The sequence below is a fragment of the Dermochelys coriacea genome, chromosome 2 (assembly GCF_009764565.3).
Source record: "Dermochelys coriacea isolate rDerCor1 chromosome 2, rDerCor1.pri.v4, whole genome shotgun sequence".
Lineage (NCBI taxonomy): Eukaryota > Metazoa > Chordata > Testudines > Dermochelyidae > Dermochelys > Dermochelys coriacea.
In genome coordinates, this window is record NC_050069.1 from 35346827 (window position 1) to 35418915 (window position 72089).

General features: G+C 41.9%; 1 long non-coding RNA gene across 1 annotated transcript; it reads left to right on the forward strand.

Moving 5' to 3' along the window:
* Window positions 1-14448: 14448 nt before the first annotated feature.
* Window positions 14449-27686, forward strand: LOC122458610. Its single transcript, XR_006278681.1, has 4 exons — window positions 14449-14461; window positions 15296-15300; window positions 26937-27086; window positions 27638-27686. It is a non-coding gene; the product is annotated as an uncharacterized LOC122458610 (long non-coding RNA).
* Window positions 27687-72089: the final 44403 nt, after the last annotated feature.

A 72089-nucleotide genomic window follows, 5' to 3' on the forward strand; every position in this document is an offset into this window, starting at 1 on the left:
AGCAGCACAGTGTGAGGAGCGAGCCCAGGCTGATGGGTCAGAGGTACCCCAGTTCCAGGTGGCACCCCGGGAGGAACCCGTCATAGGGATTTATTGACAAGAAAGTCCACCTACTATACCTAATGAAAGTCATGATGAGAAGTTGAGCCACAGGGGCCCATGGAGGGAAAGCAGGCTTACCTATTGGTGGTGGGGGAGAAAGTTTTGTAAAATCAAATATTTTAGGGTAGTCTGAAATAACTTCTGAACATCTAGGTTGTGTTTAGATATGATTCCATGCTGCAAAGTTCAGGTTGTTTAGAGCTGGAGTTCTGGCTCAGGGCCATGGTTATAGATGCCTTTGTGAAAGTGCTTGTACAACTGGAATGATCAGCATGTCTGCTGCTTACACAGGGAAGCTGAAAATATACTATATAGTCTTATTCTATTAATTATCTTTACATTTGCTAAGATGAATTTATTCTGAACAGATACTTCACACTGTTACAATTGTTCTATTTCCTTTTCCCTCAAGTTCATGCAACACAATAAAAGGCAAATTGAATTGAGATAAAAATGCTTGTTTAATATCCTTGCTCCTTAATATCCTTAATTTTATTGCCTAGTCTTTAAAAGGAATTGAGCTTTAGGAACTTTATTTTTAATCTATGAGTGATTATGCTGAATGCTTTGGGGGAAGTCTTGGTAATGTATTTGCCAGTACTACATCTTTCAGATAGATCTGGGAGGTATCTGAATTATAGCACGTGGTTAGCTACCAGCTGATACTGCTTTGATAAGAGCCCAGTAAAACAGCAGATACTAAGATGCTAAAACAATCACTTCCCCAATCCAATACATAACAAGATGCCATTTTGATTAGTGTCCTTGTAGCTGCATTGAGACCTCTTAATTTTACTGGAGAATAGCCTTTGATTTGTTTATAATAGGGAACCTTGATAAACCTGACAGTATTTGACACACAGAAGTAGCAATATTTTTAAGGTAATGTTGCACTCTTTAAAAGCACACAGGACAAGAGTATCAGAAAATTGAATATTTAAGATAGCACTTTTAACTCTTGAGGGTGATGTGATATGAATTCATATATAGATGGAGGCTGTACTATAAAGCAAGAACCTTTACAATGTATTTTCCTATTATCAATAGCCAAGATATTTGAAGCATAAATAAGCATTAAGTTCAAAGGAATTTGCCCGTTATACATGTCAGATTGACAAGTCTAAGTCCACAGAATAGGTATTGTATGAATGATGACCGTTCAAATGGCAAGACCATTGGCAAGAAGCTGCACTATTGCACTCCAGCAATCCACAGAGGGGTGGGATGAGGAACAGGAGAAGAACCAGAAAAGCCATTGAAATTTAAATTGGGTTTGCATGGGAAAAATTCTGCTCTGCACATAAATGGACAGATTCTCAGCTGGGGTAATCAGTATAGTTCTGCTGAAATCAATGAAGTTACACAGATTTACAGAAGCCGTGAATTGGGTCCAATGTTTTCAGTGACATAGTAAGCATTATGCAGAGTTCATAAGAAGTTTTCCATGTAAACCCCAATGTAATGTCAAGGATTCTCCTAACTTTGATAAGATATGTAATTTTAATAGCTTAATTGGTGGCTACATGCTGTAGCGGGGTGGTCACCCACTCCTGCCTGGAAGGGCTTAAAACAGCCCTTGGAGAGGGCTGGGGCAGGGGAAAAGCTGGGCTGATAGGGAGGCAGCCTCAGCTGTGGCCACGCCCCAAACAGACCCAGCTGGCCTATAAAAGCCAGTGAAGCCAGGAGCAGAGGAACGCTCTCTCTCGCTCGCTCGCTCGCCTGTTGAGAGGGAGGGACCTGGCTGTTGGGAGCATACTAAGGTACTTGAGGTAGAACATGGCTGGGGGAAGGCCAGAGGAGCTGGGGAGCTCTGGCCTGGAAACCCCCCAGGCTGCAAGCCTAGTGGAAGGCCAAATAGGTACTGGGGTTGCAGAGGGCAGCCCAAGGAGTAGGCAGAGTCAGCAGATCAAAACTCCCCTTGCCTATGATGAGTGGTGCTTACACTGCTGTCGGCCCCAGGGACTGGGGGCTAGGTGATGACTGACAGTGGCCATAGACTGAGGTGAGGTGAGGGGTGGGTAGAGAGTTGGGGGTTCCCCTGGAAGGGGAGACCAAGATCTGTGCAGGGTACTGCAGGTGGCAGCACTGTGGTGTGAAAGGGGTTCTGGGGACCAGGAGGGACTTGGGGGCCCAGCAGCAAGTGGGACATCGGCCTGCAGAGGGTGCTCCGGAGGCTGGAACGCTAATTCCCTGGATGACTAGCGGGAGGCGCCACAGGGGTGAGTCTTGCCCTGTTACACATTCCCATTACCTTGCATCAGCTCAAACAAGAGGCATTGGCCACATGGGTTTCCACTCTCAGAACTTGTATTCCTCAACCTCTATAGTACAGTTAGTATTCTGCAGAAATAAAATACAAGGAAGGCTGGTGTTTCATCTGCCAAGTAATATGGAAATCAAATGCACCATCCTTTGACCTTTTGGAGGAGTCAAAAAAAAGTGCCGGGCAGCCAAGCTGTTGGTCACATTCTGAAGATCTCCATTTAGGAAGGAAAAGCTTGAGGAAAAACTTATTGCAAAACAGAACAGTCGTAGCTGACAGATGATGTCATGTAACTGCATTCTGACAGCAGGTCAACTAAAATTGAAGAGGTCCTTCATTGTAAATACATTAAAGAATGAGAAATGTATCTTCTCCAGATTCATGATTCAATGACACCAGAGAAGCACATAGACTTATGAAGGTGCCAGCTACGTGTCAGGAGTGATTAATGAAAAACAAGAGAATTTTGTCCACTGATATTGGGTGGCAGGGGAAGGAGAATTCAAGGAAAATCTAATAAAATAGTTACCCTTGAGTCAGGAGCTGCTGCTACTTCCCAGTAGTGTTATCAGAATTACTACCTCTCATGGCTATCTTCCTCAGCATTGTAATTTATCATAATAAATAAGATATACCTGAAGAGCTGCTCAGAAACTTAGCACATTAATGCACATTTTGGTAGCCCCTTTTCTTAATATGGCTTCATATAGGGGAACATTACACTTATGTTCATATTTTCCAAGGCCAGAAGGGACCATTGTGATCATGTAGTCTGAATTCCTGTTTAACACAGACCATAGAACTTCCCCAAAATAATTCAGACATCTGCACTGGCTTCCAGTTAGCAAACTTCAAAGCATTGTTTTTTTCCCTATTACCTCACGTCCTAAATAGTCTGGGTCTAGATTACCAGAGGGACTACCTATCTCCTTGTGATACCACAGTAGTTGAGATCTGATAAAGTACATATGTTGGCCTTCATCTGGTTTAAATGGACTATGGGAGGGTGTATGTCATTTGAGACCTGAGGCCCTCATCTACAGAACTAGCTTCTGCACTCCGTCAGACACATCCAAGTCTCTTGACCTTCTATCAAGGCCTCTATTTCCCAGGAATTTAAGAAGATAGATGTTGATTTCGGGGAGGTTTATTATCATTCTGACTAGCTAATCTAGATTGTGCTCCGTTTAGTTTTTCTCTTTGCTACCCCTCTGATTCTGGTTTGATCAGTAGCCTTTAGTCATAGCTGAATTTATACTTTTCCTTGCAATCATTTTTGACTAGTTGAATATATTCAAACACCCACGCAAAACAAAACTAAGAGTACTCCAAGTACCAGTGTCATCCTGAGAGCCTCTTCAGTATATGCCATTAATATGTAGAGTGAAAGGTACACTGGTCTCATAATAATTCTGAGCAAAAAGAATACTTTTAGACTCTTCATGAGCTTGTGATATTGACAGATCAGCTTCTTATTGTGTGGGTGGCAGACGGGTGAGGGAAACAATTATTTTATGTATACAGGGTTCAAATGGAACTCCCTATCTTCCATCAGATCAGTAGATGTTTTCAAGCCCTGCTTTTACCTCTGTGGAAAAAAACAGGGAGGAATATGAAATTGTTTTACACCTTTAGGGCTATGGAGAATAAATTGACTTAACCATACATTTTAGTGACCTGTTTTCTTCAGCTGCCACAAATGAATATTCATTCTCATCAAATAAGCAATATCTTGTAGTTTATGAATAACAATGCAGAGAAACAAAGGACAGCACCCCAAGACCAATATCATGCAGAGAAGGCTTGTGAATGTCTGTGTCCTGGAAAAGAACACAACACCAGAGCTATCTCCTTGATGCCAGTTCTGACTGGAGTTCAGTACAGTAGTATTCCCCCACAGTCTGAACCAGCCTTAAATATTTAACATGTTATTTTAAAGAAAGCTAAAGCAGGAGCAACTCCAGATTTTAAAAATAGAAAGTATATTTTAAGAGATGATGAAGCTGCAAATGAGCACTATTGAAAGCAGTTGTGGAACTAATATCAGGAACCGGGGCAGCTGGAATGAAGGGAGGTTCAGAAAAGAGAAAGGAAAACTAGGAGTTTCTTTTCAAAAATATATTTTAAAAAAGCTTACTGTCACTGTCTTTTTATTTCCTAATTACATAAATCCTAGAAAAACAGGCTTTGTAATGGAAACTGTCACAACTTTAATAGTAGCATTTCTAGCAGGATTGACTATACCATCAGCTTTACTTTTTATGCAGGACTTTTCAAAAAGAATGCTCTTGGTACAAAAGGAGTGAGTGAGCTCCTCTAAGAACTAATTTTACAGGGAAAGCTATCAAATAAGTTCAGGTACCCATCCCAAATATTATTTGGAGAGATCCCCGAAACAAACAATTCTCAAAATGTGACTGGATTTTGCATTTGTTGCCCAGCAACCTGCCAACAATTAGGTTTGTAATGGAAACAAGAGTTCCAATTTAACCATCTATAACAGACACATAGAATGCAGAAAGTGTGTGAAACTGTCCACCTACTGTGTTTACAACAGCAGATACTGCAGGGATTGAGCACTGAAAAGCATAAAACTATAGAAGAAGAGAAATAAAATGAAATAGAAAGAAAAGGAGTACTTGTGGCACCTTAGAGACTAACAAATTTATTTGAGCATAAGCTTTCGTGAGCTACAGCTCACTTCATCGGATGCACGAAAGCTTATGCTCAAATAAATTTGTTAGTCTCTAAGGTGCCACAAGTACTCCTTTTCTTTTTGCGAATACAGACTAACACGGCTGCTACTCTGTAACATGAAGTAGGTCATTATTTGCCTAGAATATGGTACTGAGAATTTGAAAGTTGGCCTTATGGTCCCTTTTGTTACCAGTAAGACAGGCCTCTCTGGACTTCTATCATTTATGTGAGAAAAAAGGACAAACGAGAGAGTGCTATTCCCATGTTACTCCTGGGGAATTCTGCAGCACCGTGTGCGTGCAGAATTCATGTTCTGCACAGATTGCTTGGCTTCCACATGGAAAAATGGCTTTCTGACAGGGAAGCAAAGGGAAGCCACAAGAGAAGTCAAGCGCCCCTTCCCCGCAGTGTAGGTGTGTCATTTTGGACTCCCAAGGCAGCCTGCAGAAAGGTAAATCACTGTAGGGGGGAGAATGGGGCTGGATATGCCCTGGCTGGTAGCTCCTACCCTGTGCTGGGCTCAACTGCTAGTCTGTCCTGAGCTGTCCTGGGCTGGGGAGGATGGGACTTCCTCTTCCCCTGCAAGGAGGGGCTGGGGCTGGGACAGACCAACACACAGAAACCTCCCCCAGCTGCAGAAGCTCTGCATCCCGCTTTCTGCTTCCTGCCCCCATTGCTTCTCAGTCACAAGAGGTGGGGTCACTGTATGGGGAGCTGCTCCCCCATCTGCCCACCCCCCCATGCATCCAGAACCCCCCGGAGAAGCCTCCGCATCCAAACCCCCACCCCACCAAGCCTCATCCTCTGCATCCAAAGCCCCCCTGCTCCCAGACCCTGCTGAACCACCACCCTGCACCTAGACCTGCACCCAGATCACCCCAGCTGAGCTCCCTGCACTTGAATCCCCACCCCAATGAACCCCACCCTCCTGCACCTGGACTACCCCGACAAACCCCTGTATCCAGACCCCAACCCCACTGAGCCCCAGCCAGCTGCACCTGGACCTCCACCCCATCAAGCTCCACTCCCCCAGCACCTGGATCCCCTCCTCCCCCATTGAACCTCCTATGCCCAGACTCCCACTGCCAAGACCCATCCCCCCATGCCCAGACCCCCCTACTGAACCCCAACCACCTTCACCTGGATCTCCCTGCAGAGTCCCATTGCCCCTGCACCCTGAACTCCTCAATGAGCCCCTTTGCATTCAGATCCCCCCTGCACCCAGACCCCCACTGAGCCATCTGCACCCAGATTGCCCCACACAGAACCCTCTCGCCCTGGATTCCACCCCCCCCCCCGCCGCCCCGACTAAGTCCCTCCACACTTGGGTCCTGCAGGGCTGAGCCTGCCTGTCCACACACAGTGTACCTGGCATGGAAGAGCCCGGCCCTTGCTCTAGGTCAGAGTCCATGTCTGGGGCAGGGGGGGCTGCAGGGTGATCTCCCACCTCCGTGCAGCCAACATCTTATGCTCCCCACTGCCATGATGGAGACTCCACATTTATTTATTGACAAATAAAATTTATATGTTGTGCACAGAATTTTTAATTTTGTGGCACAGAATTCCCTTAAGAGTATCATGCATCTCCCCCACCCCCATTATATTTGCCAGGATCTGTTCAGAATAACTATAGGTTTGATATGCCAATAAGCAGATCTGTATCAGCAGAGTTGACCTTAACTTTGAATTTGTACTTCACTCTTTCTGTGTGTTAATCAAAACATGTTGACATGGTTTGTGAATGGAATTCAGAGGGGGAAATATAGAAATAAAAAGGGACATTGTCCATATTTTTAGATCTAGATATAACTCACCTCAAAACTGTTATAAGCTGGGAGACTGGATGGCTCAGAGGGTTAAAAGGGTAACAGGACAGAGATCAGGGTATCCAAGATCACAGAATCAACATTAGACTAAATCCATATGTCTTTAGCCACTGGGAACAAGGAAGGCAGTGAAACTGGGGCACCCTCAGTGATATGTTTACTTGTTTTTCAGTGTTTAGATACCACAGCAATAGATGCCTTAGACACCATCAGGGTCAGATGAAACTTGCTAACTACTACATGTATAAAATCCAAGTGCCAGATTACCAGTCAGGCACCTTGTTAAGAAAGACTGGATGAATAAGGCAAAAATGCTTTAGGGACGTTCTCATGATCAATCATCTTCATGAGAAAGGAGGCTACCTTGTGACAATCAGTTCTTCATTCTTTTCTGCATTTTGACAGAAATCAGGGCTTTAAGTTTAGTTAGTTCAGGTACTTAGAATATAGTTCACAGTCCTTCATGAGACACTTGTGTGACCACTGCTGGAAGGGAGTAGATTTTAACCAAGCTAAAAAAACTTCTCTTGTCTTTTCAAATAGGAAAGTAGGTCCAACTATCTTGATTGGTGGCAAGGAAGTCAGGAAGTCTTAGATCTCCTGCATCATGCATTGCTCTTACCAATTGGGGTGACCTTTCAAGAGATATACTGCCATCTCAGCAGAATGCTTCCTCTTCTGGACCCTCTGGGAGCACTATAGCATCAGATAACTATGCCAGCTTGGAAGAGGAGGAAAGCACAGTACGTCCTGGAGCTCAGCACAAGAGATTTATAATCTCCTCCTCCTTGGGCATTGGTGTTTGTTCCCTCTCCGCATCTTCTGCTTGAGTTGCCCAAACAAACTATCACTCCAAACTTCTTTGAGACCTTTTAGAGCCCAACATTTCATTGGCTAGAGATGGTGAATGGAGAGCTCTTTGGAGCTTCAAGTACTGTTTTATCAGCAGTGCAAAGTGAAAGAATGTCATCCATGATAACAATCTTCCACCCTTTACTCTTTCCAACACATTCCCTTACTCTTTTCTCATTCACCAGCTGCGAGAAAGGGAAATATTACTTGTTCCCCAGATTTCTTCAGCTTTGGACTGGAATCTATGTAGGCACTTGCTTAGGGTTAGCAGCTACATTTGCAATAACTTGCTCATTGTTTGCTTACGTCTAGTGTGCATCTAACTTTCTGTGAGTGCACAAGAGGAGGGGACCACTTCTTGCATCCCTATTCAGGGAACTAATGCAATGAGAAGTTTACCAAATCTATACTATTACAGTTGACCTTCTCCCCCTCCTTCCCCCCAGCCCCCCAAAAAAGAGGTAGTAGTGCAGGGACATAGTTCTATATCCTTCCTACTGCTCATATTTTTAAAAAGTGTTCTCAGGGACTGCTCTGCCTTGTACTCCCAGATTTGTGCCTGCTTCAGGCATCTGGCCCCTGGAAGCAACCATTAATGTGCAACCTCTCCTCACCTCAACATGGGCAGTGGAATAAAGCCACAAGTCTTTGGAAGAATAAAATGGGTCCTGCTTAAAAAACTTCCAGTGAAACCTTAGAGGCCCAAAATTTCAGCTCTTAGGCTCAGCTCAAAGCAGCTGTCTCCTTTTTATGTAGCGAGCACACTAATGAATGCTCTGCCAACAACATAAAAAAGTTTTCCCATCAGTTGTCACTACACTATGGAGAATATTCCTCAGTCACCATCTCAGAATGATGACTCAGACTTCCCAGTTTATTGAACCCTGATCATACACCATTGATTGAAGTTCTCTCTGTATCAAGTCTGTTCTCTGCAGAACTCTAGTTTGCTCTTCATTTCTATATGTTACCACTCAAGTTCAGTAATTGTTTCTAGCTTTCTCACTACCATGCTGTATGCATATGGTTATAGTCGTAGATTTTTATAAGCCCACATTGGCTGTTGTACTGTTCTGTTTTAATTCTGTTGTATTTAAACTGCTTCTTGACTGACCTGGATATAGTGACAGTGGGGAAAGCTTTATCAATCATCATCTTTATTAAAGCAGCATTTACACTCTGTACACCAAGCTCCAGAAAGAGTCAGTGCCAACATTTGTTTTGTATGGTTTTACAGCGGTGGGTCATGTCTGGAGATTTAGGATCTTTTCCAAACCTTAGCAAGAAAGGTTACAACAGAAACCAGGAACTATGGCATGCTCAAAGCAGATTCATAACTTTGCTAGACACGAAAAGTCATGAACTTAATAAACACATTGGATTTATGGTTTATTGCAACAGTCTGTAACCCACTAACCCCCATTTTTTGTCTTATGACTGCAGAGGTGTTAACTGGCCACTTCACCTTGAATGTTCTCTTGCAACATGTGTTAACTCCTTAGCTTAACAATCTGTTCCATCTTGTATTTAGCTGTGACACTCTGACTACCTTTCCCAGACCTGAAGAATAGCACTGTGTAAGCTTGAAAAGTTGCCTATTTCACCAACAGAAGTGGGCCTAATAAAAGATATTACCTCACCCACCTTGTCTCATTAATGCACAAAACAGTCATTTGCCAAAAGAGAAACAAAATGCATCAGATGTCCTTTCAGGCATTGAAGCTGGCTAGAAGATGTGTTTTAATCCTATTCCCTGAGAAGCAGTGATTATATGGTCATTCATTTTCCTCATTCTAGTGAAGCTTACTGCTGAGTTGTTAAGTTAGTATGCTGCTTACCCCACAGTAAGTCTTTCTTTAGTTTTCTTAAAGGGTCTTAAAACTGAAATCTTAAAACATTAATGCTGCTTTAAAACTGTGCTCAAAAAGTGTTGGTCACATCTAGTTTTATCATGCAGTTTCCTTGAAAGTGGTCCCAGTTAGTTTTTTAGCTATCCAGTGGCATTGTAATTAGAATGGATTTTGACAGTTAGCTCAGGATGGTATATTAGGATCAGAGACTTTGAGCAGTGCCAACCTTCAGAGCAACTACTGTGATTTCAGATTTCCATGATACCAGATGACATCCTTTTAATCCATTTTCAAATCTGCTGAGCTGTGTTTAAGAAGACTGGGGAAGTGGATTTCACACACAGTCACATCTGCCCCATTTAAAGTCTACCTTATCGCTAAGGCATGTATTCAGACAAGCTACCTGACACCTATAGTACTTAAGAAAAAAATTAAAGTTTTTTGTGGTCTATGTCCACCACCTGATTCTGGTAGAAGTCAGACAGCCAAAGCTGGCTCTTTTCCATTAGACAAAATAGAGTGCAATCAAATAATGCTGTCCACACTAATACAAGCTCAATGTAAGTATACGGGTGTTTTGAGGGTTTTGGGGGGAGGTGTTTATTTTACACAACACTAGTTCAATTGCTAGAGCTTTATATTTCCTCCCATCTCTTTAAATGTAGAATTCTTTTTCAAGGTGAGCATAGCTCTGGGAAGCAGAAAGTGCTTTGCATCAGTGATCCAAGATCCCTGCAACACTTCCATAGTGAATGTGAGTGTACACATGAACTGAGATTCACCTGATTTGACAATACTCTGGTATGAGTGTACCGCACAAACTTAATTGTGTCATCCCTAATCAGCAGGCCGATAAAGGCAGCCAAGCACCACAGGAGCCAGCAAACAGAGCTGAAATCAGGGAAGTTTGAGTAGGAGTTTGTGACGGAGTGAGTGGTATTCTGTTTGTGCGTGTGTGTGTATCTTTTTTGTTTGTGGTTGTTGGGGTTTTTTGTTTTTTTTGGGGGGGGGGGTTGTGGTGAATGGAGCTTAGGAGAGAAGGCTATTACAGCTACAGAAGCAGCAGTGGTAGTGATCCAAAGAATGGAAGAGATGAAGATTACTGAATGTACATCATTCTAGAGAATATATTCTAGAGAGAGTACCTGAAAGGTGCTTTGTTTGTATGAAGTACCACCTGACAAATCTGATGGAAGAGAAGATATGAGGTTTGGAAATGCAGGTAGAGACTATGGGTTGAGTTTTGAAAGGCATTTGAGCAGACGATGGAGGGAGAGAGGAGGCTGATGGGAAACTTCAGCTCTTACAGATAGAAGCTAGACTAAAGAACTGAAGGTTCTGGATGAGGAAAATGCCCAATGAAAGCATGACTATAAGAATGAGGCAGAGATGGGATAGCAAAGGAGAAACATAGCTGAGGAATGCAGGATTGGAAAGTTAAGGAGAGATGCAGGCAGCAACAGAAGATAGGAGGGCAAGAAAAAAGAGAAGAGTAGCTAGTCCTACAAAAAGAGAAGAGTCAGTGTAGGTAGCCAGAGTTCAGAGATCTAGGAGGATAGATGATGACTCACAGAAGATTGCATGTGAGAACTGAAGACAAGAAGACTGGCAGCCAGAAAGAAGAGAAGGAGGAAGTCTGGAGAAGCACACCAACACCAGTAAGATGCAGATCTATATGAATGGGGATTTCCTACTGAGAAGAAGAGACAGGTCAATCACCAGACCTGATCTAGAGAACAGAAGGGTGTGCTGTCTGCCAGAAGCTAAGATATAGGATGTAGACCTGTGACTGAAGAGGATCCTAATGGGAGCAGGAAAGAATATGCTTGCTGGAACACATCAAGGGAGACTATGCCAGGCTGAGGAAGATGCTTAAAGAAACAGAGATTCAAGTGATCCTCCGTGAGATTCTACCTGTTTGTTCCTAGAGGAGGAGAATGAAGTTGAGACAAGATTATGATGGTCAACAGATGGCTGAGGCAATGGGAGTCATTCACAGATGGAGAACATTCTGTTCTCATGGGATGGACTCCATCTGAGTGGGGGAGGAGCGGAAATAGACTGTTGGGATGGAGATTGGTACAACTAATTAAAAGACCATTAAACTAGGAATTTAGGGGAGAGGGAGCTGGGAGATGTGCATGTAATCTCCATGCCTTATTCTAATATTGAACAGAAGGAAAATCAAGTAAGACAGGATACAGCAATGGAGAAAGAAAAAGAGGATAGGAGAATGGACATCAAGAAGGAAAAAGTGCCAATACCAATGAGAGTAACGGTCAGGTAGCTGATACTGGGAGTAGAATGAAAATCTAGTTGGGCAAGAAATCTGGGTGAAGCCAAGCAAAAACAACTACGGTGTCTGTACACCAATACAAAGAGCCTGGGTAACAAAATGGAGGAGCGAGAATTATCGGTGCAGGATGTGAAAACAGACATTATAGAAATAGTGGAAACATGGTGCATTAGTAGACCTGATGGAATACAGATACTGAAGTGTATGTGCTGTTCAGGAAAAACTAAAATAAAGGTAAAGGAGGTGAAGTAGCATTGCATATTAAAAACAAGATAGAGTGTAAAGAAATTAGAAGTGATGGCATGAATAAAATGGAATCTGTCTGGATCAAAATCACTTTGTGGAAGAAAAGTAACAGAGGCTCCACTAGGATAGCAGGTTAGAAAGTGTAGGGGGAAAGTGAGAACTTCCAAAAGCCAACTAGAGTTGGACCTTGCAAAGGAAATTAAAATCAATAGTAAAAGATTCCATAGCTATATAAATAAAAAGAAAACAAGGAAAGAAGAGGAGGGACCACTAAGCACTAAGGATGGGGTGCAGACTGAAGATAACCTAGGCATGGTCCAACATCTAAACAAATACTTTTGTATTTTTAGTAAGAGTAATAAATGAGCTTGGGAAAGTGGCAGGGTAGCTAATGGGAATGAGGATTCAAAAGTATGCGAGGTCTTGGAACAAATTTTGAAAGAGAAAGTTGATAAGGACTGTAGTGGGGTGGTCACCCAGCTCCGGTTAGGAAGGGGTTAAAAGCAGCCAAGGGAGGCTGGTTGGGTAATCAGCCACAGGTGGTGGTTGCACCCAATTAGGGCACAGCTGACCCTGATAAAAGGGGAGACTGAGGGAGTAAGAAACACTCTTGCTCCAGCTGAGGAGCAGAGAGGACCAGACTGCCTGGGAGAGTAAGCAGGGTACCTGAGGCAAGGCAGGGCAGGGCAGGGCAGGGCTGGGGAAAGGTAGGCAGAGCTGAGGAGCTCTGACCTGGTGAGTCCACAGGCTGAGGCCTTGCTAAAGGCCAGGGGAGGTACAAGGGAAGCAGCTGGGCTGGAAAGGCAGCAGGTCCCCTTGTCAATGATGAGTGGCCATTTCAGACTGCAGTTTGCCTCTGAGGGAAAGGGCTAGATGAGGACTGGCAGTGGGTCACTGAGGTGGGTTTAGGGGATTGGGGTTTCCCAGGGAGGGGAGAGCCAGAGTATGGGGGCACTGCTGTGGGGCAGCACCCCAAGGAAAGGGGCAGCAGGGTCCAGGAGGGACACAGGGCCTGAAGTGCTATAAGTGGTGGAGATCAGGAGAAAGCAGGCACCGGTAGGAAGACACTGGCCAGCAGGAGGCGTTCCAAGGCTGGAACTGAGCTAATTCCCAGATGAGCAGCAGGAGGTGCTATGGTGGTGAGTGCCTGCCATGCTACAAGGACATAGAGGTAAATAGCAATTGGGATAAAAATAAAACATGGTTTTACAAATGGTAGATCATGCCAGACCAACCTGATCTATTTCTTTGAGAAGAGAAATGATTTTTTCAGACCAAGGAAATGCAGTAGAACTACTCTTCCTGGAATTCAGTAAATCACTTGTCCCATGTGGAACTGTAACAATAGTTAAATTGAAAAAAATGGGGATTAGTATGAGAATCAAAAGGTGGATAAGGAACTGGTTAAAGGGGAGACTACATTGGGTCATCTGAAAGGTAAACTGTCAGGCTGTAATGAAGTTAGTAGTGGATTTCCTCAGGAATCAGTCTTGGGATGAATGTTATTTAACATTTTTTCATTCGAGACTTTAGCACAAAAAGTGGGAATGTGCTAATAAAATTTGCAGATAGAGCAAACTATCATACAAGAAGATCTGGATGATCTTGAAAACTGGAATAATAAAAATGGGATGAAATTTAATAACGCAAGTTGCAAGGTCATGCACTTAGGGACTAACAAGACTTTTTGCTATAACCTGGGGACATATCAGTTGGAAGTAACAGAGGAGGAGAAAGATCTGGGTGTATTGGTCAATCACAGGATAACTATAAGCTGCCAATGTTATGTGGCCATGAAAAAGTCTAACGCGGCCCTAGCATACATCAGGCATGGTATTTCCAACAGAGATCGGGAAGTGTTATTACCATTATACAAGTTTCATAGTAGCAGCCGTGTTAGTCTGTATTTGCAAAAAGAAAAGGAGTACTTGTGGCACCTTAGAGACTAACAAATTTATTAGAGCTTCGGATGCATTTAAATGCATCCGATGAAGTGAGCTGTAGCTCACGAAAGCTTATGCTCTAATAAATTTGTTAGTTTCTAAGGTGCCACAAGTACTCCTTTTTCTTTTTACCATTATACAAGTCACTGCTGAAACCTCATCTGGAATATTTGAGCAATTCTGGTCTCCCATGTTTAACAAAGATGAATTCAAACTGTAACAGGTGGACAGAAGGGCTACTAGGATAATCAGAGGAATGGAAAACCTACCTCAGGAGAGAAGACTTAAGAGCTTGGCTTGTTTACCCTAACCAAATGAAGGCTGAGGAGAGATATAATTGATCTCTATAAATACATCAAAAGGATAATCACCAGGGAGGAAGAAGAGTTGTTTAAGTTAAGGACCAATGCTGACCCAAGAACAAATGGATATTAACGGGCACTAAGCTTCGGCTTGAAGTTAGACAAAGGTTTCTAACCATTAGAGGAGTGAAGTTCTGGAACAGCCTTCCAAGGGGAGCAGTGAGAGACAAAAACATAACTGGTTTCAAGACTGATTTTAATAACTTTACAAAGGGGATGTTATGATGAGGTTGGGCCACATGCCATTGTAAGCATCCACAACAGCTAGTAGCAAATAGCTCCAACGGCTGGAGATGGGACACTACATGGGAAGGGCTCTGAGTTACTACTACTAGTTCTTTCCCAGATGTCTAGCTGGTGGGCCTCGCCCCCATGCTTAGGGTCTAACTGATCACCATATTTGGGGTCAGAAAGGAATTTTCTTCCAAGTCAGATTGCTAGAGACCCTGGGGATTTTTTGCCTTCCTCTGCAGTGTGGAGCATCAGTCACTTTCTGGATAGAAATAGAGTAAATGGTGGGTTCTCTGTAATGTAAAATCTTTAAATGAATGCATGAGGACTTTTTAAATAGACCCTTAACCTCTATCTGAGTTTCTGTAGTGGATGGGTGAGGTTCTGTTGTCTGTGATGTGCAGGAGGTCAGACTAGATGATCATTGTGACCCTGGTGCCCAGATAGATCATACTCAGGATGCCACACTCAGGGCAGATTGTCTGCCGTATTTCTGGCAATCTCCTAAACTGGTGGTTTATTCTATCATTAGACTCACCAAGCCAGTAACAAAAGCACTTCTGGAATACTACACTGCTTAACAAAAAGCCCTTTAGGCTCCCATCTAGATAACCAAGTCTAATATAGTGAGAGTTTATTAAAACCCTATTCACCACAAATCAAGTTCTTCCAGTCCAAAAGGATCAGACACATTAATCCCCAGGTCAATGAATATTTCTTATTTTACCAAATACACGCTTGCAGCCAATCCTTAACTAAATCTAAGATTTTTTTAATAAAAGGAAAAAAGAAGAGTTATACATTATTAAAAGATCAATATACATACAAATGATTCCCAAATGTTCGTAGATCAGGATCATAGCAGAGATATAGCTGATGGGCTTGTAAAAGTCTCTCTGGAATAATTTCATTGGGTTATAGTCCAATAGGCAGTTTGGGTGCAGAATCTGTTAGTTTCTCCAGGATAATCCAGGCAATTATCCAGAGACCTTGGTCCTATGGCTTAGACCTTCCTCTTAAAGTTTAAGCAGACATGAGATGCAAGGATCAGGCCCAAGGCTTCTTTTATAGTTGAAGCAGATTGGGCACAGGCAACTCCACCATGTGGGCTTGGATGAAAGTGAGCTGACAGTTTGTGATCTCTATTCAATGGTTCCTTTCTCGGACAATAGCTTTAGCAATAGCCATTCAAACCATCAAGACAGTTCACAGGTGGCTTACTATGAGTAATTACAAGCTCCGAGGAGTGATGAAGATAACATTATTACACCACTTGTTCCATCTAAATGATATCCCCTTTTGATCTCTGAGTCTATAGAATACAATAATGAAGCATTATAAGACAGGAAAGGGATTTAGCATCCACAAGCTAATTAGATTTGTTAAAAGAAAAGGAGTACTTGTGGCACCTTAGAGACTAACAAATTTATTTGAGCATAAGCTTTCATGAGCTACAGCTCACTTCATCGGATGCATTCAGCGTGAGCTGTAGCTCACGAAAGCTTATGCTCAAATAAATTTGTTAGTCTCTAAGGTGCCACAAGTACTCCTTTTCTTTTTGCGAATACAGACTAACACGGCTGCTACTCTGAAACCTTAGATTTGTTAGATTTCTAATCGAAGGCTGGTAAACATAGATACATTTAGCACTTTACTTTTTGATTCTCTAACAATACAGACAAACAGGTTAAAGATACTAATCAACTTAACATGGCTTTGATAACTATCTACAAGGAATGGCCCTGTTTACCATTGCAATACCCTTTTGATATGTCCTTAAGGGTTGCTTACAGGTCACCCAGCTTGCTAATTGTTTAACCTTCCCTGGCCCAGGATTACAATCATGATGGTCGCTTCTGGCCTTAAAGTCTACAAGTCCCTTAAGTTTTTCCATCCATAAAATTCAAATTTCTCTCTGGCCACACATAAATGTTTAACTTGAAGGATATTCTACTCAGTTGGAACACAGGAACTGCCATACTAGATCAGACCTAAGGGCCACCTAATCCAGTATCCTGTCTTTAGCCATGACTAGAGCCCTACCAAATTCACATTCCATTTGATCAATTTCATGGCCAGAGGGTTTTAAAATGGGTCACTTTCACATGTTTACATCTGAAATTTCATGGTGTTGTAACTGGGGGGGTCCCGTTTCTGGCAGTGGGGACTCAGAGCTAGGAGCCCCCGCCCCAGCTGGGGCACTTCCTGCAGCAGGGGGAGATCAGAACTACCTCCACAAGCCTCCTCCAGCTGCAGGAGCCTCTGGGCTGCTGCCCAGCCCATAGCTTCCCACAGCAGGGGGAGGCACTTGGAGGTGAGTCTGATCCCCCCATCACCCACCCCAGAGCAGCCATGTAGGGGAAGGATAAGTTCTGTCCCTCCTGAGCCCAGGGGGGACTCACAATTAGGAGCTCCCTGGCTGGGACACTTCCAGCAGCAAGGGGGAGATTTCACAGGGAAGGGCGTATTTCACAGTCCATGACATGTTTTTCATGATTGTGAAATTGGTAGGGCCTTAGCCATGACCAACACCAGATGCCTGCAAGCAGAAGTGGAATAATATGTAGCCCCATATTTAGACTCCTCCTAATCCTTTGTAATTACATGTTGACTTTAATCCTCAAGCCTGAGGTTTAATATGTCTTCTAAACTTTGGTAGCATTTACTGTCACTGTTATGTGACTTATCTATAATAATGCCCAATCCCTTTTTGAATCCTGCAAAATTCTTGGCTTCAGTGACAGCCTGTGGCATTGATTTCCACAGTCATATTACTACTTTACCAGTTTTGAATTTGCCACCTTTTAATTTTATTGATGTTCCCTTGGATCAACTAGGGCACATCCTCATCACAATGTGACAAGATGTGGAGATGAAGGCATTTAAAATTAGTAAGGAAAACTTACACACACAAGTGTGGTCAAGGTAAAGATTACACTGTGACCCAAAACAGGTTAGGCAACCTATTCCCACTGAGGGTGCCTCTGGGACATTTCTGGCTGGGAACTGTGCACTCAACTATAAATGTGCTGTGCAGTTTGAGGTTTTGCTGTTGAAACACATTCCCATTGTTAGACCAACACTGAGTTTACTCGGAAGTTATTTGGACCTCTGCCTAAGGTACTCATTGAATTATGGGTTTGAATAATCAGTTTGCACAGCAGAATACTGAAAATGTCAGGTCTATTCTACTAGGCATCCTTTCCACGGACCCACATTGCGGCTTTAACATTGTGAGTCCTCACTCAAATTTGTTAATATTAATGTACCTAAAAACCATGAGTGGATCAGATCCCAAATACATTGGAGACTACATCTCCAATGGGGGGAGAGATAGCTCAGTGGTTTGAGCATTGGCCTGCTAAACCCAGGGTTGTGAGCTCAATCCTTGAGGGGGCCATTTAGGGATGTGGGCCAAAAATTGGGGATTGGTCCTGCTTTGAGCAGGGGGTTGGACAAGATGATCTCCTGAGGTCCCTTCCAACCCTGATATTCTATGATCTCCAATGAACTAACAAAACAATTGTGCTCTTCTGGGCAATGCAGAAGGTAAGACACTCTCTGTCATGGAGATCTAGCTGTGGTATGAGTCTGACTCCTTTAGAGAATACTGTAAATCTTTCCTCTTCAACCATAATCAGAATATTATTCACAAAAACGTCTCCTGCCTCTTTTTCCCCTTCCACCCTCTAAAAAAAAATGCTACCCCAAGTAGATATTCCTAAACTCTAAACTGGGGAAGAGCTAGAGACTCCATGGAGTCCTCAGTCGCTTTACTACTGCCAATCTATTTGATGTGGGAGCTACCCAGATGTTATTGTGATGGGCACCAGCACTAGAACTTAAAAATAGAAAATGCAGGAAGACAATAGATTCTGACAACTAGGAATGCCCATAAACTTAGACTGCCAGTACTGTAGTGGGCAACTGAAAAGTCTAGACAGACCACATGAGCTGTTTTATTATAGGTAATAGGTAAAGAATAGCTGTAATACATAAAGACATCAAGGGGAAAATGAACTGATGACTTGGTCTTTTTTGCTTTTGTATCACACTGTAAGCTCATATTTAATGTCCAACATCACTGTCGAATTTTAGTATTACAGCTTGTCCCTGCCTTTGAGTATAAATTTACAGGTTATTTTTCCTCAGGATGTAGTGGTTTGCATTTTCCTCCTCCTTTCCCGTACCCCTCCACATTCCCTCAAGCTGAATTCGTCTGCTTCGCTGGCTGCGTTTTCTCTCAGGGCATTTTTATTTTTATTTATTTTTTTTTAAATTTCATTTTAGGGCTGAAATTCTAGAGAATACTTGTGCCTAGTGACTGATTCTGTTACTACTGTTTTTACCAGTCCATCCAACTGCCCTAATAAAGTTATTTCTAATATTCTTTGCACACTGCAGAACTTGTCAAACCAATGACTATATAGTGATACTGTTCCTTTCTTTCTCTTTAAAATAATGTCTCTTAATAGAGAACCCAAAATTGCATCTGCATTTTTTGTTGCATGCAATGTTCATGTTGCTACTTCCTCTCAGATTTAAGTCTCTTTCAGTATTACTGCTTTCTAGGTTTCTCTCTCCCATGAATCTGTATTTCTGATTACTTTTTGGATGAACTAGTTAGCACTTCTCCAAAATTAACCCTATTTTTAGTACTGTAATTTGCCATAAGCTGTGTAGGTTTCCCTATACCCACTGGTTTTACAACACTTCCCAGTTAGCATCATGTGTGAACTTCATTAACATTCAATGAAAACATCTGTTCAACTCAGTTTATTCACCTTACAAAAACCCTCCCCTTAGAAATAGAGTGACAGAGGCAACAAGGGGTTTCCCCAAACAAGTCCTGATGTCTTTACATATATACCTGCCCTTCCTTATAGGTACAATTCCTAGTTTTACTGAAAGTATAGCTGGGGGAAAAACTTAGTAAGCATCATAATTAACTCAAAGAGCTCTTATTTCTTTCAACACACCAAGGCAGCAAAATACATGTATCTGCCATTCCCTCTCTCCACAAAAATATGTAAGTATTTAAACCCACAATGTTAGCACCTAAATCCCAGTTTAGGCACCACACTAATCCACAAAACTGCTGCTTGGCTGCAGCCTAACTGTGTAGGCACCTAAAGTCACACACACTTACATTTTCCCTAGGTTAGATTACAGACTTGAAGGTGAGTCTCCTATATCTGAGGTGAGTGTTCCAAGTGCCCAGTGACTGTCCCAACCACTGGACTGCTGGTTATTCTGTGGTAGGGGTTTGTAGCTCTCTCTCCAGAAATCCTCCACTACAACCCGAGAAATTTGTCAAAACCGATTTATTTCCAAGGAAAAACTGTTCCATCAAAATTTTCCCAGCCAGTTCTTGTCTTCATTCTAATTCCAGCCTCTGACTTGGTTTAATTCAATACTAAAAGGTATTGAATTAAACCAAGTCAATTTATCTTAATTAAAAATAAAAATTCTCTTTTTTTTTAATTCAGATACTCAGAATGAAGGACTCCTACATCATCTCTGTTATATAGGAACATAGAATTTATAGTGGAAGATACATCAGATCAACAGGTCTGTCCTTCTGCTGGTGCAGAATATAGTTTCTTTATACAGAAAACACTTGGTATAAAATTGAGACTACACTTACTTGAATTTAGCCAAAGAAATGTAATTTTGTTAACAGGTGCAAATAATGACATGGTGCAATAAACTGAGCCATTCAACACACTAAAGTAGCAGAGGTTTTTAATGATTTTTCGCAACCTCTGGCTCTTGTCTGTCCATGATGATGTGAAGAAAGGAATAATCACCAAATTCTGAACAATAAAGAAATTACTCATCACAGAAATGCCACTATATTCTTTTTTGTAGAATCCTCAGTGTTTCTCTGACTTTGGCCTTATAGTCTATATTTCTAATCAATGCAGAAACTGATTTGGAGGAAACAACTGGTAGTGAATTTACCTGAGTAATTGCATTCTCGGTCTAATCCTGCTCCCATGGAAATTTATCTAATGCACACATTATATTCAGTTCTTGTTATATTATTTTATTCTTTACAAAATTTGTAGGAGACATTTAAATTACATGGTGTTGTTTGCTACTTTGACCTCTTCTTCATTACAATTAATTTAGTGCTCATAAAAGGATAACAGCCATGGAAACCAAAGTCTTTTTGTACAGAGAACACACACAACGTAGGTAGCATTACTGCAAGATTCCTCATCCCAATGTCCTGATGTGCGTCAGCCATGCCCTGGAAGGATCACCAGAAAGCTTAAGGTTGGTTCAAGTTTGCTGATTGGATCCTGGCCCCTTTGCTAGAATTGCTAGCCAGGGTTTGATGACAATAATGATGGAGACATTTGTAACAGACTATTACCTACTCCAACGAAAATAATTTCACATAGGCAAATGAACATCAGCCAGATAGTAATAAATTATTTCAGTCAGTATCCACCTGCTCTGGATTTGAATCAGTGACCTAACTGAGAAAAGCTTTTTATCCCATGACCATACATTTGAACGAATTATTTTCTTTACTTTTCTGCAAACTTCAATTTCCTTTCATCTCTGTTCTACTATTCTACTTCCTAAGCTATCAGAGAGTAATTCATTTCTATTACTAAGTTATACTTCTATCCAAAGGCCCCAATGTTCTAGGTTCTCCTCAGACATATAGGTAAACAGGGTAGTACAGGCTAGTCTTCTTTCCAGTGAACTCTGTACGCAGGGGCATTACAGTTTAGCTAACTTATTTCCGTGTCAAAGTAGTGTAAAAAGCATAGAAAATAGCCCTAAATAAATCCATCTTCATAGTAATGATTAACATTACAGTGTTAAAATGTAAAGCTTGCCCTCCTCAGTGGTTAGGCTTGATTCTTTTATACTGGAGTTTTACCATTGTAAACCCAATTAGTTCAATTGCATTGGCATTAGTGAAAGGAGAATCAGACAAATATAGGGAATAGGTACTAGTTTTGTGAGGATAATTAACTAAATATTTTATTTTGTATAATTCAGACTAGTTTTACTGTTTTCATTTAAAACCTCTTCCATGAGGAAAAATACACCTCATTTGTGATGGACAGAAATTTGTAATAAAAAAAAGAAAAAAGATTAAGTTTATGGAAACTGTTGCCTCAGATGAGGCTTCCTGCAGGATGATTAAATATAAAGATAATTGCAGAAGACCCTCTTAACGAGCCATATCCTCAGCTGTTGTGAATCAGTGATTTCACTGATGTTCTGATGATTTACAGTTGGTGAGCGTCCAATCAAATACCTCAGTGGACTATGTAATGACAGGATGAGATGCAGTAGGGCTTCACAGAGCATCCACATTAGTCTTAAACTTTACTTCCGGTGTTGTGCAGGCCCTGTACAAAGGGGTTAATCTCAATTTCTGTGACTGAAGATATCAGAGCTGGGAACATAGTACAGCATCACCGCATTGTCTCACGTCTTGTCTGGAAAAAAGTTCTTTTCCATTTGAAGTTGTTTAAAAAGGCTCCTTTTTTATTGATTCAGGTACCCCAAAGCTGCCTGGCATTAGGCATAGTGATAGCTCAAGCATATGTCCTTACACAGGGATTTCACTATGTTTGAGGGTGGGTTAAAATACAGGGTTTTGTATAGCAGCATAAAGGGGCTTGTGTATTCACCATTACCCAAGGGGTTATTTTGAGACCCTGGTCCTTTAAGACCCCAGTCTCCCAGCTCTCTGAAACTCTGCCAGTTACTTCTTGACACTATATAGTAGTCTCTCCAAGGCCTGGCAACATGGTCCTCCAGAAGTCTGTCCTTCTCCACCCCATCTTGTAGGCGAGGAAAGAAAAATACGTCCCTATTGCTATTGCTCAGCAGTCTTGCCCTACTCCTTTTGGCAGGCTTCTGGGTCCATTACTTAGGCAGCACTATGACAGACTACTGCTGATTAAAAGAAAAGGAGGACTTGTGGCACCTTAGAGACTAACAAATTTATTTGAGCATAAGCTTTTGTGAGTTACAGCTCACTTCATCGGATGAGGCTTCTTGGGATAACCTCTCTTGCAGCCACGCCTCTCTGGCTGAGCTGCAGCCTTCTATCCAAGTTGCTGCTAGCCAGACACTTAGTCAGAGCTGGGAAAGTCATTACTTCCCATTAACCCTTTCATGGCTGTGGCAGTGTGGGGCTTATAGACCCCAACACAAGTACCTGATGACCACTTGTGTAAAAGAAAAATCCAGGTGGGACCTGAAGACAGAGCTGGAGCCCTGAAAGTGGGACTGCTTTTGTGAGATTTGCCACTATTTTCTGCTTGTGCAAAGCATTAAGAAAAACATTGTGCATACTGCAAAGAAAAATAGATAAGAACTAATATGACACTTTGTTCACCCTTTTCTCTTTCAACAAGCAGTAAGACAGTCTAGAAATCCAAACTATTACTGTTGCCATCAGCTAAATAAGTGGAATACTATTACATTCAAAACTCTGTTAAAGCAGATATATTATTGCAACTGTAATCATAGAAAAGCCAGAATTAAAAACTTCAAATAGGATTTTCAAAAGCACCAGGATTGGTTTAAATTTGCTCCCACTACAGAAAGGATGTGCACAAATTGGAGAGAGTCCAGCGGAGGGCAGCGAAAATGATCAGGAGGCTGGGGCACATGACTTATAAGGAGAGGCTGAGGGAACTGAGTTTGTTTAGTCTCCAGAAGAGAAGAGTGAGGGGGGATTTGATAGCAGCCTTCAACTACCTGAAGGACAGTTCCAAAGAGGATGGAGCTAGGCTGTTCTCAGTGGTGGCAGATGATAGAACAAGGAGCAATGGTCTCAAGTTGCAGTGGGAGAGGTCTAGATTGGATATTATGAAACACTATTTCACTAGGAGGGTGCTGAAGCACTGGAATGGGTTACTTAGGGAGGTAGTGGAATTTCCATCCTTAGAGGTTTTTAAGGCCCAGCTTGACAAAGCCCTGGCTGGGATTATCTAGTTGGTGTTGGTCCTGCTTTGAGCCGGGAAGTTGGACTAGATGACCTCCTGAGGTTTCTTCCAATCCTAATCTTCTATGATTTTATGAATTCAATCACTGGAATCAGAAAACTCACCTTGATTTCAATGGCATCCAACCCAGGCCAATACTGAGTGGTTTAGAAAACCCCACTCTGAATGCTTTAATAATAGCAATGTTAACTTGCTCCATTGTATATACTGGATTGACGCAAAAAAGCCATGGAACTGCAGAGGTTAATTCCTCTCTTTGGGCTGAGGAGACCATACCCCCTTGAGCCTGCTGGGCATGCTCTAGCTGGATGCCAGGTATAAAAGGGAGCAGCCACACAGTTGGGGTGGACTGCTGGAGAGAAAGAAGGTGTGCTGCAGGTTCCTGTTGAAGGGCTGCTGGCACGCCACACTGCAGAGGCCAGCCAGATGACAATGACCCCTGACCCCCAGGCTCCAGATGCCACACAGGGAGGTGAGACTGTGGGAACCATGAGCTACAGAGAAGTGGGTAAGAAGTAACACAGGGAGTCTTTGTGGGAAGGTGGTTAGAGAACTGGAGACTAGCTTGGTGTGTTTTGGACGGATCCCTGTTGAGCTGGTGATGGGCAACCCAGCCACTGACAGGCCCCTGGGTTGGGACCTGGTGGGACCTGGTGGAGAGGGAGGGCCTGGGTCCCCCTATCCTGGCTCAGCAGCTCTATTTACTCTGGTCACTAGGCTGCACAGCCCTGATAGAGAGGGTGGTGATAGGGACTCTGACTGTTAGACCACCCTGCCCTGACTTTGGATGTTAGGCTACATTACTCTGAGACCCATAGGTGTTGTGCAGACTTGGCCATGGGTCTAGAATGACCAGTGTTGCATCCCAAAAGGGAATGGGGTATGCATGACCTATAACACAGAGGTTCTCAATCTTTTTCATACTATGGAGCTCCTCTCAGTAGAGGGTTTGTCTCATTAATGGCTGATGGTGCAGGATGGGAGCATGGGCCAGTTCTCCATATCAGGTGGGGTTACCTGGCAAGTATGCTTCCCTGCAAAAAAAATGTGTGTGTGTGTGTGTGTGTGTGTATATATAATATACACACACACACACACACACACACACACACACATATATATGGTGGAGTCCTTACTCTCACTTGGTGAGCAGTTGCTCATGTGAATAGTTCCATTGATGTCACTGGGTCTACAGTCATGAGTAAATGCTTACCAGTGTGAAGAAGGACACCCCAATTGGTCCTAAAAGACCAGTAGGTAGGGAGAACCAAAGAAGGGATAAAGATTCAGGGAGAACACAGAACTTAGTGGGCAGCCTCCAAGGGCTTGAATAAGCATCCAAAAATTAGGATGCTTTTCTGAACCAACCTGGGGCCTGAATCTTTAGGATTTTCCCCATCATACTTTTAATATTTTCCTTTAAAATGCAGCTTCTTTGCATCATTTCATGATTTTTTTTCAATGTCATAATATACTAAATGTCACAGACAATGTAGTTTGGCAGAGTATCATTTGTGCTTTGTCCTCTTGGTCTCCTAGGAGATGAAATCTATAAGAATAGCCTCGAAAGTGCATCAGTTTCAAGACCCTGGCAATTAAATTATGTATAAAAGAAGCAAAACATCTTGTATTCACCAGTATGCAGACAAACTTTTGCAGCCTGTAGCCTATCAGCCGCAGACACCACTAGCTTCTTTGGTGAATTATGTCTGGGATATTGCTATATAAATATGTTTTGGGTTGGCAAGTACATCATCAGACCACTATTAAGATTTGAAAAAAACAATCAATGCAGTGGAATCTGAACTATACCATAGTTTGTTGAAGTGGGTTTCATATAGCTGTTGTACCATTGCAAGGGGCTTTCAGCCACTAATCACTTCCAAACAGAACTCATTGCAGGCTGATACTTGCAGGCAAATAAGACATCAGACAAAGTTTTTACAATTTTAGGTTTCTCAGTCAGCAATATATAACCTTAAAATGTGCAGGCATTTTTTTGGGTGTTGCAAATGGTCATAGCAATAGAATAGCTGATAAGCTGAAGACTGTCATGCTACTAACATTGATGGTGCCATAAAAGGGTCATATTTTCAAAGAGATGCATGCAATTGAATGCACCTAAATTCTATGCACAAATAAACAATTTTTACTTCAGTAACAGCCAGCTCAAATTTTGTTTCTGTAACATAAACCACCATGATTGGTTTTGTAAATAGTGCAAACTAATTTCATATACCTATAGAATATGTACTTTGAGATGACACATCTTTTTATAAAGTTTCTAAATGTGAACATGTGCCTGAAATATACATTGAGAAACAAATGGCAGGAGCACTTCGATGGGACCTTTACAGACCTGCTTTGTTTGAAAGTGCAGTTTCAAAGCGTAATCAATTTAAGAGATTACAGCCTTCATTAACATAACCTGCACACTGTGGTGAAACCTATTTAAGATTTACTCTTATTGCTAATTCAGGAATTTTGCTCCTCTTAGCCCTGGTCTACACTAGGAATTGAGGTCGAATTTAACAGCGTTAAATCGATTTAACTCTGCACACATGATGAAGCCCTTTTTTTTCAACTTAAAAGGCTCTTAAAATCGATTTCCTTACTCCACCCCCAACAAGAGGATTAGCGCTGAAATCTGTTTTGCTGGGTTGATTTTGGGGTACTGTGGACACAATTAGACAGTATTGGCCTCCGGGAGCTATCTCAGAGTGCTCCATTGTGAACGCTCTGGACAGCACTCTCAATTCAGATGCACTGACCAGGTAGACAGGAAAAGGCCCGCAAACTTTTGAATTTCAATTTCCTGTTTGGCCAGTGTGGCAAGCTGCAGGTGACCATGCAGAGCTCATCAGCAGAGGTGACCATGCAGAGCTCATCAGCAGAGGTGACCATGATGGAGTCCTAGAATTGCAAAAGAGCTCCAGCATGGACCGAACAGGAGGTACGGGATCTGATCTCTGTATGGGGAGAGGAATCCGTGCTATCAGAACTCCATTCCAGTTTTCAAAATGACAAAACATTTGTGAAAATCTCCCAGGGTATGAAGGACAGAAGCCATAACAGGGACCCGAAGCAGTGCTGCGTAAAACTTAAGAAGCTGAGGCAAGCCTACCAGAAAACCAGAGAGGCGAATGGCCATTCTGGGTCAGAGCCCCAAACATGCCACTTCTATGATGAGCTGCATGCCATTTTAGGGGGTTCAGCCACCACTACCCCAGCTGTGTTGTTTGACTCCTTCAATGGAGATGGAGGCAACATGGAAGCAGGGGACGAGGAAGATAGCTCACAGCAAACAAGCAGAGAAACCGGTTTTCCCGACAGCCAGGAACTGTTTCTCACCCTGGACCTGGAGCCAGTTCGCCCTGAACACACCCAAGGCTGCTTCCTGGACCTGCCAGCTGGAGAAGGGACCTCTGGTGAGTGTACCTTTTAAAATACTATACAAGGTTTAAAACACAGCATGTTTAATGATTAATTTGCTCTGGCATTCGTGGATCTCCTGGATATACTCCCAAAGCCTTTGCAAAAGGTTTCTGGGGAGGGCAGCCTTATTCCATCCACCATGGTAGGACACTTTACCACTCCAGGCCAGTACCATGTACTCAGGAATCATTGTAGAACAAAGCATTGCAGTCTGTTTGCTGGCATTCAAACAACATCCGTTCTTTATCTCTCTGTGTTATCCTCAGGAGAGTGATATCATTCATGGTCACCTGGTTGAAATAGGGTGCTTTTCTTAAGGGGACATTCAGAGGTGCCCATTCCTGCTGGGCTGTTTGCCTATGGCTGAACAGAAATGTTCCCCGCTGTTAGCCATGCGGTGGGGGGGGAGGGCAAAATGCAACCTTGTAACGAAAGCACATGTGCTATGTATGTAATGTTAACAGCAAGGTTTACTGTGAAAGAGTGTACCCATTGTTCTATAAAATGTCTCTTTAAATTCCACTGTCCCTTTTTTTTCCACCAGCTGCATGTGTTTCAAGGATCACAGGATCTTCTCGTTCCCAGAGGCTAGCAAAGATTAGAAGGTGAAAAAAATGCACTCACGATTAAATGTTTTCTGAGCTCATGCTGTCCTCCCCCCACTGACAGAGCACAGACGAATGCATGGAGGCAGACAATGTCAGAGTGCAGGAAAGCACAAAATGACCAGGAGGAGAGGTGGCGGGCTGAAGAGAGGGCTGAAGCTGAAAGGTGGCGGCAGCATGATGAGAGGAGGCAGGATTCAATTCTGAGGCTGCTGGAGGATCAAATTAATATGCTCCAGCGTATGGATGAGCTGCAGGAAAGGCAGCAGGAGCACACACTGCCGCTACAGCCCCTGTGTAACCAACCACCCTCCTCCCCAAGTTCCATAGCCTCCTCACCCAGATGTCCAAGAATGCAGTGGGGGCCTCCGGCCACCCAACCACTCCTCCCCAGAGGACTGGCCAAGTAACAGAAGGCTGGCATTCAATAAGTTTTAAAATTTTAAACTTTTAAAGTGCTGTGTGGCCTTGTCCTTCCCTCCTCCACCACTCCTCCTGGGCTACCTTGGTAATTATCCCCCTATTTGTGTGATGAATTAATAAAGAATGCATGAATGTGAAGCAACAATGACTTATTGCCTCTGCAAGTGGTGATCGAAGGGAGGTGGTGAGGGTGGTTAGCTTACAGGGAAGTAGAGTGAACCAAGGGGTGGGGGTTTCATCAAGGAGAAACAAACATAACTTTCACACCGTAGCCTGGCCAGTCATGAAACTGTTTTTCAAAGCTTCTCTGATGCGCACCGCACCCTCCTGTGTTCTTCTAACCGCCCTGGTGTCTGGTTGTGTGTAACCAGCAGCCAGGCGATTTTCCTCAACCTCCCACCCCTCCATAAATGTCTCCCCCTTACTCTCACAGATATTGTGGAGTGCACAGCAAGCAGTAATAACAGTGGGAATGTTGGTTTTGCTGAGGTCTAACCGAGTCAATAAACTGCGCCAGCGTGCTTTTAAACATCCAAATGCACATTCTGCACTTGCTTGGCCTGTAGTTGAACAGCTCCTGACTACTCTCCAGGCTGCCTATGTATGGCTTCATGAGCCGTGGCATTAAGGGGTAGGCTGGGTCCCCAAGGATAACTATAGGCATTTCAACATCGCCAACGGTTATTTTCTGGTCTGGGAAGAAAGTCGCTTCCTTCAGCTTTTGAAACAGACCAGAATTCCTGAAGATGCGAGCATCATGTACCTTTCCCAGACATCCCACGTTGTTTTTGGTGAAACGTCCCTTGTGATCCACCAGTGCTTGCAGCACTATTGAAAAGTACCCCTTGCGGTTTATGTACTCGCTGGCTTGGTGCTCTGGTGCCAAGAGAGGGATATGGGTTCCATCTATGGCCCCTCCACAGTTAAGGAATCCCATTGCAGCAAAGCCATCCACTATGACCTGCACATTTCCCAGGGTCACTACCCTTGATATCAGCAGATCTTTGATTGCGTTGGCTACTTGCATCACAGCAGCCCCCTCAATAGATTTGCCCACTCCAAATTGATTCCCGACTGATGGGTAGCTTTCTGGCATTGCAAGTTTCCACAGGGCTATTGCCACTCGCTTCTCAACTGTGAGGGCTGCTCTCATCTTGGTATTCTTGCACCTCAGGGCAGGGGAAAGCAAGTCACAAAGTTCCATGAAAGTGCCATTACGCATGCGAAAGTTTCTCAGCCACTGGGAATCATCCCAGACCTGGAACACTATGTGGTCCCACCAGTCTGTGCTTGTCTCCCGAGCCCAGAATTGGCATTCCATTGCATGAACCTGCCCCATTAGCACCATGATGCCCACATTGCCAGGGCCTGTGCTTTGAGAGAAGTCTGTGTCCATGTCCTCATCACTCTCATCACCGCGCTGACATCGCCTACTCGCCTGGTTTTGCTTTGCCAGGTTCTGGTGCTGCATATGCTGCTGGATAATGCGTGTGGTGTTTAATGTGCTCCTAATTGCCAAAGCAATCTGAGCGGACTCCATGCTTGCCGTGGTATGGCGTCTGCACAGAAAAAAGGCGCGGAACGATTGTCTGCTGTTGCCCTGACGGAGGGAGGGGCGACTGATGATATGGCTTACAGGGAATTAAAATAAACAAAGGGGGTGGCTTTGTGAGAACCTGAATGGCCGCCTCAAGAATAGAACTCAAAATCTCAAGGATAGAACTCAAAACTGGGTTTAGCAGGCCGTTGCTTTCACAGAGGGAGGGAGGAGAAAATGAATACAAAACAAATCTGGTCTATTTCTTGTTTTGAGCCATTTCATCTATCTTTATACATCTTGCTAGCAGCAGACTGTGCAGTATGACCGCTAGCCATCGTCACCTCCTGGGTGCTTGGCAGAAGACGGTGCAGTATGACTGCTGGCCATCATCTTCTGCTGGCTGCAGATTAAAAGACAGTGCACTGCCGGTAGGACTCAATCACCATGAGATGAAACAAGGGAAATGACGTGGCTGAGTCAGTCCCATGTTTGCCCAGGTGCCCAGTTAAAAGAGCACCCAGGACTACATCGACGGCGGCTACCAGTGATACTGCACTGTCTGCTGCCAAAAGGCAATAAACTGCTGCTGTGTAGCAATGCAGTTCCATGTCCGCCAGCACCCAGGAGACATACAGTGACGGTTAGCTGAGCGGGCTCCATGCTTGCCGTGGTATGGCATCTGCACAGGTAACTCAAAAAAAAAAAGGCGCAAAATGATTGTCTGCCCTTACTTTTAAGGAGGGAGGGAGGGAATGTGGGCTTGACGATATGTACCCAGAAGCACCCGCGACAATGTTTTAGCCCCATCAGGCACTGAGATTTCTACCCAGAATTCAAATGGGCAGTGGAGACTGCGGGAACTGTGGGATAGCTACCCACAGTGCAAAGCTTCGGAAGTCGATGGTTGCCTCGGTACTGTGGACACACTCCGCCGACTACATGCACTTAGAGCATTTGTGTGGGGACACACACACTTGACTGTTTAAAAACTCTTTCTACATAACCGACTTCTATAAATTCAACCTAATTTCATAGTGTAGACATACCCTTAGATATTGATTGTAGATTTATCCAATCAAGACAAAGCTGATCTTCAGCTTGTTGAAACAGACCTCCTGTAGTTGAAGTATTAAGTTGTTTTGCTTCAGTTTTGCATCATTTTAATTATTTAAATGTTATCTGAGAATTGAGATAATAGTTGTACCATAAATGCAAGACTAGCAGGAAACAAGTAAATTAACTCATAAGATAAAATTTAAAATTTATGTACCTGATCCTCAGCTAATGTGTATTGGTGTGGTTGGTTCCATTCTGAAGTGCTGAGTTCTGTCCTTCCTGATCCTTTCCTTTGCTCAGTCTCTATGGGTTGTACTCACTGTCAGTTCTGTTACCCCAGGACAGGAGCTAATGAAGCATCTTCCTTCCCAGAAGAGCTAGAAATTTTCATTTCTGTTCATTTGTTGCTTGGTTTGTTATATTATTATGTTTGTTTGTTTAATGATTCCCATGCACCTTTGAAAATTAAATGATAATGTTACCATAATAGTTAGAAAAGCTTGCCTTGGATATCTTTATAGCAGAAAGTTCTCAGCCTTTCTCACACAGGGAGCAACCCAGGAGCTCTAATCTAGCTAGCACTCCTCTCATATCTAGTAATATGGGGAGGGCAGGGAGCTCATGATTCCCTATTTGCAACCACTAGGTCGTGACCTCCCTGTTGAGACCCTCTGCTTAATGTAGTTTTTATTAGTTTTTTAAATATTACTATTTTACCTTTTCATTAGGGCCAGATTGTGGAGCCTGTGCTCATCCTTGTGAACTCATGCATACAGGCTCATTGTCTTCATTGAGCCTGCTCATGTGAGTTATTATCATCCACATAAGTAAGAGAGTGCACAACCTAGTCTTCCAAGAACTGAAATGTTTAAAATACCTACTATGCATTAGGGCACAATTGCTACATTTCCTTATCTATCATTTGTTTAGTTTAATCTCTTCCTGTAGATGTTTTCTAATGGATTACATTCATACTGGAATAACTTTTTTGCATTGCAATAAAATAATTTTTACTTCAAAGTCTAAGTACAGAGAAGCGAGCTGTAACTCATGAAAGCTTATGCTCAAATAAATTTGTTAGTCTCTAAGGTGCCACAAGTACTCCTTTTCTTTTTGCGAATACAGACTAACACAGCTGCTACTCTGAAACCAGAGAAGACAACGTGTCTGTTTTGGTTTCTTCACTTTCTTGTACATTAGCAAGTAATTTCTTTCCCCCAATGCAGTTTGAGCATGAATGACTGCTATCTTTTGCCTTTGATCTTTAACCAGAAAACAAAGGCTATACTCTCCGAATTTAATAGTACTACTGCTTGCATTGTTTGGCCCAACTTTAATCTAGATGGGATTGGGTGTCAAAGGAATCTTCTGTTGTAAATTGAAAAGTCTAAATTTCCCATTTAAAACTTGCCATTGAGCTTTGCTCATGTAGATTTGTTAGATATATTTTTATGAAGGTTTTGTTCTCTGCAATTAAGCTCCATTTATACTTGTCAGAAAATCTGTCAATTGTGCTTTGTGTGTGCATATATTCAACATCTTGGACATCTTCTCTGATCAGATTTACCTTTTTTCTCTTTGCCTTGTTTTTTCCATCATTCCTGGATTGTTCAAACAAAGTTTAGTAGCACCACCTTGTGGATACATGGAATCATTACACCGTTGAGCATTATCAAAAGCGAAAAAAAAATGCCTTCCTTGCAGCTTGATTCAGGTACTCAAATGAGCTTCATACTTGGAAAAGCAGTCCCATTGAACTCAGCTGGACAAAACTTGCATAAATAAAAGGGTACTGAATTGGTTCCTTAGTCAGGAACTAGGCTGGGTCAGAACTTAGTACTAGGCACTGTACAAACACAAAAGTAAGAGGGTCCCTGCCCCAACGAGCTTAAAATCTAAACAATACTTTTCTTATGTTGTCCATATACAAGATTGCATAGGCTTTCATTGTCTTAGTATTGTTCGTTTTGATTTATTGTGTATTACAACTATTTATTTTACAACCATATTTGATCCAGATTAAACAAACTTTGATCTTAGACTTTTTTTGACCGGCCTGCATTTCAGATACTTCTTTTGTGAGAGCTTCTTCACATCAAAATTGTCAATATTTTTTTTAAATCTATAGTTTTTATTTTTTCTTTTAAACCAAATTCTCATGAACCTAAGTAGAGTTTATTTTTGTAGATGAACATGTTAGCTTAATAACTCGTATTGAATTTTGTTGTTTGCTTGACTCTGCCTTGGAGAATTTTAACAAAAATCTATGATCCCAGGCACACAGTCAAGTCGTCTGTCATTCATCAGCTATCTCAGGAGAGTTCAGAAGCCATGGGTTCAGTGGGAGTGGTAGAAGAATTAAGACAGTTTCCTAAGAAGATGATGATGAAACTTTCATAATATTAGATTTAGCTATTTAAAATTATTCACCTTGAAATGGGGAAGAGAAGACTTTTGCAAGATTTAGAAAGATTTAGATTTTTTTGATTTAGAAAGATTTTTCTTAAGTATGAGGGATATGAAAAATAGGTACAGCTACAACTGACCTAAATATGATTTTAATTATTCCACATCCAAACCTGCTTGTCACAGGAAATAGTATTGTAGAGGAATACAGAAGAAGACAAGTTATTATGACTAAAGTTGGCGCATACAGGCTATTTTATTGCGGGGTTCAGAGTCTTTCATTAACATGGAAAGCTGATGTTTTGGTAAAATATGTTGAACTGCTGCCCTCTTGTGGTTTAGAGTTCATTTTAGCTGATGCTGAGCAGTACAAAGTAGACATGTTTTCCAACATGGGCTGACAGTTAGGTCACATGCAAAATATTGCACAAAGTTAAAGAGACAGTGTGAATTAAGAATAGAGAGGCAAGAAAGCTTATTCCCACTAAGTTCGGAGTGTGCAATAGGCAGTATTGTGACTGTCCAACTTGGACAGCCAGGAGGTGACAGAAAAAAGAACCAGTTTGGTGGGAGAAGGTGTTAAGGTGTTTAGTGTTAGGTGTTCACAATTTAAAGAAGCATTAACAGTGCACCATTTCATCCAAAATCCAATGGGACAGAGGGAGAAGCCCACAGAATGTGGATGTAGATGACTGAAAACTACATGGCATGTTAACTGCAAGCTTTATTAAGCAAATAACAAAGCTGCGGGAAAATTCTTACCTTCTAGCAAAGAGGGATTTGGGGGCCTCAGGATGATGATGATGAGGCTCCTAAAACCACATATTCAGGGGTCCATGGGAAAGACCCAAGGACACATGGATGCATTCTGCAGAAATGGTCCCTCTGCTCAGCATTGCTGCCTATCCCTCAGCAGTACAGGTGTTGCAGGGGCCATAGTGCTATTGGCAGAGTTGCCCTGGGGAGCCATACTACCACTGGCTGGATCCCTCTATTTCTGTTCAGTAGCAACTGCACCTGGGAGGCCACAGGACCCCTGCTGCAGTCTATGCAGAAATCCAGGGAATGAGCAGGGGAGAGCCCAGCAGAGTGGCTGGTCCCCTATTCTACCCACTCCTGCCTCCAACCCTACCCTCAAAATACCAAGGAGCATTGATCTTTCAAAACAATGACATTGCAGGCATGACATGCCGTGGAAGGATGGCAACCCCTCCTTTCATATGGCTAGAGGAATTCTGGCTGCATTAGGTCCCCGCTGCTTGTATAACCAGAGAGTTCAATCCAGGCCAACAAAATTAAATTACTGAAAGCACATATAGGATTCTCACTCTTTAAACATTTTGACTATCGTAGGATCCAGCTCAGACACTCCTGTATATGGAGTGCTCTGTGCCATTCCCTGAGGATTCTCCTGACAAATTCCTATGCCACTGGCCTCCAAGGAGTTTTGCCTGAATTAGGCTAACTGAAAACCAAAATCCTGCAGTTCAGTTCTTGCTCAGTCCCAACTGCAGGAAAACACTGGGTGAAACCCTGGCCCCACTGATGTCAATAATAATTTTAGGTTTCAGAGTAGCAGTCATGTTAGTCTGTATTCGCAAAAAGAAAAGGAGTACTTGTGGCACCTTAGAGACTAACAAATTTATTTGAGCATAAGCTTTCGTGAGCTATAGCTCACTTCATCGGATGCATTCACTCAAATAAATTTGTTAGTCTTTAAGGTGCCACAAGTACTCCTTTTCTTTTAATGATAATTTTGTCATTGATGTCAATGGGGCCAGAATTTCACCAATTGACTTTAACTGATTTGGCTCATGAGGTGGCAGTGGCAGGGGTTGCATTCATCTGCTGCCTTTCATGCAGACTCTTTGTCCCTGGTAGAGTGCTCATTCTTTCAGGGGTTCTGCAGGCTCTGAAGTCAAAAGGAAAGGCAAGAATTTTCCACTGAAAAGGCAGAAAGGTGCTGCAAAAAGTTATCCTCTGACATTGTTTAATAGGTTTATGGAGAGGTACTCTAACTCTTTAAATTTGTTCTCCAGCTGTTAAAATTATCATCTTTAATTTCTTGACTTTCTAATTTTGATTTCTGTCCATAAAAATGCCTATCCAAACTTCTCTGAACTCCTCTACAACAATTAAAATAACCAGTATAACAAAATCTACACTAGAAAAACAGATAACCTTCCCCCACATATAGTTGTTCAGTTGTAGACTTTCACTGTCATTTTCCCATTGCCACTCTGTAATGCTTCAAAAGTTGAGGAACTTTTGAAAAGTTTGAAAAAACAAAACCCTGGGAAGAATTAATTTAATTTTGTTTGGAGGCAAAAAGGAGGAGGAAGAAGAGAGAATAAAACCATTTTTTGAAATATCCTTTTCCAGTTGTGATGAAAATTTTTATTTATTTATTTATTTATTTATTAGTAAAACCAGAAGTAGAGCTGTTGGGAAAATATGTTATTTCTGCCCAAAATTTCTAGCAAAGTGTTTTTTGGGAAAAAACCATCTTGGAAACTCTTTGGTTTTCAATTTTCATTGAAAACTAAATTTTAATTTCTTAAATTTTCTAATCCCATTAATTTTTTTTCAAATAAAGAACACTTCTAATTGAAGAAAATTGTTAAGAAAAAAGTTTTGACCAGCGCTAATTACCGTAATCTAATATGAGAGTGTCAGGAGCAGGGATAGTTGTGGAAAAATTAGCATCTACTTGATAGCTGCACATATAAAATATACTTTTCACTACAGCTCTTATCACAGAATCCAGCACCACCCCTGGATCTCAGAAGACTCTCAAAATGCAAACCTGGGTCACAAATGGTGAATGGTAAAGCCAAAATTATTCCCTACAAGCTCTGCCAGCTGTTTCTCCTAAGACTGAGACACAGCCATTTAGCCTCAGTCTCCTGCAGACAGTGGGTCATTCATTCCCCTGCCTCAACAGGGCTGGACAAGATGCAAACATAAAGCTGAGTATCTTCAGTGCATTAGGGACATTGCAAACCATCATTCCTCACTAAGCCTCATTTACATGTCGAAGAGGAGGGTAGACAAGAAGGAAACTTGTGTTACTCTAGCACTGAGAGCCCTTGGAGTAGAATAATAATTCTCCAAAATCATCCTCTGTGATTTCCATCTAAAAAGATTGGCTTTTGACTTTGATCCTATCAACTCCTGCCAGAGACTGCCCCCATATCAAATGCTGGTGGTAGATGTAACCAGATCAGTATGAACACTTGGGGCCAGGTCCTCAAAAGTACTTAGGCACCCTAACTCTACTGAAGTCAAGTTAGGTGCCTAAATACCTTTGAGGATGTGGGCCTTACCCACCGTTAGGAGAAGATCATCAACCAGTACCACCATGCTTTTTCTGTCCCTTCCAAGGTCTAGAAATGGACTGAACAGGATCCAGGAAATTGGTTACTTATAGATACTGCCAGGGTTACTTTGCCACAACCATCTCAATAAAAGTCCATAAAAAGGGAGATTTGAACCAGGCTAGATTGTCAGTGTCAAGTAATTTCTTGAGAAGGGGAATCTAATCTTGAGCACACCTAGCATCCTATGCTCACAAATGGAGACACCGATGATCTCCCCTAGCAACAGGCTCAGTTAACACTATTTATTGTTTGTATTGTGGTAGCATCTACAGGCCCAGTTAGAAGTCAAGTTCCCATTGTGCTGGTCAGAATACACACATTTAATAAAAGAGTGAGAGTCCCTGCCTCAAAGAGCTTATGACCTCAGCACTTCATGTAACGCAGCAGTTGGATATGAGAAATTATTGCTCAACACTGAATCTTGTCAAATATTCTGTTTTAAACCTCTGGTTTTTGTGGAAGATTGATGAGAAGATTATGGCAAAGTAACAGACAATGGAGTTAACTGACCTTGTTTGATCCAGTTTCAGATCTGGGTATGGTACAGAAACAGCTGTGGTGGCAATGGTTGAATATCTCCTACTGGCAATGGATAAGGCTCAAGTGTCCGTTCTGATTTTCCTACACTTAGCAGCAGCCTTTGATACAGTTGTGGCCTCAAAGGTAATAGCTGAGAAGCATCATTACTATCTGGTAGCAGCAGATAGACATGGGTCCAACTCACAGGATGCAGTTAGAAGATATCCCTGTGAGAAATTGCAGAGCTATGTGATAAATTACATTTATCACACAACTTTTACCACCCCACCTCTCCTCTGCCCACTAATTCATCTCTGCCAAGGATATTTCAGTCTACATAGATGCTTCGAATAACAACTACTGCTTTTTAAAAAAACACTCACCTAGAAAATATTTCCTTCTTTGCTACTTACCACTATGGAATTTTTCCCCTGCACTAGGATGGACATGAAGAGATGGATGTAAATCTGACTCTGTGGCTTCTAAATAATGAATATGGCAATCAGAATATTGAAAAAATAAAGCTTGATGAAAAGACCGGTTTCCATGTTATTGCTGTGACCCTTATTTCGTCCATTCATTGATCAACTTTCCATCAGACTGGGATGTCTTCCCTATGAACAACTATTGCTCTCCCTCACTCATCTATAGGGTTAGATTCTCTACTGTCTTACAACCTGTGTAGTTATTTATACCAGTGCAAAATGAATGCAAAGAAGGTGTAATATGCTACTAAATAAATATTTCATGCTCACACCAGCTATTGGGCCTGATTCTCATTTACACTAAGGCCTCTTTACATTGCTCTGCCAGAGCAAAGGGACTATGAATTGGACATAATTGTACTGTATGTCCACTTTCAGGTTCTGTTACATGGCCAGAGTTGTGTAAAGGGACTTTAGTGTAAATGAGAATCTGGTTTATACTGTTTTAAACCAATCCTGTACTCACCTGTACAGGAGCACGTGACGTCACAAAGTGCATGGCAATGGAGAATAGGAGTTCTAGCATCAATGTGATATTCCTTCAGAACTAATTTAATGCTAGGTGATAAGGATTAGCATGAATGAACACTGGATTCGTAGCTGCAAGAATTATGTCCATGTGTGGGCTCTTCTTTCTTCTCTGCACTTTCTGCTTCTCCCAGAGCTACCTGGGCTTCCCAGCATGACTTAAATTTAAGAAATGCTTAGTAATTGTTTAGGAGAGGAAGGTGATCAGGAACAGTCAACCTGGATTTACCAAGGGCAAGTCATTCCTGACCAACCTGATTGCCTTCTATGATGACATAACTGCCTCTGTGGATATGGGGAAAGCAGTGGACATGATATATCTTGACTTTAGCAAAGCTTTTGATATGGTGTCCCACAGTATTCTAGCCAGCAAGTTAAAGAAGTATGCATTGGATGAATGGACTATAAGGTGGATAGAAAGCTGGCTAGATAGTTGGGCTCAACGCGTAGTGATCAACAGCTTGATGTCTAGTTGGCAGCTTATCAAGCGGAGTGTCCCAAGGGTTGGTCCTGGGGCTGGTTTTGTTCAACATCTTTATTAATGATCTGAATGATGGGATGAATTGCACCCTCAGCAAGTTCGCGGATCACACTATGCTGGTGGGAGAGGTAGATATGCTGGTGTGTAGGGATAGGGTCCAGAGTGATCTAGACAAATTGGAGGATTGGGCCAAAAGAAATCTGACAAGGTTCAAAAATGACAAGTGCAGAGTCCTGCACTTAGGAAGGAAGAATCCTATGCACCACTACAGGCTGGGGACTGACTGGCTAAGCAGCAGTTCTGCAGAAAAGGACCTCGGGATTATAGAGGACGAGAAGCTGGATATGAGTCAGCAGTGTGCCCTTGTTGCCAAGAAGGCCAACTGCATATTGGGCTGTATTAGTAGGAGCATTGCCAGCAGATCGAGGGAAGTGATTATTCCCCTCTATTCGGCACTGGTGAGGCTACACCTGGAGTATTGTGTCCAGTTTTGGTCTCCTCTCTATAGAAGGGATGTGGACAAATTAGAGAGAGTCCAGGGGAGGGCAACGAAAATTATTAGAGGGCTGGGGCACATGACTTACGAGGAGAAGCTGAGGGAACTGGGGTTATTTAGTCTGCAGAAGAGAAGAACAAGGGGGGATTTGATAGCAGCCTTCAACTACCTGAAGGGGGGTTCCAAAGAGAATGGAGCTAGGTTGATCTCAATGGTGGCAGATGACAGAACAAGAAGCAATGATCTCAAGTTACAGTGGGGGAGGTCTAGGTTGGATATTCGGAAACACTATTTCACTAGGACGGGGTGAAGCACTGGAATGGGTTAACTAGGGAAGTAGTTGAATCTCCATCTTTAGAGGTTTTTAAGGCCCAGCTTGACAAAGCTCTGGGTGGGATGATTTAGTTGGTGTTAGTCCTGCTTTGAACAGGGAATTGGACTAGATCTCCTGAGGTCTCTTCCAATCATAATATTCTATAATTTTATAATCTTAAATATATGTTTGCTGAAGCATAATAAAAATGCTTAAACTATGAGAAAATGCATTTGCTACACATTTTCCTAGTATTAACACTGCTGTGAGCTTTTGGTGACTACCCAGAGAGGTAAGAGGTCCTGTCACTGCCTGCCCTGTAACTTTGGGGTACCTTGGTGCTGTGAGGCTGTGGTTCAGGTCCCTGACACCAATAACCATCCCACAAACATAAGGTCTCACTTGTCAGTGACACACTAACAGTCCTACCTATACTCCACAAATACATCCTCTCCTGAGTTCTTAAGTACCAGACTCTGTGGTTTGTTACTCACGAAGGTGTGAAACCATCCCCGCAGGTATCAGTTCACTTTGGGTTACACACTCAACAGAGTTTGTACACTGGAAACCTGCTTTGGATGAAAATAAATGAAAAATTTATTTAATAGAAAATCCAGAGATACAAGGACAAAATAGTGAAGGAAAGCAAACATATAAGAGTTACACAGCAAATCAACATAAAGACGCAACCTCAAGCTTCACGCTTTCAGGTTAGATAAAATCCCTTTTCTAATACAAGTTACCTATTGCTAGTGTACCTCTAGCTATAGTGGGGATCCAGCAGTCACAGACAGCTAGTCAGAACTGCTTGCATAAAACAAATGCTTATTAGAGAAAAATGCTTGAGAAATATTACATGAGTTTAGTTTGAAATGAAATCATGACACTTGATCTCTGAAGCTCACTGAAATATTGCAAAAGAGTTCTCCTATTTCTGAATTGTCCCTGTCTTTTTTCCTGGCTTATGTACTTGCATTTTCAGCTAAGAGATTAATTTATATAGAGTCTTTTCAACCACACAGTAAAATGTTTGCCCACTGCCTGCTTTACTGACACTTCAGATGATGGTTTGACTGGAGCATTGCTCTTTGAAGGACAATTAACTCACTCCATATAAAGTGGTGTTGCCACATTCATTTTCCTGAAAAGGGGGGAGAGAGAGAATATTTGCATATGTTTTTGCAAATAAAGAGGATTCCTGCAATCTAATATCTTGACACCGTTACATAAAATTATGATTAGGCTGATTTAATGGTGTCGAGACTTCGTTAGTGCTCACTCTAAGTCCCTATGAAATGCCTGCCTGAGAACCAAATCTTCATCCCTGTACAAATCCTGTAAAAGGCACATGGGTTATCTGTGGGGATGGGGGCATGGAATCAAAAATACTAGGTCACAGCTGTTACTACACCCCTTGGGCTGCAATAGCAGCTGTGGCTGCTGTGCTGCTCTTCCGTGAGTGGGTTTGGCCAGTAGATTCTTCTCATCATGACCCAGCCCTCCTCCACCTGGCCCTCTAGTACAACTACAAAACCCGCTACCCACAGATGGAATCCTTCCAGAGCATGGCTCTATAGAGTTGCTCTTTAAAAACCCTGCCTCAATCATTGTGTGTCTCCTACACTGAACACTGTGTTCCCGTTATGTGGGACAGAAGAAGCTGGTCACCTAGTGGTATCTAAGTGAAAAGTTTCACATTTTGGAATTTCTTTTCATGTCCTTTTTTTTTTAATCAAACAAATTCCCTGGAAAAGCTACATTAAAAGAATATTAAGGTTGCACAAATAAGCACCCAAAGTTGGAAATAGCCAAAGTTAAGGCTGCATATGCAGACTCTCTCCCCAGTAATCCCTCAGCAGGGGTGCCCAAGATGTGACCCAATTGGTATAAAAGGGAGGAGACTGTTAGAGCATAAGAAGGACCCTTTTTCTTAAAATGTTTTCCTGCCCTGGCCAGGAGTCGCCTGACCCTGCTGATCTTCCAGGCATATTGCAAAGCCTTTCTGTTTGAGTGCAAGTTGGTGGAGGTCTGGGAGGCTGTTGAGGATGGGATTTCTGTCTGGCAGAGAAGTGCAGTGACCATTGTGGGGGGGGTTGAAATCATTTTGGTCAGCTTACTACACTTTGTCTGAGTAAAGGTGTGGTAACGTGGGAAAAGTGCTGCTGCTTTGGGTGGTTTTATGTTTTGAAACTCTGATGTTGTTTCAGAGTAGCAACCGTGTTAGTCTGTATCTGCAAAAAGAAAAGGAGGACTTGTGGCACCTTAGAGACTAACAAATTTATTTGAGCATAAGCTTTCGTGAGCTACAGCTCATTTCATCGGATGCATGTTGTTGTTGTGTTAAATGCATAGAGAGGGCACTCAGATCTGTGGCCAGGCCCCCCTTATGTGGCTTCTTTAAATCAAAATTGAAATAAATAAATACAGTCCTCAGAGCTGAAAACCTGTACTGTCATGTGGGTGTGACTGCTGGGCCAAGATTACCACCATCTCTGCCGTCTCTTTCATACAACCAATGAAATTGTTGCATGCAAATTACTTTTGGAGTACTGGTGGTGATTGGTTGAGTTACCTCAGCTATCATAATGGTCTAGGACTTTGGCATGTCATAGATATGTGATGGACTGCAGCCCTACCCACAGGGATGTAATTGGTAATATTAAAATGGCTGAGAACTTAACAATTGGATGGTAACAGACTGCAAAACCCAGTGATGACTGAACTCGGTGATATTCTGGACAAAAAGAGCTCTCAGCCATTCTGTGGCTGCTTCTCTTGCTTCACACTGACTCAACAGACATTCTTGGCTTTGGAGAGACAAACAGAGTAACATTCCTGGAGTCTGATTATCTAGATAATAATAATGCAATTCTTTTTCTACATTCTCTCATTCAGTGTGGATATTTTATACAAATGAGTTCCATAGACTCTGGCATACACATGGTAATGCACAGTTGCTAAATGTTCAACATGTGAATCTATTAGAAAAGCTGTATTGTCTAAGATTGTCTTTAATGAGAAATAATTTGACCAGGTGATCAAATATTGTGTCATAATGTACCTGCACAAAGGGGAAGGGTTAGGATGCATGTGCAACTTTAACATGGGAATTTTTTGACTTCTGAGTGCTCAGCCATACTACTGTAACTTTCTGTGTCCCATCCTGTGCACCTACACAGGTAAATAAGAAAGCACAAGGTGCCCCTAACGCCCCTGCACCAGGTACCTGCATCATGGTGAGAAAGGGAAGTAGCCTCTGCAGTGCAGCTTTTTTTTTCCCCTCCCACACAATAGGCAGGGTGGGGAATGGGTGGAGCTTTGGATCTGACCTCTCAACCACTGCACTGGCATGATGGGCAAAATACATCACATTAGGTATAGGGCTGGTAGAAGCTAAATTCCCCCCACAGCACGGATGGAACCAAGAGGCACATTGTGACTGTGAATGTTTACAGCCAGTTAATAAAAGTTGTTAGTACAGTTTAAGAAACGCCTGTGCTATACTGGAAGCTTCAGTGTAACTATCCCTAAATCAGCTAAAGATTTTTTCTTATCTATACTTGTTTGCTTAACTCTGGGTATACTTTCAAGAGCAAATAGATTTGACAAGGGTGGATTTCAAACCGTATAGAATACCACGTAGAAGCTAAGTACATTGTGAAGCAAGATGCCAGAGACATACATCAAAGAAGGAACAAAAAACTGATTGTGAAGGAGGGGACACTGATTCTTCTGAGTCTATAATACACACAACTCAAGGTGCACTTTTTTAGTAAGTTTTTATTGTAACATTGCAATCATGGTAGTGTTTCCATTCTAAAGCCTTGTTTTCAAGTATTTATTACTATGGATTGAAAACCAACTTTCACCTGAAAGTGGTTAAAGAAGTTCTTGCCTACCATATTAATTTGCTGGGAGGCTATCCTCTGTATGATTGTTTTCAGTAGAAGTAAACAAAGAAATATAGCTGTCAAGTATCAGGGGGCAGTCATGTTAATCTGTATCCACAAAAACAACAAGGAGTCCGGTGGCACCTTAAAGACTAACAGATTTATTTGGGCATAAACTTTCGTGGGTTGCATCTGAAGAAGTAGGTTTTTTACCCATGAAAGCTTATGCCCAAATAAATCTGCTAGTCTTTAAGGTGCTACCGGACTCCTTGTTGTTTTTAAAGAAATATAGCTGTGGGTTTTAAGTCTTCTTATGTGGCAAACAGCTGCATTAAAGGAATTTACTTTTTTTTAACTGAATAGATAGGCCCCAATCAAGCAAAGCACTTCCAATATTTGAGCAGTAACTACTTTGCTGCACCTCCTTAAGCACCTTGCAGTATGAAGGCCTTATATTGCACTTTTGAGAAGATGCAATGAATTTCCTTATATTTACAGTACATATATTTTCTGTTCCCATATTAATGCTTGCATTCTTTAGAGACAGGTATTTCTTATCTTTACCAGCCATCTGAGTATCTTCATTCATGTAGATTAACTAGCAAAAGAACAAAAATGGTAACATAATTTCTCCCTAGCAATACTTGACCAGAAACCTGCCCAGATTGGACTTTTGGTTTTTCTCAGCCCATTCATTGTGGGAAATCGCTTATTTTCTGTTCTCACCCCCGGCTTGCACCTCCCACATACGTATGACTAGCATCAAGGTGCTGTATATCAGTTCATAAAGGTGGTGTGCCTACACGTCACTTTCAGGATATATCCCAGGCTGGGGAAGCAGGAATGTCTGAATTCTGGTCTCCCACATGAAAGCAGAATGTGCTGCCAGCAAGCTGCAAGGCCAGCTACAGTTAGATTTTTCATTTAAATTTTGGCACAGTCTGAAGTCATTCCTGTTACTTCCAAGAATTGTTGCCATTGTATTAAAAAGAGTAAATTTGCTGCTGAGTTACTTACTGCCCAGAAAATCCAGCTGAAACCTGCTACTGCCAAATCTGAGGATTCAATATTGGACCAGGGACTTTAAATAGCTTCTGCTACTAAGGATTTTCTGCTGGCTAGAAAAAAAGAGGGCTGATAAAGCTTTAGTTTGAAGGATTGGACATGGACTGTTAGAAACTGAAAATTGCCTCTTCTGGTATGGTTACTACCTATCCAGGTTCTTTTTGATTGAATCATCTGTTTTTTTAAGCCCAGATTTGGTTGCCCAGTGTCAAGGATAAAAAACCCCAACTAATTCTCCTAAGTCTGAAAGACAGGGGCTCTGTTCATTGCTGTACTGTACCTCTGGTAATGCTTAACACTTTGACTCTTGCTGAGCCTACCTCAGTACCTTTGTTCTGCTGCCATATAGTTCCCACTGTAACTTTTCTTCTCTTGTGCTGATATAGTTACATTTACTAACCTTTTTCAGTATTTCTGAAAATACCCTTAATTTTATAGTAAACACCTGGAAATATGTAACATTTTCAAAAGTACACTTGAATGTGTATTATATCTGTATCTACAGAGGATTGTCATTATACCTCTCCTATCACATATGCACTTGGTAGCTATGTAGTTGCAGGAGATGCCCAAGCTGAAATATAGTCTCATATTTTTATTTCAGTGGAGTTTTTTATTCCATCTATAGATACATCTTCCACAACAGTTCATCCAAATCTGTACATGTGTACCAGGTAAACTGAACTAACCGGCTGTTTTCAAACCCTCATTGTGAATACTCTGTAGCATGACCAGATGTCCCGATTTTATTGGGACAGTCCTGATATTTGGGGCTTTTTTCTTATATAGATGCCTATGCCCCCCCCCATCCTGATTTTTTACACTTGCTACCTGGTCACCCTAATACTCTAGTATGTACTCCATGAGTTCCTCTGCATTTAATGACACTGTAACAGCAGAAAACCCACCCTGATCACATATTGGACCATTGCTATCCTTTTGAAGGAATACTTCCTAATTTACTGCTAGGTTCTGTAGGAAATAACACAGCTCTATGATGACTTTCATGTATGATTATAAGAAAGGACTCCCAGGCCTGTGGATCTGGGTACTGGTGTGAGCAGTCATACTAGGTGATCTTTGTGATGCAAGTAGTGATGCAATAGTTTCTTAGCTGTTATATCAACAGTAGCCAACGTCCTTTTCATTTTCCTGTGTAAGAGACTTGGTGTGTTGGATCTATATAATCTCTAACACAAACCACTTAAATACTCAGGGCTAGACTGAGAGTTTACTCTCAGGCTACAACAAGGGGCAGCTGGAAGCTGTTCCCCATGAGAAGAATTGGGAAGGAATTGTATCTACGAGAATGCTGGTATATGTAGGGGAGAGAGCAGAGTCTAAAATAGTAGCATATTGCACTGCTTACTTCTCAGGTGTATAGAGTAATCCACCATTCTGACCTCAGTATTTATGATCCTTCATGAGTTGGAGAATGGCACTGGGGAGGAGAGAGAGAATGAACTGAATGAAACAGTCTTTGCAAACAGACATTTGAATGAAAACTGCCATTTTGCTTTGTAATTCAAAACCCCTTTTATTCATTTCCTAGAAACATCTGTACAAGCAAACTTTTGGTTTGCAAGGATGTTTGAGGAAAGTGTTCTGCATACTCATGAAAATATGTAATATGAGTATTCATGCTGGAAATTTTCATGCAGCCATGCTGAAAGCTCCTCGTGGATTTGCCAATCATCCAATCGAAGAGCAGAAAAAATACCATCTGATTTCAGAGAACCCTCATGCTGCAAATACAAATAGTGAATATTGTGACAGCAAGTAATCCACAGGCTGAAACATGTTTACATAAATTGTTCACTTAATTTCAAATGAATAAATTTGCAAAAAACATGTTACTGGATAATTAGTGAAAAGAGAGAGAAGCTAAATTATTCCCTTAAAATCATTCATGCTGCTCTACTGACCTCTTTTGTAAAACATGTAAAGGTCTATAGATGAAAAGCAGCATATAAGAGCTAAGTGTTGTTGTTTGTTTGTTGTTTACAGACTGTCTGCATCCAGCTATATAGTACATGGAAAAGTAAAACCATTTTTAAAGTGTCTTATATTTCAATATTTTAATTTTTATTACCGTATCAGAGGAAGGGGTATAAAGTAAAATACACAAGGCTAAAGTATTGTACTGCGGGTGCTAGTGTTATACTGCTGTCCTCTTCTGGAAGAACTCAGAACCCCTCAGGTGTGTGTCATAGGCCTCACAACAGCTATTGCTGAGTGTTCTTTAGCTCAAGTGACAGAGTGCCTCCTGCTGGAGCATAAGTCTGAGTTCCGACCCCACTGTTCCTGTGCAGGTGTGTGTAGCCATGGTGTGCTGTTGCAGACTCTTACCCACTCCATTATCAGGGGTCTCCACTGCCTCAGTGTCCCTTCTCCCCTACTTAATCAAATATCATACTGAAGTTATTTTTCTCAATAACCCTCCTCTTCTCAGTCTCATTTATTATTCCACTGGGTTGTAACTTAAAGCCAACATCTCCCCGCCTTCTCCTCCAGGCTCAACAGTTCCTTCCGGCCCTTCCTAGGACTCAATAGTTCTTCCAGTCCTGACCAGGGCTTCACCTTCTTCATATACCTGACTCTGGGGCTTCACAGACTTTTGCAGCCCTCCCAGCTGAGGCTTCCCCTCAGCCAGTTCCTGCTCCCCATGGTCTCGCTCCCAAACACTCTGCCTTGGAGCTCTGGCAAGTCAGCTCTACTCTGCTGTCCCTCAGTCCTCACCAACTAAGGAAAGTCAAAGACTTGCCTTATATACTCATGTAACTTCTACGTGACACCTCCACAGGACCCACAATTCCCAAGATCCCCCAGGGAACACTGTCTCAGCGTGAAAAGAAAAGGAGTAGTTGTGGCACCTTAGAGACTAACAAATTTATTAGAGCATAAGCTTTCGTGAGCTACAGCTCACTTCATCGGATGCATTTGGTGGAAAAAACAGAGGAGAGATTTATATACACACACACAGAGAACATGAAACAATGGGTTTATCATACACACTGTAACACGGCTGCTACTCTGAAACCTGTCTCAGCGTGCCGTCTCTTAAATAGACCAGACTTGAAACAGGGTTGGCTGGCCCCAGACTCCACCTACTCCTATCCTGTTATAAGTGTCAATCATAAAGGCCTGCAAAAATGGCAATAGATTTCTTAGCAGGTTTTAAGAATAAGATTTGAACTGTTGTGAACCACAGATACTCAGGAGAGAAAACTAGGGGAATGTATAATAGACTAGCTAACATATTTGTTTGTCACTGCCCTTGACAGGGTCAGTATCAGAACTACTCAACTTTTGCATTGAAACAACTACATATTGAAGCAACATATTCTTCTTCTAGGTATAGCTAACCAGGTGACTCATTGGTTTCCATTTTAATCCACAGCAGGTTTTATTTAATAGCTAATAGCTTTATGGTAATTCTCAAAAGTAGGGAATATAAACCCACCACTCTTGTTTGGTGGGATGGGTGTGTACAAGCCCCACACTGGTGAACTGAGGAACAGCTCTGGGCCACAAGGCACTGTCCCACTGCGCCTGCGGGGCATATGCATGTTCACATTGGAGGCACGGCTCAGAAGGGAGCAGCTCAGTTTAGTCAGTGGACAGAGCAGGGGAGCAGTCATGTGCTGCAAGCTCCTGGAGGGAAATTGCTGGGGCTCCACATGGCTGAGACCAGGCCCAGCAGCTGAGCTGCCACAGGCTCTTCACCCCATGTAGGCAGGAACAATTTACCATTGCTGATAGAGGAAGACACTCCAGAAAGCAACCAGAGAAAACTCCAGGGGAAATCCAGAAACAGACTAATGGCACTGAAGGAGGAACTGCAGCCAGAGTAGGAAGTGGCCCAGGGAACAGGCATAAGGGTGCCCACCCCTAGGTCACCTATGTGAGCTATTATTCACAAAGCCCAGGGTTGGAACCCAGTGAATCAGGTAGTGCCTGGGTTTCTCCATCCCGGCCACTAGTACTGGATTCTTTTATTTTTTCAATTTTATTTTAGTTTACTATTTTATCATGTTGTCCAAGGGCCTGATTATTATACCCTCCATCACACTGAGTAGTACCTTATTCCCAAATAACCCTACTGACTTCAGTAGGACAATTAATTGTGAAAGTTACAATTCACTGTGAGTAAGGGTATCGAAGTCTAGCCCAACAATACTATCAGTATAATCTGATTTCACTGGATAGGTCTCCCTAAAGCTGTTGGAATGTTATGACCCCAAATACCCGGGGTTTAACAAATACTATGCCTTTTACCATAGATGCCTCAGCTGCTTAATATCACTGAGCTTACTCAGACATGCAAATCCTATTGATTTCAGAGAGAGTCCTCAGAGGAACCAGGAGTGATCAACATAATTTATAGGTGCTTCTTATCCTTGGGCTAGGTCTCTTACCTCTCTCCATGCAGAATGTCCCAATTGCCTCAGTTTCCATCACTGTCTGGGCACTTTAGTTCTCACTCTCCAACTGAAGCCACCCCTTCCAGGGTAACAACAGTCCTAAATAAACATGTAACCCGGGTGAATGGGGCTGACAAAAAGGGAACTAAAAGTTTGTTGCCAGGTAGATGAGAGATGGGGAAGACTGCAGTGTGCTCACCTTGCCAAGGGTGTTGTGCCTTATGATTGGGTGAACCCTGGAGGATGAAATGCTGAATAAGCCAATGGGAGGGGGGGATGAGAGGAGGACAGCTCTGCCTGAGGTAATGTGATCAGTGTCCCGACTGCCTGGCCCCACCTGAGGGGTTGCTTATTTTGCCCTGAATGGGGTTTGCCAACCTACTCTGAAAGACAGCAATAGTCTTGGAAACAGCGCAGAGGTCCCCTACACTGGAGGACATTTTCCACTGAGTAACATCTATTGTTGCCCCAGAGAGGTTAGCCCCCTGGCCAAATTGGTGCCCTCATTACTTCACTGCACTCAAGCACCTTCAGGCCTGCATTGTCTCATAAAGGTACACGGAGCCCTCTAGTGTGGAATAAACTGGACTAGTAAATCCAGGGAAATCCACCCTGGGGGTTATGTTACTTGCAGGTTGTATTGTGTTGATGTACTTACTCCAAATCAGTCTTCATCCTCCCTTTATATGCTTCTATATTTCACATTGTAAATAAAGTGTATATTATTGTACATTATGGAAGTGTCAGAAGAGTATATGTGTGATGTATCAGGTGAGTCATAGGGGTAAGTATCAGATCAGGGATAGCTGAAACACATAGGGAGCTATGGTAGGGTGCCTGACTCCCTTAAACAGTCAAGTGAAGGTACCACCATTTAGTAGCTAAGGACCCTGACTGTGTGTGACCAAAGCAGAAGGACACCAGATGAGGGCTTTTGTTAATGATTAGTTGCCCTCATGGTATGGTAACCCATAACACTTTACAAAAAATGCTCCAACACTAACAAAGTTTTACTTACCCCAAGCTCCGTCCACCTGCAGACTCTGTACCGTGGTCCAAATACAATTCCTCTTCCTCAAAGTTCCCTGTCCTTCCACATGGACACATGCTAGCCTCCTTTCATAACCTCTGCCTCGGCTTTGTTTAGCAGAGATCCAGAGCTCCTACCTCTATCCCAGTTTTCCCCTCAGTAGGGAGACACATGGCCTCTCTAGCATGGGTCTGCTCTCACTCAATCTCTCAAAAGAGAGACACTCCACTGGTCTTATTCCTACCCTGGTCTGTCTCTTGCCTACCTGTCTACAAATTCCCTTTCTGGCATGCTTTACTGCCAGTCCTATTGGTCCCATGTGCCCTTAGAACTGCAGCCCCAGAATTCCACAGGTTTTGGCAGAAACCAGGAATATGATTGTGCTGAACCTGTTGTCTGCCAGAAAGTGCCAGCATATCCTGTTACAATCACCAATTGTAATTTTGCTACATTGAAGCAATTTTGTAGCTAAAGGTTCCAGGACCTGATCAAATAGTAAGGAAAAATATGGTATCCTGACCTGGTAAATTTATAAACTGAATATTTATTTGCAACATGTGTAAGGATTTCACTCACAATGTTTGTGTACAGCAATTCAACTACAGAAGTGTGTTCCCCAAAATAAAATGTCCAAAACATAGATTAGATAACTCCATCAAATAATTTTCTGCATCTGTTACTCATGTTTATTAAGGTAGTTTCGAGGCATGGGGCACAGGTAACTTGCTGGAGGATTCTCTGCACCTTGAAGTCTTTAAACCATGATTTGAGGACTTCAGTAACTCAGACATAGGTGAGAGGTTTATTGCAGGAGTGGATGGGTGAGATTCTGTGGCCTGCATTGTGCAGGAGATCAGACTAGATGACCATAATGGTCCCTTCTGACCTTAATATCTATGTCTATGAGTCTATGACCAATCAAATATGGAGCCCCACTGTGTTAGGCACTGTACAAAGATAAAGTAGTAGATAGTCCTTGCCCCAAAGTTCTTACAATCTAAATAGACAAGACAAACACAGGATATGTCAGAGTGAACAATGTGATAGTAGTAAGAGACATGTTAGAACCATGATTTTTTTCAGGGTGTGGATAAGTTTGAATGGAAAGAAAAGTAAAGGGGCATTGAATGGAAAGAAATGAGGGGGACAAGGCAGGGGAGAAGAGGGTCTGTGGAGCAGGTGTGGAATGAAGCTGAGGTGAAGAAACTGTGAAGGAAGCAGAGGGAACTGCTAATAAGCACAGGGCAATCAATTTTCTTTTGGTTTATATTCAAGGAGTCAAAAAAAAAGGCTTTAGATCATTTGTGAGTGTCTTTTTTAAAATAAATAAAGCCTGTTTGTTTCATATCTGTTTGATCATTCCTTGCCCAGTATCTTGCAGTCCGTGTAAGAAGCAGTAATTAAGAACAGAGCAATTTGTCACACCAGATCAGACCAGTGGCCCACTTAGTTCACTGTCCTGTTGCTGACACCGCCATATATTCCAGAGGAAAGTGAGAGAAACCCCATTACATAGACAACTATGTAATGCTGGCCACAAAACAAGATTTCCATTTTGTGAACTATTCTGAGATTTCGAAACTTGTTTTCATTCACATGTGGAACAAAAATCAAAGCTTTTCATAAAAACAAACGAAAGTGCTATCCTAGAACAGTCAATAGTCTGTGGGAGGGCATTTACCTGGGAAATGAGAGAGCCTGGTTCAAATTCCTGCTTTGTCTGATATCCCAGGTTAGTGCTGTAACCACTGGGCTTTAGAGTCAGTCTCTCTCTCTCTCTCTCAACAAATGAATAATTATGTATAGAAAGTAGAACAGCTCCAACAGGACAAATTGAGAATAGCCAATTAAGCTCTTTGCTTCATTGTCTTGTGTTCACATTACTTTAACTTATGCCTTCTTCAGTATACTCAGCATGTAAAACACATTAGTTTGGGCTTCCTTACATGCCTGTACATTTAAGAGAGTCAGAGTATAACAAAGAATCTGATTTACACTACCTCCCTCATTACCGCTGGGTTAGTCACATTATTTTATATGATAATTACTATTCATTCTGAAAAGTGCCAAGTGGAGGATTTTCTTCTACATATTATGTTCCCTAAAATAATTGACACTCAGAACATTTGGACCCTCTAAATACGACATCAGAAGAGATGTAGTCAATTGATTTGTTTAGTAGTGAAAGACCCGAGTTGGATTATGTGACAGGGTAAAGAGAACCAGTTATCGTCCCAAAAACCAGGGAGTTAATTATTTAGCCATACTTTTCATGGGTTTAAAGAGTGGAGCAAGTGAATTTGGCCAAATATTAGAATGGATTGAATATTTTTCTGAAATTTCAAATCAAAATTTTAAAAAAAAGGAAAAAAGTGTTCCTGAAATTTAATCTGAATTTTTTTTGAACTATTGAGCTGATATAATTTTTTTGTGCATTTTGAAATGTCAAAATTTAATTAAAAAGGAGGAAAATGTTTTACAATAAAATATTTTAAAATTCTTCCCTCCTTTTTTTCCAACAAGTTCTTCTCAATAGCTTTACTTTCCATAATCACACATCTACTTGTAGTTCATAGATGTTATTAGATTCCCCCTGTGTAAAATTCATTTTCCCACTATTCTTCTGCATCCCAATGGCATCACTTTAAAAGAATGCAAAATTTTATATTTTAATTACTGTGTGCAGCGTACTGATTTCCTGTCCAATTTGTGTCAGATCCATTAACAATTCATGCCTAAATTGCTCACCAGACTCAGCATCTAGCTTTTAAAAACAAACACCAAAACATCCACAGTTTAATGTAATAGTAATTTGCTAGTTTTGCCTTTTCCCCCACAATGCAAAAGTATGAATACTCCAATAGCATGATTTAAGGGCTCAAAAGAAAGTACTTTATGTCACAAATTTGCCAAGTGTACTCTTATTTAAGAACAGGTTTCAGAGTAGCAGCCGTGTTAGTCTGTATTCGCAAAAAGAAAAGGAGTACTTGTGGCACCTTAGAGACTAACAAATTTATTAGAGCATAAGCTTTCGTGAGCTACAGCTGAAGTGAAGTGAGCTGTAGCTCGTGAAAGCTTATGCTCAAATACATTTGTTAGTCTCTAAGGTGCCACAAGTACTCCTTTCCTATTGGTATTGTTTGCTATTGCAGGGCATAGAAGTCTAGTCCTCATTAAGCACCATTAATGCATTAAGGCCGCTATCCTACAATGAGCTCCATATGGGCAGATCCCTGTGTGGAATCCTATTAGCATTCCTGGAGATTCTTGAGAGTGAATGTGTCTGTCCATACAGAGCTCAGGGAAAAATAGGAGCCTAAGGGCCTGATTCTTCAAAGTACTTAAACACATGCTGAACTTTAAACATGTGAGTAATCTCATAGAAAGTAATGGCCAATTCAGCAGGCCATCCCTAGGAACACTCACAACCTTAGCTTAACACATGCTCTTAGTACCTTGCAGAATCCGGGCCAAAGTGAGTACTTCACATATGCATTATATCCAATATATATTTTACACAAGACTTTTTTTGTATGGGCTGATGTTGTTGTACATTGAAAACAATGACTTATGTGAGTGTACGTTGGAGAGAAATTTCTCCTCATGCAATCAGTTAGCTACAGAATATAAGATTGCATGAAATCCCCAAAATAATTTGGAAGAGGACTGCATAAATGCATGAGTATTGATTGTTTTACATCAACAAAATATCAGATTGCCACATAATAATTTGTCTAGGCACTTCAAAGATAACAATGGTATGGATATATGAGGATAACTTTCTTCCTACCACAAAAAGGGCTTTGAGAACACAAAGATGCCACTGCTCTTGACAATTAAGGAGTTAACTTCAATTCCACATGCTATATGCCTGTAGGGTACTATTATGTATGGAACACCTCTAGCACATGTGGATGTATAGGAATTATAATATTATAGAAGTTATTTTAATATTCAATAATCTGAAATATATTTTGATTTATTAAAATGTGATAAGTAGAAATGCAGAATAAATATATATTCATAAATATAATTAATAAATATATAATTCTCAGCACTTATAGGCTACTTTGTTTTTATATTCTTGACATCTGATAACTACTTAAAGCTTAAAAATACACCTGTGCACAATTTTATATATCAGTAATGTATTACTATTTCTATGGAGATTCAAAACTGCATATAATCTGTTCTGTATAATATTAATTGCCATCTCTTTTTTTGCATTTAAATCTGTTCATATCAAATTAAGCCTTCACTTGCCATATTGCAACATTTTATTGTTATCTGGGGTTTCTTTAACTGGAAATTCAGAGGAGACTAATGATCAAAAGGAAAGAGATCAGCGCTTCCGTATTCTTGCTCAGTTTTCCTCCAGTTAGGAGTTACTGGAGAATTAATTTGCCTTTGCTGTAGATGTCAGACCTGTCAAGTCCAAATAATACATAGACCTTACTCCTCCTCTTCAAGTGTTATCTCCAATACAGCGGTTGTTGACCACCACCTTCCATCTTTCGCGGTCGGAAAGGAGTTGTAAAACTTCCACTGTCCTTTCAGTACCACCCATCTGACAATATTTCCAGTGATACTGATTCTCTTTATTCCTCTCCCTGGTTTGCCTGTGATCTTGCCTGTTAGTCTGAGTGCTGGAAGCAAGTTATGCTGACTGGTGAGAAACGTGTCCACAAAAAGCTGTTCTTCTTTTACCTTGGATCTCAAATAATTGTGCACTTTTAAAATTCATCTTTCTCTGAAGATGAAGACACAAACTGAAGACACAAAGATGATCAATGAACATGATACCAATGTAAGTGTTGAGAATACATAAACTTGTAAGGTAGAGAGAAAGGAATAGATGATCTTATAAAAAGACACAGATAAATATAACATAAAAACAGCCATACTGGGTCGGACTAGTACCCCATCTAACCCAGTATCCTTTCTTCCAACAGTGGCCAATACCAGGTGCTTCAGAGGGAATGATCAGAACAGGCGATCATCGAGTGACCCATTCCCTATTGTTCACTACCAGCTTCCAGCAAACAAACACTAGGGACACCCAGAGCATGGGGTTGCATCCCTGACCAGCTTGGCTAATAGTCATTGACGGATGTATCCTTCATGAACTTATCTAGTTCTTTTTTTAACCCAGTTATACTTTTGGCCTTCACAACATCCCCTGGCAGTGAATTCCATAGTGTGATAGACCCAGGCCAGTTGGGTACAACAGAGTAGTAGAAGGCAGATATACTGGCCATGGGATAAGCAGTTTTCTGTTCCCTGAGTGACCAGAGCAGGGGCTGCGCTAGAACAATCAGGAACCTGCTAGAACCAATTAAGACAGACAAGCTAATTAAGTCACCTGGAGCCAATTAAGAACATACTAGAATAAATTATGGCAGTCAGACTAATCAGGACACCTGGTTTAAAAAGGACCTCCCATCAGTTAGTGGAAGGTGTGCAAGGAGCAGGGAGTGAGAATGCGTGCTGCTGAAGTACTGAGGAATACAAGCAAGATCAGGCTTCAGGAGGAAGATCCTGCTGTGAGGATAAAGAAGGTGCTGGGGGGAGGCCATGGGGAAGTAGTGCAAGGAGTTGCAGCTGTCACACAGCTGTTACAGGACAGCTGCAATCCACAGGGCCCTGGGCTGGAACCCAGAGTAGAGGGCAGGCCCGGGTTCCCCGCATCCTCCCCAACTCTCTATTTGATATAAGAGAAGTTGACCTGGACTATGGGTTCCACCAGAGGGGAAGGTCTCTGGCCTGTCCCCCAACCCACTAGGTGGGCCAGCAAAGACTGCGGGGATTGTTCTCCTTTTCCCCATGCTGGCCAGTGATTAGGTTAGCTGAGTGAATGGCAGGTTTGAGCCACTGGCAAAAGTGGCCAAACTGAGGGCTGCCATGAACCTCTGAGGCAAGCAAATCTGCCAATAAGCACAGGTTCTACCAAGGCGGAAGAGGAACTTAATCACAATAGGTTGACTGTGCTTCATGTGAAGAAGTCCTTCCTTTTGTTTGTTTTAAACCTGCTGCCTATTAATCTTATTGAGTGACCCCGATTCTTGTGTTATGTGAAGAAATAAACATTTTCACTTTCTCTACACCATTCCTGGGTTTATAGACCTCTATCATATCCCCTCTTAGGGCAGGTCCACACTAGAAACATGCATTGATGCACCTGCATCATTCTAGCACTTCTGGCAAAGATGATCTAAGCCCATGGGAGAGAGTTCTTCCAACAGCTTAATAACTCCACCTCCACGAAAGGCAGTAGCTATGTCATCAGCAGAACCTTGCCCCCCAACCTAGCATTGTCTACAAAGGGGGTTAAGGTTGGTATAACTATGCCGCTCAGGGGTGTGGATTTTTCACACCCCTAAGCGACATAGGCCAGTTCTACACTACTTCTGCATAACTGTGTCATCTCTTTTCCAAGCTGAATAGTCTCAATCTTTTTAATCTCTTTATACAGAAGCTGTTCCATACTCTTAATCATTTTTGTTGCCATTTTCTGTACTTTTTCCAGTTCTAATATATATATATATATATATATATATTATGGTGACCCCAACTGCATGCAATATTCAAGGTGTAGGTGTACATGGCTTAATATATTGGCATTATGATATTTTCTGTTCTATTATCCATCTCTTTATTTATTATTCAATATCTTCATTAAGAATCTGGAGGATGGTGTGGATCGCACCCTCAGCAAGTTTGCAGATGACACTAAACCGTGAGGAGAGGTAGATATGCTGGAGGATAGGGATAGGATACAGAGGAACCTAGACAAATTAGAGGATTGGGCCAAAAGAAATCTGATGAGGTTCAACAAGGACAAGTGCAGAGTCCTGCACTTAAGGTGGATGAATGCCATGCACCGCTACAGCCTAGAAACTGAATGGCTAGGCAACAGTTCTGCAGAAAAGGACCTAGGGGTTACGTGGACTAGAAGCTGGATATGGGTCAACAGTGTGCCCTTGTTTCCAAGAAGGCCAATGGCATTTTGGGATGTATAAGTAGGGGCATTGCCAGCAGATTGAGGGACATGATCATTTCCCTCTATTCGACATTGGTGAGGCCTTGTCTGGAGTACTGTGTCCAGTTTTGGGCCCCACACTACAAGAAGGATGTGGAAAAATTGGAAAAGTCCAGTGGAGGGCAACAAAAATGATTAGGGGACTGGAACACATGACTTGTGAGGAGAGGCTGAGGGAACTGGAATTGTTTAGTCTGCGGAAGAGAAGAATGAGGGGGGATTTGATTGCTGCTTTCAACTACCTGAAAGGGGGTTCCAAAGAGGATGGAGCTAGGCTGTTCTTAGTGGTAGCAGATGACAGAATGAGGAGTAATGGTCTCAAGTTGCAGTGGGAGAGGTTTAGGTTGGATATTAGGAAAAACTTTTTGACTAGGAAGGTGGTGAAGCACTGGAATGCATTACCTAGGGAGGTGATGGAATCTCTTTCCTTTGAGGCTTTTAAGGTCAGGCTTGACAAAACCCTGGCTGGGATGATTTAGTTGGGGATTGGTCCTGCTTTGAGCAGGGGGTTGGACTAGATGACCTCCTGAGGTCCCTTCCAACCCTGATATTCTATGATTCTTTCCTAGCATTAAGAAAAGGAGTACTTGTGGCACCTTAGAGACTAACAAATCTATTAGAGCACAAGCTTTCGTGAGCTACAGCTCACCTCATCGGATGCATCCGATGAGGTGAGCTGTAGCTCACGAAAGCTTGTGCTCTAATAGATTTGTTAGTCTCTAAGGTGCCACAAGTACTCCTTTTCTTTTTGCGAATACAGACTAACACGGCTGCTACTCTGTTTCCTAGCATTGTTAGCTTTTTGGACTGCTGCTGCATATTGAGAGGATTTTTCCAGAGAACTATCCACAATGATTCCAAGATCGCTTTCTTGAGTGGTAACATCTAATTTAGAGCCCACCATTTTATATGTATAGTTAGGGTTATGTTTTCCAATGTGCATAACTTTGCATTTATCAACATTGAATTTCATCTGCCCATATTGTTGCCCTGTCACCCAGTGTAGTGAGATCTCTTTGCAGTCTATTTTGAGTATTTTTTTATCATCTGCATATTTTGCCACCTCACTGTTTACCCATTTTTCCAGATCATTTATGAATATGTTGAACAGCACTTGGTCCTAGCACAGATCCCTGGGGGACACCACTATTTACTTCTCTCCATAATGTCAGGTGTGAGTGGGAGAGGAGTTCCAGAATGAGTAGATACAGGAAAGCCATATATTTTGCACACAAGTTTCTCCCATGATGTGTTACTCTGTAACACCAACTCGACGGCAATGGGCAGGTTCGAACCTGGGACCTCTGGAGCTAAATGCATGAGCCTCTACTGAATGAGCTAAAAGCCATTAGCTAAGGCTGTAGCAGACTCATTAATCTCTAAGCTGTTTTAGAGGGGACAGAGCACCACACCCAGGAGGTGTGTGGGTTATAACAGCACATAATTTTAGGACCTGAGCCCTAGAAGTTTTTGGGGTAGTTAAAGTGCAAACCTGTCCTAACATAACCCTGGATCTTGCCCCATGCTCCTAGGACAGGCTATGATAATATACCCTTCTATCTTGAAAAGAAGAGCAAAGATTTGCAAATTATCCATAAAACTAAATATGACATACAAGGATCAGATTTGATCTGGTCTGTATTTGTGTTCTTTTTTCATGGAGTGAGGCCAAAGTCCCTAGTACTCTAGTTCAGCTGCTGCTGAACTTTGCACAGAATGTAACTTCTGTCACAATTCATTAGAAGATATTTACATTTTTCCTTTGTTCTTCTTTGGCATGGAGTCTAGAAACCTCTTTTTCACTTGGAAATGCTTTTCCCCTTTTCCCCAGGAAACAAGAGACAACTAAATATATTCAAATGCATTATTCAAATAACAGGATCAAAGCTAAGGTTGTACATTAGTAACCAAGTTAAGAGGCAACAGTTAATATTGTGACTGCCAGGAAAGCTGTGTGAAACCTTCCAAGAAGAATTTGACATGGATTCACTTTTTTTCTTAAATGATGGACCCAGTTGTGATAGATTTGGAGCTCCCTGTAACAATTTATGAATACTGCATCTTGACCAGGCTGTTGTGGTATTTACTGAATGCAAATAGTGAGTTAATTCAAAGCAATGTTGTCAAGAAGTGGGATAGAAATCCTGTTATGTGGGTCTCCACAAACACTTGAAGGATAATGCAGAGCAATTCACTTTGTTCCTCCTGCTGGGCCTGACAGACTGGATTATACATGACATATTTAGCCCTGGTATGGTGGGAGGTGGAGGATCAGAAGCCTCAGAAGGGTTTAAAGACACCCTGTCAAGGAAGGGTTCAGACAGTGAAAGGGGAGGCTGAGGCAAAGTCTGCTGGGGAGCAGGCTGAGCCCCAGACTCCAGAGGTTGGGCGTTTCACATTTTGGGGTATAATCCAGACCAAGAAAGGATTGTGTCACCCACCTGCCCTGTAATCCTTAAATGCTCTGCTGCAGCAGCTCCCTGTCTGGACACTCCCAGCCAGCATACAAACATGCATTGTGCATTAAACCATCCTGGTTCAGCAGTTCTGACTCCAGTAGCCTGTTTGTTACATCATAATCACACTCCATTCCCCACCAGCCTTGGTTACTAGTAGCCAAGTGACCCCAACACACTCCCAACCCTGAATTTCCCCAAAAATGTTTGCCCTGAAGAGTCCACCCTCTCGTGGACCACTCAGAGAAATAATAATGTAGGTTTGCTCCTTTAAAGAGCCTGTATACAGAAGCCTGCCACATTAACTGTTAATTACTTCAAGTCAAACACAGTACTGGGTTGGTTTAGATTAAAATAAAACAATTTTATTAGGAACAGGACATCTGATAAGTGATATCAAGTAAAAGAAATAAAGATAGAGATGGTTACAAGCAAATAAAAGTGAAAACATGTATCTAAAAGTCTAAAACTTAATCTAGCAAGTCACAAACTCAGATGGTTTCTCTCACCAATTATTCTTTGTCCAGCATGGTTGACTGTTTCTCAGTCAAAACCTTTCTCAGAAGTATGAGGTGCTGGTTTCCCTGGTCTTCCTAGGTGAAAAATAGAAGTGGAATCTCTGTCCCTTATATTCTCAAACTGTTGTCTTTGAGAACAAAGTCAGGAAGGCCTTCAGGGGATTCAGTCTCCTGCATCTCTGTTTCTGGTGCAAGAGACATGTTCATTCTCTGTTGCTTGAATTAAGGCTCAAGACAACCCCCGCTGGTTTGCTTGATAGCTTTTTTTACAGCTAATATGTAAATTGATGTAAACCCACATTCCTTTGTCTGGGACAGCCCTGATTGTCACCTTTTCCTAGGCTAGGCTGTCTTCTTAAATGTGTTCTAGCAACATTATACAGGGGGAATTAATAGCATCACATAAGTTTAACACATGCATTTAACAATTTTATTAAAGATTACTGTGCTTTTAGTTTTCAAATGATACCTCACAAGGCATATTTTGTATAAACATCATTGCAGTAGTGTGTAGAGTGCGACTACAGGGGTGCTTAGGGTAAACTATGTCTGTCGAAATCTTAGGTAACATAGATATTGCATATAGACTGTTTTTTTTTAAAAATCCTTTTTCTTACGTTTTACTGTTTCCTTCTGTTAAGATTAAACAAATACTTTGCTTTAAGAAGACTGTGGTGTCACTGTATTCACTCTGGTCACATCTCCTAAGGATACTGAGTCCAATAGAACCTGCAGAGTAAGTGCACAGAGGTCTGTGGACCTGGGCCCAGTCTAAGAGTAAGAGAATTGCAGGATTCCAGCCCAGAGAGATGAAGGCATAAAGCTTAAGGCCTACAGGGGGTTACTTGAAAACACCAGAAGAGGAGAGATGTGCAGCTAGCCCTGAACCTTGACACCAGTTCATTGGCCCTGGTGTTATAAAAGGTTTGCGTTTGGTTAGCCATATTTTTCCCCATGCTTGAAATTCAAGACAATATCTGTGTTGGATAGATTCACATACATTCATAAGGATTTGTTGAGGGTTAACTAAGTCTTCAGGTGGGGTCTTGTCTGAAAAAAATTCTAGGCATCTATGAGACTGTAACACTGAGGTGCCCCCTTGGGTGATGGTTGGTGCTTCTCTCATCCCAAAAGTCCTCCCCGGCTGCTGATATCACTGTAGAATCTGGGGTTCTGAATGAAGTCCCCCAGCTGAATGTCTTAGAGAAGACACCCCTTTCCAGGGCCATAAAGCAGTCTAAATAAAAAAGGCAAGAAAAATAATCCTGTAACCCTCAAAACAAGCCAGGCTTACCACACAGTTCCCTGCAAGGCAAAAGGGGAGTAGGGGGATCTGTGTTCCTAACATTCTTGTGTCCATAGGATCCAGGCTGAGCATCTTGGAAATAAAGCAAATGTAACCCTTCTGTCAGCTGAAGTCATCAGCAACAAGGTTCAATATCTAGGAGTTCCTTTTAAACAATACAACACAGAACCAGCTTGAGTCTCCACCCAGTAACCTGGGAAAATTACACAACACCCCGTGGGTGCCCCAAGAGGCAATACTTCCCGTCTCACAAGCAACAGTCTGAGTGTAGAAAACAAGTTTTTAATAAAAGGAGGGAAGTAACCTGGAATTAAATTGGGAAAATGCTGCAAGCAGGATTCATAAACATAAAAGCATGCACAAAACACCCACCCCAGAGTACATTGGGCAGTTACCTTTTGCCTTAGCTTCTTAATTCCAGCAACCAAAACATGCCCCACCCTTTTCCTTCCACCACACCCCACTTATAATTGCTGTCCTTGGTCAGTGAAGACCCAGAGTTCAAAGATGGTGAACCATTCTGGTGTGAAAGGGGTACCTTGCTCTCTCTGGCATCAGCCACCCTGCCAGCCACTCACTGCTCCACACTGCACTCTCTGGGATGTCATGAGGTCCTACCATTTAACACAGTTCTCAATGATTTCAGCTGTTAGTAGAAGAGTCTCACTGCTAGTGCAGACTAGGCAGTCTCTTACATCTGAGACACTGTCCCAAAGCAGACCTAATGCTCAGGCTTAATTATCAGCAATTTCAGCTCTATTGGTGTACAATTTAATCAGCTCCATTATTACACAGCAGGAAGAGGAAAGGTCAAATAACGATTAGGACACCCAGGCAGAGCCCACACCAAATACAAACAGTTATCCACCACTCTGTCTCAACTGCAGGCTTTGGCACCCATGTCCCCTGCTTGCGAGTACAGTTTAGTTGAGGGTGAGTCCCTCAGTCAGATTATGCCAAGCACAATTCTGTTGCCCTTGATTCATACAACGAGGATAACAACCCTATATTATCCCTTCCCACAATAACAAAGTCATTTGTGATCCAGCACCAGCCAAAAGGGATCATTTGTGCAAAACAGTCACAGCAGGCCGAGCACCAAGACAGGGTGGGTGTGCCCATGTAAACAAGGTTGGCTCCTAAAGTCCCCTTCCCCAGTTTATTACTAGATGTCAGAGGAGAGCTCATTCAGACCCTGCTTACACAAAGGAGATCCCTCTTCTTCAGTGGAGCCAGGCAGCAGAGGCTCCTCAGCAATTTTCTTGATAAGCAGCTCCTGCTCTGTTGGGGTAGGAAGCTCTGCTTACATCAGCAAGCCACACTGCACTGGGCTTGGATCCCCCCCGCCCCTTGAAGGAGCCAGCCCTCTCCAGGCTTAATGGGGTCTTACAGGTGTGCTTTGTTGGAGCTTACTATATTATGGAGAGCTCTTAAACACATTCCTGCCTGGGCTGAGAACCGGTCCCACCACACCCTTGGCTGTAGATGCAACACATAGGAAATAATGATGAAATAGAGTACAATAATTATTACCAGTGTTCTGTCCTGTAGTAGCCTTTACCAGTCTCTGCTTTCAGATAGGCAAACAGCTTAGAGAATGTACTCATTTATTATATGATGTTTTGTCAAATGAATTCACTTGTTCTGCAGATACTAAACCACAGAAGCAAAGGAAGTAGGTTTTCAAAGAAAACTGGGGTTTATATTTGATGACAAGGAGCAAATCTGGAGCTGTCTTCTGCAAAACTATTGATCTGTCACCTGAATATTGGTTGTGCATGAGTAACAGGAGACTGTGGACGCTCGAAATCATAAAAGAAAGCAGCAACTAAAGAGCATATTTGCTGCATACACCAGCATCAAAATCTGCCTTTGTTATGGGCTGAATGAAAACCATCCTTATCCTGTTGAAATCGCTTTCTCAGATCGCAGCACAGCTGGTTGGATTATCTATGAATGAGGGCATTTTGTCCCTATCCAGAGATACTGGCAAACAGCAAGTATTCTGCTTCCAATCCATTGGGAGTTACACATTGATGGAGTTGAATCCGTAATACAGAATAAAGCTGACCAGTTCGGGATATGGCAGTTTGGGACATTAGCATGCAAGTCCATGGCAGATTGTGATCATACAACGGGTAAATCCTCACAGTATTTCAGTTGTCCAATTTGGAGCGAACCCTACAGAAAAGTGTCCAAGTTTTCTGAAATATTGGGGCACCTGTTTATCCACACTGAGTACCCCGATGCTGTTCACAAAACTTACAACAGTCATTGTGCTTTATTATATTGCCCCAGTAAATTAGACAGAGGATTGTCCATGGATAGCAAAATAAAGGCTGAATTCTGCCAGACTCTTAATGGAAAGGCACTTGGATCCATTCTGGCCATAAAGATATATCATGGGGAAGATTTTTTTTTAAATGCACACAAGCCAAACTAACTCCTTGAAGCAACTAGATGGTCCTTGCTTCTGCAATAAACATGCACCCAAATTACTATAGGACTGTGTAGCATTTTATCATTAATTTTACAATTTTGTCAATTTTTATTGGTGGACAAAATTAAGATATTCAAATAAATGAGATTGTGTTTTTAGAGCTCTGACATTTGTGATCAGTAACAACATTTTGGCAGCACATTCCTGGAGGAGCAATTATTGATGCACTAGTGGGTTCACGCACTGCATACATAGTTCTGTAATTCTGTAGTAACTCAGGACCAATTTCCGCAACAAAATTTTGCAAATTCAGCAGCACTCCTGTTGCAATGGAAACAAGGGCAGCAGCTGTTTTCAGATGTACAATTTCCAAATTGCACTAACTATTAGAACACTAACTTTTCAAAATTCCAAGTCCAAAGTAACACACCTAGTTATGTTTTCTCCATTGCTGGGATGCTGCAGCATATGGCCATTAGTAGAAAAAATAAAATTCCCCCGAGACACAGTCCCTTCAAAAGTAGTGGAAATGTTACAAATAATTCTATGGCATAGTGTGTGTGTGTGCCTAAACCTGTTTAAACACTTTTCCTTTTTTTCTTATGTATTTGGTTAAGAATATGTGATTTTGCTAATAGTGCCGCTCTCATTGTTACATTGCATCAAAAATGAAATAATAAAATCCATGCCTAATGTGACTATATATTCATTCCAGTAAACCTGAAACTGCATGATTTGTCACTCATACATAGATCTATATATGGTAAAGTGGATAAACACTGCATAAAGTATATTTTGTGCTTCCCCAGTCTTGGACAGAGTAGCACAAATTAAATTTCACACTAATGTGCCCATGGTCAGGAGTGCTACATTAGGATCTAGGGGATTCAGCTAATTGTGAAAAAAATATTTTTGTGCTATTTGAATAATATGTGAACCAGCCATCTACTGAGAGAGAAAAACAGAGAGAGAGATTATATACAGCAAATATTTACTGGAGATCTCTCTAACCATGTATCTATCAATGCTGAGTCAATAATTCATAATGAATAATTTCTGTGTCTCTAAGCATATCACGATTTATTCACATTTTTATTATTTGAATTTACTCAACACATTTTGGCTAGTTTTTTTTTCTTTCTTTACTCTGCAGATTGATCACAAATATTTTTCTGAGTAGCAGCCGTGTTAGTCTGTATTCGCAAAAAGAAAAGGAGTACTTGTGGCACCTTAGAGACTAACAAAATTATTAGAGCATAAGCTTTCGTGAGTTACAGCTCAGCTGTAACTCACGAAAGCTTATGCTCTAATAATTTTGTTAGTCTCTAAGGTGCCACAAGTACTCCTTTTCTTTTTGCAAATATTTTTCTGCATGTATTCAATACTTGATATTCAAAATGTAGGCTGTCCTGCTTAGCTGCAATTTGCCAACCAAGTCACATGGTACTATTTCTGTTCCTTTACTGGATAAACATAATTCAAAACAGGAGAATGTACTGAACTGCTAGCAGGAGGATGTCCAGGATCAGAAGTTTATACTCACAAGCCATGTGAAACATGACTTCAGGAGCTTAAGTACCCACAGAAATATGGTTGACATTGAGATAATTTCTCCAGGGTCAGGTATGCCAGATATTTAGCACAAAGAAATATGTACCAGCACCACACATAAGGCTTGGACCAACTTTAAAATGTAGCCTTTCATGGCTCTTACAAAAATAAGCTACATCTCTTCACTGGGTTGGCTCTGGAGCTCCCTGAAGCTTAGGACAGTCCAGTGTTTGGATGGGAGCCATTCAGATAAAACCCATGTGCAATATGATTGGTCAGGTAGGAGGAAACAGTCCTCTTATTAATGAATCAATAATGGTTAATATGCAGCAACATTATACTTCCCCACAGGAGAACACTGATGCTCAGTTGCCACATCCTAAGAATTTTTGTTTCCCCTGTGGAAACAGCAGGTATGAAACTCCTGTCACTAATAATGATGGAAAATAAATGAATGCATTTCATCACACAAGCCCACTTTTGACTAATTATATATATATATATATATATATATAAACCCTCCCTTGGGAAAAAAACTTCTCATGAGAAATATTTGCATTCTACCACAAACCCATAGAAATAGCATTCTTTTGGCATTTCAGTAGAATAGCCCCATTTTTTTCAGAAGATGAGTGCAGGACCAGAGATAGCAAGACCTTACCCCCTCATTGTCAGAATGGTTGTAGAAATCCAGCTGTGGTACATTACAACAAAGTTCAGAGACTCCCCTTTGACCTGGCGGTGTCCCCCTGGAACTAGCAACAAATGTATATATGCCTTTGTCTACATTTTGGACAACAGCAATGGTGCGTGAGTTTCACTGCCATGATTCATTAATTGTAGTTTTTTCTCACACTCTCCGTACATATACACCATGGCTTGCCAGTGTCCAATATTTATCCCTTTATCCCATGTCTCTTCCCTTTTATGGGCTGGTACAGCATATGCTGATGTGTTAGACAAAGAGACTGAGTGAGTCACTCATATTTTTCAGCAACAAGTTCTACCAAATTCATTAGATTGCTGTGAGATGTAACCTGGAATGCACATTAAGGTGTTAATGGAGTGTCTATTCTTGGTATCAGGTTTTCATGCTGAGTTGCGCTGGTGTTTATCTAGTTTTATTATAAAGCCTAATGTAAATCTTTAGACAGATATTCTATTTTAGCTGAGAAACGAATTGTGACAGTTTATTGTGAAATGACAAATGAATGCTGACATTTTATTCTTACATGTTTATAAATCAGTTTAAAGGTTAAGAGTCGTTAATGCGGGCAATCTGAAGAATCCATATACATAAACAGAATATTCACTTTGGATAACTATATATGTCCAATGTCATTCACAAAAGATAAAAGTCAGATTAAGGGAAGAGGAGAAAAATGCAAATTTGCCAGTATTAGTTTATCTTTTAACTGAAAACAGAATTACTTGATTGATAGGCAGTGTGATCAAATCCAGCATAAACTGCAATATTTTTTCTTAGTTTATTTTTAAACTAAATGACAATCTCCAGGATGATCCCTAAAGAAAAAAATATTAAAAGCCCCTCCTAATATTACCCAGAATGATTAGAATCACTTGCCAGTAACTGAGGGTTTGCAGCCACACTTTACATGACAGAAAAAACAGCCAATCAGTATTGTAGGAAGAGTTTAAATTCTTCTCTGTGCCATGACACATTGTGAGAGTAATTTACATCCATTCTCCTATTCCAGAAGCGCCTGGCATTGCCAATGTTAAGAAGTAATCACTGCTTCTTTAAAAAGATTGGGTTTCCAAGCAGATAGTTTTTCTCAGAGGTCTAAACAGTTGTAGATACAAATGGCAGTTTTTAATGGCTGATGATGACTATCTCCAGATGAGAGAAGGATGTAGAGGAACTAAAAAATGTATTGAAAGCAGTGGAGGAATGTATTATCTAGAGGGAGTACACATGTTCTGTGTGCCAATTCAGGAGTAATTATGAACTGAACAACTAATTTAAACACATTTGGCCTTATTTTTATTCATGCAAAGGCCCCTTCACAACATTTTGGCAATAACAAGGGCTCTTAAAGTATATGTTATGTATTCCCTCTTTAAAGTCCCTTTATCTCCCAGAGTAAAAGGGAGTCGGTGAAAATGACAATCAATCCCCATGTTCATAAAAACATCACATTGTTAGCACGGAAGTGAAACAAATTTTGTGAAACATAAATTGTTATAGCCCCTGATCCTGCACTGAGCCCTCTGCAGGCAGCCTACTCGTGGAGAGGTCTGTTGACTGGGGTTCCTTATAGCCTGCATGGACAGCTCTTTTCCAGATGCGGTCTACAATTCTGTTATTTATAAGTACATGTATGCAGGGGGTGCTGGAACAATTTTTATAGTGGGGATGCTGATGATGTAAACCATGTAACCACCCCTAATTCCTGCACCACTGAATGCATGAGATTTCCAAAATTACAAGCATACAACTGTGCACATATATTTGCATATACCTGGATAATGCATGCAAATGTCCCACATGTGTACAAATCAGGTATTTGTTCCCCGGTATGGCCAAGTATGCACCTAGCTGGCCATATTTGTGTGAAGAATTTAGGCAAACCCATATGTACTGCCCAATCCAATCTTCATGCCTAAATTTCATAATTCAGTCCATACATGGTTGGATTTCCTGCAACAGTGGATTACATCTCTAATATCATGCAAAGAAGCATGGGAAGTGTGAATTCTTGTCTGACACTTCAGACATTAGCCATGTCCGGTCCAATCTGCATTTCCTCCTCTAGAGCAGGGCCAAAAGTATAATTCACAAGAGATGACTTATTCCATGAATTTTGCTTTTATTTGCTTATTTCACAACATTCTTTAATGCACTTGTTATTCAAAATTACTCACAAATTTCTTCAGTGACTAGTTTTTGCTCTACAGATGTTTCATGAATCATTTACTGTGTAAACAAATAATAATAATATTCAAAGACAGAAATTTGTTTTGTGTTAGTTAAAATAAGTCACATTGCTTTTTTGTTCTCCAATGGAACTATTTACATAGCTAACCAACACAACACAAATCTACAAATTTTAGTCAAACATGCAATTTTCAATTCATTTGTAGCCTTAACAGCCTTTCACAAATATTTGTGCTAGTAATGCTCAATTGTCAAATGCTCATAACAGGTGAACATAAAAGAATCAGGAACACTGTCAAATTGAAATTTCATTTTCAAATTCAAATGAGTCATCACAGATAATTGTCCCACTATCTATTTAGCTGTATTCATGATTCTTGCCTGAATAACGCATTCAGGACGGAGGCTATCATCAAGTGTTGCAAGAAAAAGTCTGGGGGATGAGACATAGAGGGAACATCTAATCTTGGCAGGTAAAGTCTTTCATTTCACCTCTACAAGAATACATTTGATATTCTTTAAGCAATCACATGCAAGTAATTTAAATGAAATCCTTTTCCTGGACTCCAATACAAAATGCACATTCAATTCTATATGTAACTGCTCTTTGCCTGCCCACTACATATGCACCCACCAACCATAATAAACACTTGCAGTTAAGGTATATCTTCACATTTTTCTACTGCAGTGGGTTGATTAAATTGACCTCATGTTATTAAAATGGCTCTCCAGATATCTGGAAAATCATGGGAGTAAAACATAACTGTACTTTATGTTTTACTGGAAAATATTTCAACTTTCTGGAAATTGTTGAATAGGAGATAGAACTGGGTTCTGGACAATTTAAACTGTGTTGCTGTCTGAGATTGTCTGCTAGTTTTTAAAGTCCTGTCTTTAAATATTTAAAAGTGAATTAAAACCAAACAAAGCTTAAATTTTTGGGGAATCAGCTTTCAGTCACTGAAAATTTGAAAATCCTTCTGTGGTCATTTAAAGGTAGAGTACTTATAAAATCCCATGCCACTAGGCTATTTGCCTTCTGAAGAAGGCTTGATATGAACGCAGCTGCAAAATGAGGACAGACGCATGCATGGAATTAAGCATCAGGCTGCAACTTTTATTAAACTTTAATATGGGGAGGGCGCTAGCCACCCATCGTTCATACTCTCCTATACCAGGCATTTAACTGACTGCAGCGCATAGGTTAGAGGGCTCCTTTCCATATAATCCATAACACAGGGTAGGCTCTCAGCCTATCCCCACAGGATTCAGGTCTCTCTGAGTCCTAGCACACTGCCCTTCTCCACCCCCATGAGGGGGACAGAGGGTTCGGCAAGGTGGAGACCTCAGCCTGTGAGGGCCACAAGGTCTGACTTCAGTCCATGAAGGCCAGAAGGTTTCACACTATCACCTGACACCAAGACCCATCACCACAATCCCAGGTCTTTTACCTCTGGGAACTGTTTAATGTATTCTCTTAACCTCCCTGGAAACCAGCCATGGGGGGCACAGTGACTGGCTTAGTTGCTCCCCTGCAACCACACTGCCTAGTATCACAACACCTGCCTAATCCATGCCCTCACATGCTGTAGCCATATGTCAGGACCTCCATCGGACAAATGTACGCCATTATCCCTGAGAACTTCTGGATGATTGTAACTGATGTCCCTATGCTGTATCACTGAACCCTTTGTGTCCAGGAATATCTTAGTGATCACCCTATTTACTTTCTTTCTAGCCTTGTCCATGCAGACTGGGTCTGCCCGCACCCCTTGCCTGTCAGTGAGTACAGAAGTGGCATGAGCTGGTCCCACTGTATGCCTCTTCTGGATGCAAACAACTTTGGTCCTGAAGCCCAGCAGAGATCTGGCTGCCATCTTGGCTGCCCTCTTGTGGGCCCAATGAACTATGCAGTGCCCACAAATCCAAACATTGTGTATGGTCTGGGTAGCTTCTGAAACAGGGAAGCACATTGGCTTAGTTATGTTTTTCCATTCCCTGCCATCTTTTCCTTGATGTGGATGTAAGTCCTGTAACACCTTGATTTCCAGTGCCCTACTGCTTGCTCTTTCCATGGGCCAAAGCCCTCTTCAGCAGCTAATGTCGCTGCTCTGATTCTGAAAGAACGAGTATCAAATTTACCAGTGTCAAGACCACAGTAGCGCACGCTTTTTCTCACTGCCCTGCTGAAATGGTATTTTGTCAGGAAGCTACCATCACTGTGTGTGAACAGTGGGCCTGGATGCAGGCCCCTGATTTTTAGTGAGACTCTTGTTGCCTTTACAGGGCACAAGCGCTTATCCGCACATTCCTTCAACACCACATAATCCTCCCCCTTCTCTTCTGTCTGTTTGAGTACCTTAAACACAGGGGGACTGCTCCCGCAGGTAGTTGACATCTCTTATATTTAATGGACACTGAAACTTGCCCATAGCTGCCAGAGGCACCAGCTAACTCACTCCCAAAGCACTAAAGAAGGAAACAACGAATTCTGCCTTAAATAAAATGGCCTCCCTCTCACAGCTGCAGACTCATGGCAGAGCCTTTGCTAACTCTGTCAGGGTTTACAGTGCTATGGGTAACCTGTCGTCCCTCCAGCACCCACTTCTCCTGAACCATCCTTCTAAGAGTTTCTGTACTATGAAATGCCTGCATGGGTTAGGGAAACCTCCATCTTAGTCCAATAGGACAGGCCTACCATCCAGCCAGAGATAGTGGAGGGAGCCAACCTGTGGTGGGTCAGAGGCACCACAGATTGGACCACCTGGTGTGTGGGTATGGCCCACCCACAATGAAGCTCTTCCGGTGCCCTAAAATTCTGTGAATTCTGAAAGGCTTGCCTTCTACGAACTCAGAGTCCATAGGGCAATGGAGTCCTCGACTAATCCCACAGCTATCATGAGCCAAGGTTTCAGAGCTGTTGGGACACTACCAATGGATACCTGCTGGCCAGCAAGGCGAGTTCCTGGCATCTGTCATTCTGAAATCAAGATAGCATCAGCAACACCATTATCTACACCCAGGACGTGCACTGTGTGACTAAGGATGTTAAACCTCATTCAGTGTAAAACAAAAGCCTTCACCAGTGTCATTACCTGAGGAGTCTTAGCTGATTGTCTATTTATAATATGAACCACAGATTGGTTGTCACACCTGAAATGGCCTTTGTGGTTCTTTCTTCTCAACTGGGGATTGTTACCAGTATAGGAAAAAAACTTGAGGAAAGCAATGTTCCCAGTAATACCCTAAGCCACTAGCTTTCTGGCCACCTCTGTGCACACCAACCACTTGGAAAGTAAATGCCAAAACCTATACATCCTGAAGCATTGGATTGTACCTGCAGCTCAGTCTTGGGCAACCAGTTCTAACACCCTTTCGAATATCCCCACTAAACTCTTCCAGGAAGGTTTCCCACATGTCTAAGTCTTCCTTCATTTACCTTGTCATTCAGATAAAGTGGTGGGTGTTCCGCACTTTAGAGGAGGCATATGCCAGACAGGTACTAAACACCTTACGAGGAGCCACCACCCGGCATGCAAGGTTTAGGTGCCCCATGACCACCTGCAGTTCCCTCACAGTAATTTTCTTTGCCCCTGTGAGAGCCAGTATCAGGGCCTTGACTGATTCCAACTTCTCTTTAGGTCACCTAGAAACTCCCTGAACTGCGTCCAGTTCAATGACCAGGTATGTTAAACTTTGGGCAAGGCCTTCTGTTTTTTAATGTGGAACAGGGACCCCAAGGTTCTCAGCTAGGTTCTGAAATGCTTGAAGCATGTACTCACAGTTGCCTGTCCTTAATCTTCCTGCACAAAAGACGGCATTGAGATTGTGTGTGAGACTGGTCTGCATCACACAGTTGCACTATTTCTCACTCCAGCATGAAGCTGAAGCTTTCAAAAGCATCCCATGACACGGAGTTCCCCCTGGGCATGGCTTTATCAAAATAATAGTGGACTTCAAACTGAAACCTAAGCAAGTTAAAGTCCCTGGGAGGCACTGGAAGCAATTGGAATGCAGACTTGATGTCACATTTTGCCAACATCATCCTAGGGCCACACTCCCTAACCATGGCTACCGCAGCATTGAGTACCTCACTGAACACAGCTGGGGGTCTATATAATCATTTTATCAATGCTCCCTCCTCTG